Raw genomic sequence first — 72089 nt, 5'->3', positions numbered from 1 at the left:
TTGGAATGTTTTGCGCGAAATGGTTTCCATATTGTTATTCACATAGGCCTATTTAATTAATGTTTAAACTGATGAACAATTTTTAAATATACTATACACACGGTACTCAACTATCCAGTAAGTATTTTTGAAAATTAGTTTTGAATTGATGTTTGTAATTTGAGCGTCTCGTCATTTAAAGCTATGTATTCAGTGTATATATATATATATATATATATATATATATATATATATATATATATATATATATATATATATATAATGCATTTGTATAAATGAAAATGTCTTGGGTAATTGTTTGTGTGTTTGTCTTTGATGTGATCGCCGTGAATTAAAGTATTCTCGTGGGAAATCCCCAGTGTCTATTTTAGCACCTGATCCATTGTCCGTTTATATGGTGTGCTACACACATGATTCGGTACAGAATGAATCAACAGTGAAAAACTATTGAATGAGCCAGCGCACTCTGGGCACCTGTAGGGCCATATGGAGCTTACTTTAATTGCAAATAGAACAAATAACTAGGGTCATGGTGGTCAATTACGGGAGAAGGACGCTTTCCTGAAAGACACTTGCGGCTTTCGGGCAATGCTTCCCATTCAGGCAAGTGTCCATTGGGGTATTTATCGCTTTCGTTCAAGTGTCCGTTCGGTTCGATAACAAATGATCTCCGACAAAATATAACAGACAAAATATTACAGACAAAATATTACAGACAAAATATTACAGACAAAATATTACAGACAAAATATTACAGACAAAATATTACAGACACAATATTGTAGACAAAATATTACAGACAAAATCTTACAAACAAAATATTACAGACAAAATATTACAGACAAAATATCACAGACAAAATATAACAGACACAATATTACAGACAAAATCTTACAGACAAAATATTACAGACAAAATATAACAGACAAAATATTACATACAAAATATAACAGACAAAATATTACAGACAAAATATTACAGACAAAATATTACAGACAAAATATAACAGACACAATCTTACAGACAAAATATTACAGACAAAATATAATAAACAAAATATAACAGACAAAATATAACAGACAATATAACAGACAAAATATTACAGACAAAATATTACAGACAAAATATTACAGACAAAATATTACAGACACAATATTGTAGACAAAATATTACAAACAAAATCTTACAAACAAAATATTACAGACAAAATATTACAGACAAAATATCACAGACAAAATATAACAGACAAAATATTACAGACAAAATCTTACAGACAAAATATCACAGACAAAATATAACAGACAAAATATTACATACAAAATATAACAGACAAAATATTACAGACAAAATATTACAGACAAAATATTACAGACAAAATATAACAGACACAATCTTACAGACAAAATATTACAGACAAAATATAATAAACAAAATATAACAGACAAAATATAACAGACAAAATATTACAGACAAAATATTACAGACAAAATATTACAGACAAAATATTACAGACAAAATATAACAGACAAAATCTTACAGACGAAATATTACAGACAAAATATAACAGACAAAATATTACAGACAAAATATAACAGACAAAATATTACAGACAAAATATTACAGACAAAATATTACAGACAAAATATAACAGACAAAATTTTACAGACAAAACATTACAGACAAAATATAACAGACAAAATATTACAGACAAAATATAACAGACAAAATATTACAGACAAAATATTACAGACAAAATATTACAGACAAAATATTACAGACAAAATATTACAGAGGAAATATAACAGAGAAAATATAACAGACAAAATCTTACAGACAAAATATTACAGACAAAATATAACAGACAAAATATAACAGACAAAATATTACAGACAAAATATAACAGACAAAATATTACAGACAAAATATTACAGACAAAATATTACAGACAAATTATTACAGACAAAATATTACAGACAATATATTATCTCACGGACTAAAGATCTCAAGACAAATGGCAGTCAATAAATAAATGTTTAAATCAACTAAAATCATCCAATACACTATCACAATTTTGCTGTGAGATATTTGGTCTAAGATCATTTGTCCATGACATCATTTGTCCTGATACATTTTGCCCAGGTATCTTTTGTCCTTGAGATAATTTGTCCTGAGATAATTTGTCCTGAGATAATTTGTCCTGAGATAATTTGTCCTGAGATAATTTGTCCTGAGATTATTTGTCATGAGATCATTTTTCCGTGAGGTATTTTGTTTTAGATATTTTGTCTGAGATCATTTGTCCTGTGATTATCGCATTTACGCAAGTGTCCATTCAGATATTTATCGCATTCAGGCAAGTGTTGGTTCTTGCGTGTGTCGTATTCGGGCTAACATAAAAACTATTTATGGGATGAGTGATGCGAAAAAAACAAGATTTGTTGTTTTACAATAGAGGTGCAGCGACACATAGTGTGAAAACTGCTGATCAACCATTAACATTAGCCAACATCAAATTGCACATTACGTTTATAAAACACCCTGTTTTGACATTATAAAACCTAGGAGTATGACTGGACGACATTTTTGTTGATTTCTAACACTACAGTTGTAGAACTTACATTATCGACTTACGTGAATTAATAATGTCTATAATAACCAGTTTGTTTCTAAGCAAAATACCTAAATTAAATGTTTATTGTATCCTACTTTGGTTTGACATTTAAATCGCTTTTGCTATGCGACAGCACTGTAGCTAATTAGCTAGCATTTAAAAAACAAATAAAAATAAAGTAGCTTAACAATCGCAAAATAAAGTGCAAAATAGCTTTGAGTTGTACATTTAAAAGACTGCTCTCTAATGATTGTATTTACCAAAGAACACATTTAACTTGTACAAACTTTTCTCATCAAAACAATAGACGCTTCAATGTATATACAGTGGTGCTTGCATAAATTGTCGAATATGACAAATCAAACATTAATTGTATTCCTTTTTTAGCTCACTTAAACGTTATATTTTTCCTTTTCTTAGCTCACGTCAAAAATAATTTATGAGCTCTCCTCAGCCTAATTGGTATACTGTAGTGGTCCTAGGACCTTTGACCACAGGTGCTTTGACCATAGGGGGTTTGACCATAGGGGGTTTGACCACAGCGGACCTTTGACCACAGGTGCTTTGACCATAGGGGGTTTGACCACAGCGGGGCTTTGACCATAGCGGTGCTTTGACCATAGGGGGTTTGATCATAGGGGGTTTGACCATAGGGTGTTTGACCACAGGTGTTTTCTCTGCAGAGGGTCTTTGATCACAGGTGGTCTATCAACTGGTGTTTGATCACAAGCGCTGCGTCCGTCTTTGATCATAGGTGTTTTGTCCACATAGGGTCTTTGATCTCAGGTGTTTTGTCCACATAGGGTCTTTGATCTCAGGTGGCTTGTCCAATGCTGTCCATATATGGTAAGGATTTATTTTAAAAGTTGCTAAATTATATTTTAAATATCGACATGATGTAATAATATGTTAAATCATCATGTATAAATACAAGTCATCTAAACAACTCTATGTCAAAACCATGGGAGAATCTTGGAGAGTATAGCACGTATTATTTTTTATCCTTTATATATGCTATGTATTTTCAAGTAGGCCTACATCTACATTATTTATTTGTGAAACTTGTTATATGTCGCATTATTTGTGTTTCATTTATATTTAAAATAAATCTATGAGGCCTAGCACCAGCCTTTATGTGGAGACTAAAATATAGTTCTTGGCTTTTTTAAAATACATGTTGCTTTTTACTCTCAGGAAACATGTATACAATCGTGTTAATTGTATCACACTATGATCAAAGCCGGGCACAGCGCTTGTGACCAAACACCAGTTGATAGACCACCTGTGATCAAAGACCCTCTGCTGAGAAAACACATGTGGTCAAACCCCCTATGGTCAAACCCCCTATGGTCAAACCCCCTATGATCAAAGCACCGCTATGGTCAAAGGCCCGCTGTGGTCAAACCCCCTATGGTCAAAGCCCCTATGGTCAAAGCTCCGCTGTGGTCAAACCCCCTATGGTCAAACCCCCTATGGTCAAAGCACCTGTGGTCAAAGGTCCGCGCACCACTGTAGTTAGGTATTTGTTAGGAATCGCATAATTGTGTTATTTGTTTACATCTGTCGATGATTTTTACACTTGTATTGCTAGTATGTAATAATTAAAACTTTAAATTATTGCAGAATGTCGTCTTTTTAAATATGATTACGTTTATTTTGTTCTTGAATCTATTCAATTTCAGAGTTTTTTTCCCACCAAAATGGATGCATCTGATGAACATACTTTAGAGAAAATAAAAATAGCTATAAGTCATCATAATTTAGTTAATCTTGAACAAGCAATTAGAAAAATAAAAAATGTAAAATCGCTGAATAAAATTCGGCGCACTTTTCTTTCGACAGTAGATCAAGGTAAATTGGATGTAGTGAGTATATTACTTACACATGGAGTCAATGTAAACAGTAGAAACAGCAAAAGGCAGACAGCGTTAATAAAAGCTTCAGAACATGAACGTCTGGACATAGTTAAATTACTGCTGGAGCACAAGGCTAATGTGAACTTGGTTGACAAAAACAAAAAGTCGGCTCTGTGTTATTCTGTAAAAATGAAAAATGTTGAGATTGTGAGATTGTTAGTAGACAATGGCGCAGATGTTAATTATAGATCGTTTACTACACCACTATATGAATCATGTAAGTGTGGATGTTTTGAACTTGTGAAAATTTTGGTAGAAGCAGGAGCTGATGTGAATAAAAAAGATAATTCAGGAGACTCCCCACTTTGTAAATCTACTTGTAATGGAAACCTAGACATTGTAAAACTATTGGTAAAAAAATGCGCGGACGTTAACGAAGGCCTATCTCCGCCTCTATTTTACGCTTGTGACAATGGACATGTTGAAATAACAAACTATTTAATAGACGCTGGAGCTGATGTAAATTTCATCAATTCGGATGGAGAATCTGTACTCTGTAGATCTGCTACTAAGGGTCATTTTGATATTGTAAAGCTTTTACTAGAGAGGGGTGCTGAAGTCAACAATAGAATAAATAGAACTGGAGAGACGGCACTTTTATGTGCAGTTGGGGGAGATCACTCTAGCATTGTAGAATTGTTACTTCAGTATGGAGCCGATGTAAATATGGTTGACGGAGAAAGAAATAACGCGTTAGGTATCGCATTAAACGGTGAGAATGTAATAATAGCTGCAATTTTACTACAGTATGAAAGTAGAACATATACTGTTAATAGTTGCTATGTACGCAGTGCATATTCAAGTTTAAACCAAACAAATAAATCTGGTCGGAATGTTTTGATGTTAGCTGCTATGAAAGGTTTTTACAGTATAGTAAATGACTTGCAAAAACAGAGCGATCTCTCTATATTTGATGTCGATGGCAATACAGCTTTTATGTTAGCAGCCATGAATGGTCACCTGGACATTGTAGAGTTACTGTATGACGGTACTGTGGATGTTAACTTTAAAGGACAAAACGCTCTCATGTTAGCAGCTATTGGTGGACATGTTACAGTTGTGGAGTGGCTGATTTCTAAAGGGTTTGATGTCAACAAAACAGATCACTGTGGTAACACAGCTCTGATGCTGGCTGATAAACCAGAGGTTGTTGAGGTGTTGTTAAAATATGGAGCAGATGTTAAAGTGTGGAAAGATGGAAGAAATGCACTGATGGAACTTTTGTCAAAGAATTATTTTACATCTCCGCCTTATCAGCACTACATCTCAAATAATTTTGTAATTTCACAACAAACAGTTATGAAAAGGTTATTACTGCTGACTAACGATTTAAATGCAAAAGATAACAATGGTGAAACAGCAATTTTAAAAGTGTTAAAAAACAGTACATATAATAATTTAACCAACATAATTTTAGATCACCATCCTGATGTCAATATAGTAGACAATGAAGGTAATTCACCTCTAATGCTAGCTGTACAAAATCAAAGAGTAGAAATTATAACACGAATACTCTCTTGTACACACGATGTTAATCATAAAAACAAGCAGGGTAAAACAGCGCTAATGTTTGCTGTAGAAAAAATATCATTGGAGCATGTCAAACTACTTCTTGCCACCAATCTTGTTGACGTTAATATTGTGGACAATGATGGTAATTCAGCTCTTATGTTGGCTATAAAGGTAGAGAACGATAAACCTAGTTTTTTTTACAATATTCATCTACCAAGTGCAATAATACAAGAGCTACTTCATCACGACGCTGACGTCAACCATGTCAACAACAACAAAACCTCGGTGCTCATGTTGGCTGTACAGAAGAGATTTATACCAGCAGGAATTTATAGGGACATTGACATGGGGGATAGTGAAGGGAAGACGGCGTTAATGTATGCTGTAGAAACATGCCGTAATAAAGATGTAGTGCGGCAATTGTTGGGACATCACAAGGCTGATGTTAACGTTGTTGATAATACAGGAGAAACAGCGCTAATAAAAGCTGTTAAAAACAGTAAAGAAGATAATGTCAAGATTCTGTTGAAGCATAAAGCTGACATTTATATCGTAGACAAACAAGGTCGGACGGCGTTAATGTGGGCTGCTAAAGCAAAATGTGATAGTCGCTATATGATCACATTATTACTAAAGACTACACGATTAGACCAAATCACACAACAGGTCAGTAGTCACAAGTCAGCTTTAGATCAAACAGACATTAAAGGAAGAACGGCTTTAATGTGGGCTACTAAATGTGGTGACATAAGATTCATGGAATATTTGTTGGGAAGAGGAGTTTGTGTTTCACAGATTGATGCTGCAGTAAAGAAAATACTGATAACAGTAATAACAAGAAATAGATATGGTAATGGTTTTAAACTAACAGCATCTGGAATCAATTTTATTTTGAAATTTGCATCAAACTACCCAAATATGTCGGAGCACATTTCGATTAAATCAAAAAACCTAGAATATTTTGATCTTGCGGATAAAGATAGTAACACATTACTTATGTTGTATGCAAAACATGGCCCATTTAACTATGGCAGTTGCAATACGAAACTCCTTGAAATAAAACAAGATGTAAACGCAGTAAACAAATACAAAAAAACAGCTTTAATGATAGCTTTAGAAAACAGAAACTACGAGTTTATAGAACAAGTCTGTAAACTTTTTAAAGAAGCTGATGTTGTGTGTCCTAAAGGTAGAACTTTACTCATGATGGCGGCACAAGCTGGTTTAGTTGACACGGTGAAATATTTGGTCAGTAAGGGGTCAAAGGTCAACCAGGTTGATAAGAAACAGAGAACAGCACTCATGTATGCTTTATATTTTAAACCCGTATTTCGTTGGCATTACAGCAAAGCGTTGGAACTGATAGAATATTTGTTATTTCAAGATGCGGATGTTAATGTTTCTGATTACAAACATGAAACTATGCTAATAAAACTTTTGAAACATAAAGTCGATGCTCATCTTTTACCTGTCATTAAACAGTTGCTAAACAAAAATGCACAAACTAATGTCATGGACCGAGAAGACAGATCTCCGCTAATGTTAGCCATTATACAATTAGGTCTGAAAAATCAACGACAAAACAAAGGATCTACTGATAAAAACATACAACCGATTATTAAAGAGCCCAATCAGATAGTGCACCTCTTGTTAGAGAAAACTGATGACGTCAACACTACAGACAACAAGGGCAACACAGCTCTGATGCTGGCATCTAAATATGGGTTTAACAATGTGGTCCAGATTTTATTAAAGAAGACAAACGACATCAATAGGGTCAACAAAAAAGGCCAAACAGCTTATGACTTGGCATTAAAAAATGGACATTACAGTGTCGTACAGACTTTGGTAGACATCAAAGCAAATGCTAACTTAAACGATATTTTAGAATTTGAATCAGTTTTTTCTGGTTTACACAAGTTACATGAGAGATCGGTTTGTAATAATACCGCAACTCGTGACGTAGAATTATGGACAGCTTTTCTCAATGAGTTGGCTCAACAGTCAGCTTTAGCCATAAACAGAGGAAAAAACTCATCAAGTCATATTTACAATTCTGGTGAGTTAAAATGTTCAACATCCAAAATAAAGATTTTCATTTTCTTCTTCGTTCTTAATCTATATAAACAAGCTAGAAAACAAGCTGTAAACGCGCTTCCTACCATCCCCACCCATACATGGTCTTAGTGAGCTGTGGTTCACGCTATGTTTACCTTCGTGGAGTCGGGTTTAGTGACGGCTATTAGGGGCAGATAATTTAGTTTGAAACGATTTCAAACGTTGGGGGGGGGAGGAAGGGGGGGGAGTTATGGTCCTTAACGAGCTACTTATAGTGTTTTAAAGAAATATTTCAGTGTCAGCTTTGGTACTGTCGAATTCACAAAATATGAATTACTGAAAAGTAGAAAAAAACAACAACTAAATAGCGGCGTATGTTATGCCGCGGGCCGGCTCGTTGTATTATAAAACAGAAAATGCTTTAAAACAATCCCGTATTATCTGTCAACCTGTCTTTTTGGATAAACTTCCATTTTCCACCCAAGAACAGTCTGCAAGGCAGTAGTATTTAAATTTTGGAGTTTTTTCTTCTTGATTTTAAGTAGTCCCTACCTAGTGATCTACTGATATGTGAGTTTTTCAATCAGGACTATTAACGTTATCGATCAATTGCTCTTGTGTGCGGCCAAGCAGTCCTGTAAAATGTTCTACTTATATAAAACTTACATAGCCTATATAAAACGGTATTCAATGTATGTCGTGATATCGGTTTTGAGATAGAAACATTACTTTGTTCAAAAGAAATAAAAAAAACAAGGCAATCACAATTCTAGTCTCTTCTATTAAGCGAGAAACTGAGATCAACTGTACATGTATGTTTACACATATATTATGTTGTTGGTTTTTATGTTATTGCCAGCGGGCAACATTAGTTTTAGTGAATGGTATTAATTTTTTATGAAATAATGCCAGAATACATTTAAACTAGGATGCCAGCCTTTTCGACCAATGTTTACATTTATGAAAAGTTATATAACGACAAGTTTAATTAGTAGTTTTCTAACCCACTTATAACTTACCTTTTCCAAAGTCGTTAAACAAGTGACCGTAAAATGTACAAACATGGAAGCCTATGTTATATGTTAATTCGGCGAACAATTAGAAATTAAATACTCTTTTATACTTGGCGTTTTATTTATTTCAAAATACTGTCAAAATGATAGTGCACATTGTTTACAAACCAGCAGGTTTGAATACATGGACAAGACACACGCCTTCTAACCTTGTTCAAGATAGTAACTCAAGGTAAGATGTTTTATATTTTTGTGTAGGTTTTGTCAAGGAAATCTTTAATTTCAATGGTAGTGCTTTAATATATTTGCATATCTACAAGTATTTTCTTTTTACTTTTATTGTTTAGAGATTGGTAATTTGACTGAGTTCTATACTTTCATCATACTTTAAACTAAGTTTGAAAATTATCACAATTGGACATTTCAGTGTTGAAAAATTGTAATAGAGCACTACAGCAGAAAAGAGATTGTCTGTAATTACAGTTAATTTTAATTAATTTTTTTAATATTACAGGATATTTAATTTCAAAGATTTACTGAACAAGATTTACGAGGTATAGAATAAAAAAGTTATTTTATAAATAAAATTCATATATGTAATACATTTGTATCTTCTGTAGGTTGCATCCTACTATGAAAGCTTAAAATAAATTTACTTTTGTACAATCATGTAAACGTATGATATATTTACTGTTTAGCCAGGTGCTGAAATAATGAATGATGTTCTAAATAGAATAAGAGAACACTTCAAAGACGACTGTATTTCTGTATCTATTATGTTAAGGATGTTGTTTTTAGATGTTGTAAGCCTGGGAAAAGTGGAGGAACATGTTTCCTTTTATGCAGGTAGAGTATATTTGTCCACTATTGCACTATATATATATATATATATATATATATATATATATATATATATATATATATATATATATATATATATATATATATGTATATATATATATATATATATATATATATATATATATATATATATATATGTTTATATATATATGTATATATATATATATATATATATATATATATATATATATATATATATATATATATATATATATATATATATATATAGATATATATATATATATATATATATATATATATATATATATATATATATATGTATATATGTATATATATATATATATATAGCGAGAGAGAGAGAGAGAGACAGAGAGAGAGAGACAGAGAGAGAGAGAGATTCTTTTACCTTATCACTAATAACATGTTTCCTTTAATGCAGGTAGAGTATATTTGTGCACTACTGCACTATATATATATATATATATATATATATATATATATATATATATGTATATATATATATATATATATATATATATATATATATATAGAGAGAGAGAGAGAGAGAGAGAGAGAGAGAGAGATTTTACCTTATCACTAATAATTATGTTAGTAAAGCGTTACTGAAATGTATGTAAACACTACTTTTGTTTCTGTAACAACATCAATTTCATTGTTGTTATTGTGGGTTCTTCAATAAACTCACACGAGCAACAGTAGTTGTGAAACTATAACTTTATTTACACTTTATACACTACAGTGAAATGATGAATCCATAGTAAATCCATAGATAAACAACTAGTATAATCTAGTATAAGTACAGTCACGAATCAAAGTGACGTAGTGACATCCTACATTCACAATCACAGTCCAAGCGCAAGCACCCGTTCACCTTTCGCTCTACCTTTTATACGGTCCATTCTCTCCCCTTACGTACATGAGCGATCTCACCCAAAAGCATGGGAAAATACATGACGAGTCGCTCAGACAGTCCTTCCGCTAGCCAGGTACTCTACATTCATGCAACTTCATGTAAAACACAATATAATATAAACATACCTAATTATACAGTCTGTGACACGTCCCCCCTTCAAATAAAATTTTGTGTAGTGTAACAAAATTTATAAATACAATATTGGTAGGGCAGGATCATGTGCCAGACAACAAAAAATTGTGTACAACTCAAAGTAGAGTAAAATATATTCTTTTTAGACTAAACACTTGTAGTCATAAATTTATAGTGCATAAAAATACAACAGTATGTATTGACTATATCACTGATAATTAAAATATGTCAGTGTTTTGAACAAAAACTTTAAATGTACAAGCATTATATGTAATATTTAATGCATCAATATACATTCACATAGGAGAAAAAAACATTTCAATTACCCAGTCACTGTAGTATAAATAAACTACATCAGTTGGGATAAATAATATACCAAACTAATTTGGTATAGGACTTAATTTCAAAACATAACACATAGTTAAAATACTTAAAGACTTAATTCAACTCATGAATTAAATAATTATATCCTATGTAGTAAAAAACAACCTTATCATCAAGGCATGTTATTACCACGCATGAGTAATATACTTTGTTGTCTCCCCTAGTCGACCCATTTCAGTCATATCTAGGTCACAACACAACAACATTCTTGCCTTTCACAGGTATCGACTAATACACAATTCATCATTGAGACTTCCGTCTTATTGTTATGCGGAATAAATAGTCTCTAACTTTTACTTTATACATTATTCCCTGTTAATTAATAGTATAGAATAGGTTTAACATAATACAGTTTACATTCTCTTGAAATAGTACACAATTTATATTTACTGATACAAATTGTTTGATATCCATATTTTACAGTTACAGACTGTATAATATTAAGAAATTGTCAATTGATAATTTAATCTTAGCATCCTTGTTTAACCCTATAGCATGAGTAATCGTTCTTGTGTAGTTGACGATGACCTGTTTGCCATCTCTCCCTCAAATTATATGTGTAGCTTTAAGCTTTCCTACCATAATGATTTCCTAGACTTCGTGTAACTTGTGTTACTTTATTTGTTTTAATATTCTCCTCTGGTTTCTGAACAACGTCAGTAGCTATCTTACTTTGTGTACGTTCGTTTGGTTCATCAACCAACTTAATATAAATATTATGGCATTGCTTTGGCCGCTCATAATACATCTTGCTTCGTTATCTTTCATTAGAACTTGATACATTATTTCTTAAATTACTATATCTCCTACATGACTTTCTTTGTACATAATTGTTTCTTCTATGATTTGCCAACCTATGCCAACATTGATCTTGGTAATGACCTGTTTTCCCGCAGTAAAAACATCTAGATTTTGGCTTCTTATAAACATGGTGACTGTATTCATAGTTTGCTAAATTTCTTTTACTTTCATTCTGTGCATTAATGACATTAATGACATTTTTATTAACATGGTGACTGTATTCATAGTTTGATACGTTTCTTTTACTGTCAGTTTGTAATTTATTGACATTGTAGTTTCTAGATATTGTTTCATCTTTCTTAACTTCCTTGTGCTTCTTTATTGATTCTAGTTCACACATAAATTTCTGGGTTAATTTCTCCATTTCTTTGTTAAATTTATTCTTGAGTTCTAGTTTATCTTCTTTATAGTTTGACTCCAATTTTCGAAGTAAATCTTCAATAGGTACGTTCTCTTCATTGTGGCTTATTAAGTTCACTGATTCATTAATCATCATTAGTTTATCATGATTCCTGCCATTCTCCGATGGACTTATTAAATCATCACTGCCATTTACGGATGGGCTTATTAAATCATTTTGACTACCATTCTCTGATGGACTTGTTTCTTGTTAACTGCCATTCTCTGATGGACTTGTTTCTTGTTGACTGCCATTCTCTGATGGACTTGTTTCTTGTTGACTGCCATTCTCTGATGGACTTGTTTCTTGTTGACTGCCATTCTCTGATGGACTTGTTTCTTGTTGACTGCCATTCTCTGATGGACTTGTTTCTTGTTGACTGCCATTCTCTGATGGACTTGTTTCTTGTTGACTGCCATTCTCTGATGGACTTGTTTCTTGTTGACTGCCATTCTCTGATGGACTTGTTTCTTGTTGACTGCCATTCTCTGATGGACTTACGATACAACTTTCAATAATATTCTCGTGTACCTGCGTTTGAGTCAATAAAGAGTCAATCTTAAGACATTCTAATGTATCTGTCACCTTTAAATCATTTTTAAGTTCAACCTCTGTTTTATCCTTGGGTTTCAATTCTTCCTGGACTATGTTACTCTGTTCTTCATTCCAAAGGTTGCTAATATTTACTTCTTCAAGTTCTGCTTTAAATTATGTCTGTTCACTTTCTAATTTTGGTTCATTTGTGTCTGTTATAGCTTTCATTTCTAATAGTTCTTGTTCATATGCTAGTTCATGTAGGCCAACTTGTTTTTCCATAGTTTCAGCCCTTTTATCTGCTCTTTGTTTTCTGTTTCTTTTCTTCCGCTTTCCTTTTGGTTGTACAGTCTCCTCTACTTTATCTCCATCCGAGATTTCTTCTTCTTTTTGCATGTCTGTAATAACTCTTGATCTATTACGCACTATCTCTATCTCAGCAGCTAATTCTCTCATTACTTTGTCATCTTCTTCTTTCTTTGCTGCTATCATCCTTTCATCTTCTTCTTTTTTTGCTGCTCTCTATCTTTCATCATCTTCTTTTTTCCAAGTTCTTTCTTCTAACCGCCTAGTCCTCTCTTCTTCTTTCCTAGCCTTCTCTTCTTCTTTTTCTTCAGCTTTCGCTTTAGAAGCTTTTTCTTTTCTAGCCTTCTCTTCTTCTTTTCTTTCAGCTTTCTCTTTAGCAGCTTTCTCTTGTGACCTACTTAGGTCGAGTCATTTTTATTTTGACATTGTATAATTCCTTATATGGAATGATGGTGTAACACCTGGGGTTTTTCCACTGACTTATTAAGGTGTTTGAGACATAGAAATTTTCCATTAAAATCTGATTGAATGATTCTGATCAGATGATTATCCCAACCAATGGCGACATGAGTTGAGGATAACCTCCCCTGTCACAGAAGTCTTTAATTGCACTGCACACTCGCAACACGTGGCAGTTTTTCTTGACCTGGCAGTCTACGAGGCAGTTTTACCTCGATCCGGCAGCCGTCCATATTGTCCGGCTATAGACTCTGACCATTTGAACGTGAGAGTACTTAAGACCTGTGTGTGCCTTGCTTTCTTCAGTTGATTTAGTCTTCTAGTTTAATATTACTTGTCGCTAAGTAATTCTAGAAACTACAGCAGTGTTGTGTGGCCTGTAGCCGTTCTTTAGACAGTGTAGAAATCTGTGATAGTGTTTTTTCCTACATTGTGTAAGTTGGGTTTTTGATATTTTATACATTAAATATTTTATTTATTCAACCTTGTGTTCTGCCACTTCTGAGTTCGCTGATTAAAAGGTCGTATGTAGATTGGATGAGTGTTAATTACAATAGTATCACTAGCTTCCCTAGACATTGAATTCGAGCCCTAGTGGTCGTTGTGTTAAGTGTTCATCCACTTAGGCCGTAAGGTATTTGCATATGACCCCGAAAAAAGAATCCGGGGACGTTCTCCTTCTATTTGGCTGATAGATAGGTTAACGTTACAAAGTGGGGGCCCGTCCGGGATTTAATCTGTCGTTCCAGTTGTTGGTTATATCAGTTGAATACTAAGGTTAGTTGGATTTAGTTGTTTTTATATCCAGTAGCGCAGTGTTCTTACAACGCGCGCTCAGGCTAGAGTATCTAGGTCAAATAAGCAGACGTGTCACGTCCTACATTTAGAGGTCAAGTACACGGCCCAACGCTGTGTATTAATTTAAAGGATCTAGGCTTGTTGTGATTTGCAAGTTAGTGTTATGGAGTCTTTTTTGGCTAATCCTACTTTTGAAGAGGTCGAGAAGTTGAGTAGAAAAGTTTTGGTTAGTGTAGTTAAGGAATTGAAATTGGATTATTCTGTTACGCAGAAGTCAGAGGTGTTGAGAGATAAAATTGTTGTTCATTTCATTAATGAAGGAGTATTTGATGAAAGTTTGTTGGCGGATGTGTTACTCCGCGAGGAGAAAACTCTAGAGAAGGTAGAATTAGAAGCTAGAATTGCTTTAGAGAAGGAGAAAGTTGCTTTAGAGAAGGCTTTAAAAGAAAAGGAGATAGAGGCTAAAATTGCTTTAGATAAGAGGAGGTTGGAATTAGAGTTTGGTCAAGTTAGTGATGTTACTTCTCTGGTAGATCCAAAAAAGTTGTCGGTAGGGCAAGTGATTGCCAAATTTGGGAAATTAGTTCCTAAATTTGATGAAACAGATTTGGTCGTTTTCTTTAACTCGTTTGAGAGTTTAGCGAAGACATGTGAATGGCCCGAAACTTCCATTACTGCTTTATTGAGCTCTGTCCTTACTGGGAAAGCTGCAAAAACATACCAGGCACTCTCTCACGACGTTCAAAATAACTATAGTTTGGTCAAGACTGCCATTTTAAAGGCCTACGCACTGACGCCCGAGGCCTATCGGACAAAATTCCGAACACTCCGCAAGTTACCCACACAATCATATGTGGAATTTCTCTTTGAAAAGGAGAAAATATTCTCAAGGTGGCTACACTCTGAGGAAGTTTCTGAGTTTGAGAAACTCAGGTCTCTTATCCTAAAGGAAGAATTCCTATCGTCCCTGCCTGAAGAGATACGACTACACATACTGGATAACAAGATAACTGACATCCTGAAGGCTGCTGAGTCGGCTGACACATATATGTTGGTGCATAAGAAACCACCAGTGTCAGGAAACCGCCTCAACCCCGTGCTTCCCCTTTTTGGCAGCAATCATCCTGTTGGCCAACATTTGAAGGCATCACAGTCCAGAGAGAAACCAAGATCAACTCTCAATCGTCGAGCAGTATGCCAGTTCTGCAAAAGGTCTGGGCATCTTGTCAAGGACTGTTACAAACGTCTTCAGAATAACAGAGAGGTGGTGCGTACTTCTGCGCACTATGCTCTATCCCCTCAAGCAGCCAGTTCAACTATGAACTCTAGAATTCAAAAGGACTCTAACCCTAAGTGTCCGCAAGAAGGTAGTCAAGTCTCCACACATTATGTGCAGTCACATTTTGACTGTTCTCGCCACCATCCAGTTTCTTCCGAGTCTACCGATCTCGAGAGATCGAGAAAAGTTGACTTTTCATCTTTTATTGCCGAAGCCATCATTAGCAAACCAGGTGATCCGTTGTCTCAGAAGAATATCACCGTTCTAAGAGACACAGGAGCGTCACAATCACTCCTTTTGAAAAGTTCAATGGACATTTCACCAGAGACGAACACCGGAAGGATTTCCATTATCCAGGGAGTGGGGACAAAATCTGCTGTCGTCCCTCCACACAAGTTTGCCCTGAAACATCATCTCGTCGAAGGTGAGGTCATTTTAGGTGTGATAGATAGTATTCCAGTCCCAGGAGTACACCTACTTCTAGGGAATGACCTTGCGGGAAGCAAAGTATACCCCTGTACGGTCTCAGACCCTTTGTCAACAGTTCCAGATAATGATTATGAACTGTATCCTGCATATGCGGTGACAAGAGGCCAGACCAAACAATTGGCTGACACAACGTCTGAACCACACCCGCCATCATCGTCAAGAAATTCGACTCCCAAACTGGAGTCTATGCTTCCAGAAAACACAAGTCTGGGCTTACCCCTGAGGATATCTCAGGAAGACATCATTAAAGCTCAAGTCGACGCGGAACTCAAAGCAACGGTCGAAAAATCTCTATCATCTGACGATGGAGAATATTTCTCCGAGAACGGCCTCTTCTTTCGTCGCGCTATACCAGTGAATGCCTCACCAGCCGAACCATGGTTGGGTAAAAACCAGCTGTGGGTCCCTCCACCTTATCGGCATGAAATACTTAAGCTGGCACATGACCATCCAATGTCAGCGCACCCAGGTGTCACTAAAACGACGGCGAAGATCAAAGAACTGTTCTTTTGGCCCAAAATGAGAAAAGATGTGTCGCGTTACTGTAGAAGTTGCACGAACTGTCAGTTGGCCGGAAAGCCAAACCAGACAATTCCTAAGGCCCCTTTGAGTCCGATTCCTGTATTAGAAGAACCTTTTTCTAAAATCGTCATGGACTGTGTAGGTCCCTTGCCTAAAACCAAGGCGGGCAACGAGTACCTACTTACCTTTATGTGTTCAAGTACCCGTTTTCCCGAGGCGATTCCCTTACGGAACATTAAGGCAAAGACTGTAGTCAGAGCCATGACCCGGTTCTTCACTACCTTTGGATTACCTAGAATCGTGCAAACAGATCAAGGCAGCAACTTCACCAGTCACCATTTTCAGGAAGCGCTAGCCAAGCTAGGCGTTACCCACATCACCAGCTCAGCCTACCACCCTCAGTCTCAAGGCGTACTTGAGAGGTTCCACCAAACCCTCAAAACCATGCTAAGAACGTTCGCTAATAGTAACACCCAATGGGATGAGTCTGTTCCTTGGATTATTTTCGCCGCGAGGGACTGTGTCCAGGACTCTTTAGGCTACTCGCCTTTTCAACTTGTGTTTGGACATTCTGTCCGTGGCCCCCTGAAGCTGATACATGAACGGTGGACAGGTACCAGCGATCATCCTGTGGAAAACTTCGACGATTTTCACGTTCGACTGAAAGCCGTGTGCGAAATGGCTCACAAGAACTTAAGAAGGGCCCAAGTGAGGATGAAAGAACTGTATGATAAGAGTTCTTGTAAACGAACATTCAATCCAGGCGACAAAGTTCTTGTGCTAGTACCTAATCTGAACAATGCGTTATCCTTGAGATATTGTGGACCCTTTACTGTGCATTCAAAATTAAGTGATTTGAACTATGTTGTCAATACGCCCGACAGAAGAAAGAAACAGACCGTGTATCATGTCAACTCACTGAAAAAATATTATGATAATTGTAACAATTTTCATTCCACAGCTAAAATTACTTTACCTGTATGTTCAAATGTTTCTGATGATGTGATACATGATAAATTGAAACCCCCAAAATTGGTAAATTCTTCCTTTTTAGATAATTTGAATGTCCACCTTATGCATTTGTCCACAGAGGAAAGCCAGAGATTGTCCCAGTTATTTGAGACATTTCCCTCTATTTTTGGGGATGTCCCCAAAGAAGCGAAAGTACCACCTCATGATGTAGACGTTGGTGACGCAAAACCCATTAAACAACACCCCTATAGAGTTAACCCGGAAAAAGCTGCTTTGATAAAAGATGAAATTGATTATATGCTCAAGAATGATATCATTGAGCCCAGTTTCAGCAGCTGGAGTTCCCCATGTCTCCTAGTCCCGAAAGACGGTGGATCTTTCAGGTTTGTGACCGACTTTAGGAAGGTGAATGCGCTCACCAAAGCTGATTCCTATCCCTTACCTCGGATAGAAGACGTTATTGATAAAGTTGGTCAGGCTAAGATAATTTCCAAAATTGATTTACTTTCAGGATACTGGCAAATCCCCTTATCTGACCGTGCAAAAGAAATATCTGCTTTTGTAACCCCTAATGGTTTTTATAGATACAAACGTATGCCCTTTGGTATGCGAAATGCTGGTCAAACTTTCCAGAGAGTCATTAACTCAGTCATTGCTGACATAGACCAATGTGAGGCCTACATAGATGATATAGTTGTATTTTCTAATACTTTTGAAGAACATATTGTTCAATTGACTAACCTTTTTAGAAAATTGTCTGAAGTTAATTTTACTGTAAACTTACATAAAAGTGATTTCTGTAAAGCTTCAATTACCTATTTGGGTTATCAAGTGGGAACGAACCAAGTTCGGCCCATTGAAGCTAAAGTAGATGCTATTGTAAAGTTGCCACCTCCCAAAAATTGTAAAGAGATCAAAAAGTTCCTTGGGATGGCTGGTTACTATAGGCGGTTCTGTCAAAACTTTTCAGCTATTGCTGAACCTCTTACTGCATTATTGAAAAAGGGTGTTGAGTTTGAATGGTCAGATAAATGTCAAGAAGCTTTTTTAACCATTAAGTCATTTCTATCAAATGCTCCTGTTATGGCTGCACCAAATTTTAGCAAGCCCTTTAAACTTGCCATTGATGCTAGCAACTTAGCCATTGGCTCAGTCCTATTTCAAGAAGACATCATGGGAATTGACCATCCCATTGCCTTTTTTTCCAGGAAGTTAAATGAGAACCAAAAGAATTATTCTACTATTGAAAAAGAAGCTTTAGCTTTGGTTTTATCATTACAACATTTTGAAGTCTATGTCTCTTCTTCAACCAATTCAGTCAGAGTGTTTTCTGACCATGATCCCCTGAAATTTACCTCTAAGTTAGGACAGACAAATCAAAGAATATTGAGATGGTGCTTATATTTCCAAAATTTTAACCTGGAAATTTCACACATTAAGGGTAGTGATAATGTTGTGGCTGATTGTTTGTCAAGGATGTAAAATCTTGTTACACACATTGATCATGTGACACGCTTTGTGGTTCATTAGGACCATAAACAGGTTTTGGTTTGAGTGTCACTCATATGAAAATGAGTGGTGTGAGTTTTGAATTTTTTTCAAAATTCCAATCCTGTTGAATATTTTGTTTATTTTCAGATGAACCTTAATTAAAGGTGGTTTTTGATTATATGTAATCTTTTATAATAATATGTCTCATATGACTCAGTTGATATTGTAGCTAGTCATTGAAATAAAGGTCTTACCCTGGCGGGTTTACCACTTTTAATATCCACATGGAAATATTGTAATACCCTTGTTTGAGGGATTTTGATGTATAATTACTTTTGAAGGGTTACTCCCCTTTCACCAATTGTAAAAGTTGGAGTTACTTCCCTTTTATGTTCAGGGATATTTTCATCTGGTATTATGATTTTGATTGCCTACATTTGTAAAACATTTTTGTTATTTCATTGCCAGATTGGTCCCTTATGTATGTTTTTGTGGAACCTATCTGTCACTTCCAAAAAGGGAGGGGATGTGACCTACTTAGGTCGAGTCATTTTTATTTTGACATTGTATAATTCCTTATATGGAATGATGGTGTAACACCTGGGGTTTTTCCACTGACTTATTAAGGTGTTTGAGACATAGAAATTTTCCATTAAAATCTGATTGAATGATTCTGATCAGATGATTATCCCAACCAATGGCGACATGAGTTGAGGATAACCTCCCCTGTCACAGAAGTCTTTAATTGCACTGCACACTCGCAACACGTGGCAGTTTTTCTTGACCTGGCAGTCTACGAGGCAGTTTTACCTCGATCCGGCAGCCGTCCATATTGTCCGGCTATAGACTCTGACCATTTGAACGTGAGAGTACTTAAGACCTGTGTGTGCCTTGCTTTCTTCAGTTGATTTAGTCTTCTAGTTTAATATTACTTGTCGCTAAGTAATTCTAGAAACTACAGCAGTGTTGTGTGGCCTGTAGCCGTTCTTTAGACAGTGTAGAAATCTGTGATAGTGTTTTTTCCTACATTGTGTAAGTTGGGTTTTTGATATTTTATACATTAAATATTTTATTTAGTTCAACCTTGTGTTCTGCCACTTCTGAGTTCGCTGATTAAAAGGTCGTATGTAGATTGGATGAGTGTTAATTACAATAGTATCACTAGCTTCCCTAGACATTGAATTCGAGCCCTAGTGGTCGTTGTGTTAAGTGTTCATCCACTTAGGCCGTAAGGTATTTGCATATGACCCCGAAAAAAGAATCCGGGGACGTTCTCCTTCTATTTGGCTGATAGATAGGTTAACGTTACACTCTTCATTTGCTTTTTCTCGCTGTAGTACAAAAGCCAATCTATCTTCCGTTTTAATTCCTAGTTCTATCGCTAGGGCTACCAATTTTTCAAAACTTGACATTTTGATCTGTCATATACTTTTATAACATAAAATGTAAAGTCATATAATATTAGTTAACAATATGTATGTGTTAATTAATTTAACAATACCCTTTCTTGGTTTCTTGCTTGTCAGTTGATATCAGACATCTGGTAATCCATGAAAAGTTCATAGTACATATATACGTCCAAAAATAGTAACGTTCACTTTGTTAAGAAGTTCCAAATAGTTGAAAAAAATTCAAAATAGTTCCATTAGCCTTTTTCAGAGTAGAAATGTGTCCTGTTTTAGATAAGACAGCTTTAGGAACAGTTTAGGAACAGTTACAAATAATAAACTTGATCTGCTAATCCATAGTAGAAAAAACACTAATACTTGATCAGCTAAATCCATATAGAAAACACATTTGTAGGTGTAACAAAAACCTGTTACAGACGATATATATTCGACATTGGTGAGACAATGCCGAAAATAATGTGATAACAATTATCACGTTGATTACTTGCCTTGAATACAACAAAACTTCCGACTTGACTGTAGATAACTTTCAATAACTTGACGTACTTGCTTGATATACCAGCATACAGCGGAAGACCACTTCAAAAACGTTGAAAACTGCTTACAATAATAATGTGACAATTCTTTGATCACTAGTGGTAACACTGTAACTTCGTTGAAGATTTCTGACTTCAGTCTAATCCATCAATGTAACAACATCAGTGTAACAACTTGAGTATACGCCCACTTCTGATAATGTAGCAACTGGTGTTGCCCCCACTTCTGACACCATATGTAACAACATCCATTTCATTGTTGTTATTGTGGGTTCTTCAATATACTCACACGAGCAACAGTAGTTGTGAAACTATAACTTTATTTACACTTTATACACTACAGTGAAATGATGAATCCATAGTAAATCCATAGATAAACAACTAGTATAATCTAGTATAAGTACAGTCACGAATCAAAGTGACGTAGTGACATCCTACATTCACAATCACAGTCCAAGCGCAAGCACCCGTTCACCTTTCGCTCTACCTTTTATACGGTCCATTCTCTCCCCTTACGTACATGAGCGATCTCACCCAAAAGCATGGGAAAATACATGACGAGTCGCTCAGACAGTCCTTCCGCTAGCCAGGTACTCTACATTCATGCAACTTCATGTAAAACACAATATAATATAAACATACCTAATTATACAGTCTGTGACAGTTTCTAACAAAACATATTTGCGATGTTTTGCATTTATAGTTTGTGTTCTTATAATAAATCACGTTTTTAAAATATAAATGTTTTAGAAATGATATATCTAACAATTATTTTTCTTAAATACATTGCAATTAGAAAACAAATGTTCCAATTCCGATGCAGATGCTTTAACAGATCTCTTTAATAGAGCTCAGACAATGCATTCTACAACACAAAGTTTTATTCTAATGACCGGTTTAAGCATCGTTGAATTTTATATCAAATCAAATCGGGTATTTTCAGAGGTAGGTACGTTTTGTATTTCCTTAACCAAGCATATTTTATTGTAGAAATAGAAGTGCAATTTATAAATATCATACTTTATTGTACAACGATAATAATGTTTTACCATCTAATGATATTTGCATCTTTGAACATGAAACAGTGTGTTGCAAAGAAAAGAATAGTAAGCATCATTATCAAAGCTATTAAAGAGTTTCTTAACTGCGAGGTACGTTCATGTTTAACCTATTTTTTTAGAGAGAGAGACAGAGAGACAGAGACAGAAAAGAATATATTAGAGAGTAAGAGTAGAAATCGTTTCAAAAGAATTAACATTTTATTAAAGCACACACTAAAGATACCAAATTATCATTCAATAGACTATATCCTATGATATAGACTATCATCATTTGTTTAACTATTTAAAATAAGTTTCATATATGTTAATTATATCTAATGAAAAGTAATGCTAATTTTTAAAAAAAAAACTTACCTGTGTAATTCGGCTGTTTTTATACGTTTTTTTTTTCTTGCTTAAACATATCACCGGTAAATATTTGCACAAAATAATTTATATTTTATATATTGTTTTTTTTTTTTTAGAAATTATTGATTTTTTAGTATGTTCATCATCAACTCTCTTAACCTGATCAATTTATTGTAAGCAACATATTATTTTATATTTGTCCCGAGTTTTTCGCTGTTGAACACGTTAGTAATGTATCACAAAAGAAAAAAATACGGACAAAAATAATTTATCGACCTAAATACAAGTTTAATAATTAATAATGTTTTGCAGATCAATGTGCTTCATCACTTTGTAAAAAGAATGTTAAATGTTTTAGCAAATCTCTCAATACATTTAGAAGGAGATGAAAGAGAAACAGTTTTACAGGTTGGTTTGTTCTTAATCGGATGGTAATTTTATATTATCTTAAAAATTTTTTTATATATTTTTGTATTTATTTCCAGGCTATAGAATATTTACCAGCTACTCATGACATAAATGAAAAGATTTTAGTAAAGAAGATAAAAATTCTGTTGCGAGACAATAAAGAAATCATCACATTTACAACAGGTAAGCTGACGGAAGTTAGTCCATAAATTTCGCGTTTTGCAATTAAAAAAAAAAATAAACCTTAAAAAAATATTTCATAGAGATTACAACTACTAACACGAAAATTCCGAGTTCAGATCCTAGCTCAAGACTTTTAATGTTTACACAGCCCTAAGAGACACCTGACTCAAGTTTGGTAACAATGGCGGCACTGCGTGTGCTGACCACATTGCCGATGTTATTGCAAGAGATAAACTCTACTTCTTCTGCCCAGTATGTCTTCAGCATGTTGGGGAATAAAGATGATAAATGATAATATTTGTTTTTAAGTCGACACATTTTAATTTTATATTTAATTGATAAATTTTGCCAAGTATAATCTATCTATCTATATCTATATATATAAAAAGCAATGTATGTTTGTTTGTTTGTTTGTTTGTCCTTTATGCATTACTACACCTCTCATCACATCGCCGTGAAACTTTGGGAAGTTGTTGAGAATATTCCTGGGGAGGTTTCTGCGAAAAAAAAAATTTCAAATTCGCAGGGGTGGCGCCCCGGCAGGGCGCGATTTGTTTTTTCTCTATATACGGTATATAAAAATAAAAATCGATTTTGATTTGACATCGTTCATCCGATAGCCATGAGACTTTGGTGAGTTCATTATAACACTCTAGGAAAGGGTTCTGTAAAAAACTTATTTTTTAATTTCGCAAGGGCGGCGCCACGGGAGGGTGCGATTTTCCTCTATATACGGTATATAAAAATAATAAAAGTGAATTGCAGTGATACCGTTCATCCGATAATCATGAAACTTTGGGAATTCATTATAACACTCTATGGAAGGGTTCTGTAAAACCAATAATTAATTTAGCAAGGGAGGCGCCATGGGAGGGTGCGATTTTCCACTTTATACGGTATATAAAAATAAAAGTCGATTTTAGTTTGGCATCGTTCATCCGATAGCCATGAGACTTTGGGGAGTTAATTATAACACTCTAGGTCTAGGGAAGGGTTCTGTAAACAAATAATTCTTAATTTTGCAAGGGCGGCGCCACGAGAGGGTGCGATTTTTCTCAATATACGGTATATAAAATTAGAAGTCGATTTTAGTTTGGCATCGTTCATCCGATAGCCATGAGACTTTGGGGAGTTAATTATAACACTCTAGGGAAGGGTTCTGTAAATAAATAATTTTTTAACTTCGCAAGGGCGGCGCCACAGGAAGGTGCAATTTTCTCTATATATGGTATATAAAAATAAACGTCGATTGCGGTTTCACGGCGTTCATCCGATCGCCATCAAACTTTGGGGAGTTGATTAGAACACTACAGGGAAGGTTTCTGTTTAAAAAAAGTCCTCTTTTAAATTCGCAAGGGCGGCGCGACGGGAGGCTGCGATTTTTCTCTATATACGGTTTATAAAAATATAAGTCTATTTCGGTTTCACACCGTTCATCCGTGTACCATGAAGCCTTGGGGAGATGATTAGATCACTCAATGGTAGGGTTCTGCAAAAAAAAAAATTGTTTAATATTGCAAGGGCGGTTTCCCCCGGGAGGAGCGATTTTTTCTCTATACACAGTACATAAAAAATAAAACTCGGATGCGGTTCATCCGAGTGCAATGAAACTTTAGGGAGTAGATGAGAATACTCCCGAGAATATTTCTGCGAAAAAGAAAACTAAAGTTTCTTAAGGGCGGCTCCATGTAGGGTACAATTTTCGTCAATACACGGTTTGGCACCCAAAATTTTAGAGCGACTATGTTGGCACTTGGCATCCGTTAATCGAGCGTCCTGCATAGAGAGTAAGGGTATACTAAATTCAGCGGTAAAACTACAACAGGCTTCTAAAAATAACTTTGTAACGCGAGGAAATCCTGTACAGTTTCGTCACCTTGCGAACGATGAAAAAATAACTTTTTTAATATGAGGAGCCTACTGTAGAGTTTCGTCACTTTGCGAATGATGCAATAAGCATCTATTATTGGACGATTCAGACAGAAATTGAGATCGAGCATCTAACAATAGACCATTAGTAACGCTAGCATATTGCATCAGTCACACTGATGTTTAAAACACGTCAAATAATTTTTTACGTGTTAAAGAAAAAAATCCTGTTCATTTGTGTCACTTTAGCGAATGACGAAATCTGCATCATTGTTTACAGCAGGGGTTCCCAACCCATGGCGCCCGCCGAACGATTCGTATGTGCCCGCCTCTAACTATTCGACAGAGACAGAATTTTTTCATAAACATAATTGAAAGGTTGAAGGGGATGGAAATCGAAAGTTTGAGGGGGGGGGGGGGGTGCAAATCGAAAGTTTGAGGGGGGGGGGGGGTGCAAATCGAAAGTTCTGTCCCCGGATGACTGGAAGGGTCGCTACGCCTCTGGAAGGAGTTTGTCGATTTAAAATAGGTGGTGCCCGCCACCCTACCGATATTTTAGAATGTGCTCTAGAGTAAAAAAAGGTTGGGAACCCCTGGTTTACAGGATGCTATTGGCACGAGGGGTTATCCTATGAGCACGATGGCGCCTGTTAGGTTTAAGGAGCCAGGGGCCGTACGCTGCGCCTATGCGGTAGTGTAATCGGGAGGGGGGGGTGGTGGGGGGGGGGGTCACCGAAGTGTGTTCTACCTCATTATTTCGGTGAGTGATTAATGTACACTCAAGGTTTTCATGCGGTAGTGTAGGAAAACCCGTGTCCCGATAATTATTATCCAAGCGCAAGCATTGTTTACATTTAAATAACACAGTTTTAGAAAAGAAGGACACGCATTTAAGAACATACGATTGGTAATGCATTGGTGATATCCTTCTAATATATATCGTCAGACTTTCTTCTATCCCCGCGGCAACGCGCGGGGGTCGGGTACGCTAGTAATATATAAAAAGCAATGTATGTTTGTGTGTTTGTGTGTCCTTTATGCATTACTACACCTCTCATCACATCGCCGTGAAACTTTGGGAAGTTGTTGTGAATATTCCTGGGGAGGTTTCTGCGAAAAAAAAAATTCACATTCGCAAGGGCGGCGCCACGGGAGGGTGTGACATTTCTCTATATACGGTATATAAAAATAATAAAAAGGAACTGCAGTGACACCATTCTCACGATCGCCATGAAACTTTGGTAAGATGTTGAGAATACTCCTGTGGAGGTTTTTGCGCAAAAAACATTTTCAAATTCGTAGGGGTGGCGCCCCGGTAGGGTGCGAATTTTTTTCTCTATATACCGTATATAAAAATAAAAGTCGATTTTGTTTTGGCATCGTTCATCCGATAGCCATGAGACTTTGGGGAGTTCATTATACCACTCTAGGAAAGGGTTCTGTAAAAAAAAAAATTTTTAATTTCGCAAGGGCGGTGCCACGGGAGGGTCCGATTTTTCTCTATTTTCGGTTTATAAAAATAATAAAAGTTAAGTGCAGTGACACCGTTTATCCGATAGGCATGAAACTTTGGGGAGTTCATTATAAAACTCTAGGGAAGGGTTCTGTAAAATAACATTTTTAATTTCGCAAGGGCGGCGCCACGGGAAGGTGCGATTTTTCTTTAAATACTGTTTATAAAAATAAGTCGATTTTGGTGTGATACCGTTATCCGATAGCCAAGAAACTTTGGGGGAGTTGATTAGAACAATTCAGGGAAGGGTTATGTAAAAAAAAAACTTTTTTTTTAAATTTCGCAAGGGCGGCGCCACGGGCGGCTGCGATTTTTCTTTATATACGGTTTATAAAATTTCGGTTTCACACCGTTCATCCGTGTACCATGAAACTTTGGGGAGATGATTAGATCACTCAATGGTAGGGTTCTGCAAAAAATATTGTTTAATATTGCAAGGGCGGCGCCCCCCGGCGGAGCGTTTTTTTTTCTCTATACACGGTATATAAAGAAAAAACTCGGATGCGGTTCATCCGAGTGCCATGAAACTTTAGGGAGTAGATGAGAATACCCCCGAGAATATTTCTACGAAAAAGAAAACTAAGTTTCTTACGGGCGGCACCATATAGGGTACAACTTTCGTCAATACATGGTTTGGCGCCCAGAGTTTTAGAGCAACTAAGTTGGCACTTGGCATCCGTTAATCGAGCGTCCTGCATAACGAGTAAGGGGTACTACTATATTCAGCGGTAAAACTACAACAGGCTTCTAAAAATAAATTTGTAACGCGAGGAAATCCTTCTGTACAGTTTCGTCACCTTGCGAAAGATGAAAAAATTTACTTTTTGAATATGAGGAGCTTACTGTAGAGTTTCGTCACATTGCGAATGATGCAATAAGCATCTATTATTAGACAATTCTGTCAGAAATTGAGATCGAGCATCTAATAATAGACCATTAGTAACGCCAGCATATTGCATCAGTCACACTGATATTTAAAACACGTCAAATAATTTTTTTAAGTGTTAAAGAAAAAAATCCTTTTCATTTGTGTCACTTTAGCGAATGACGAAATCTGCATCATTATTAACAGGATGCTATTTGGCCGATGGCGCCTGTTAGTTTTACGGAACCAGGGGTCGTACGCCGCGCCTATGCGGTAGTGTAATCGGGGGGTGGGGGCCGTGAGAGCGCCCCTCTACGTCTCTGACACAGACGCGGTCACCGAAGTGTGTTGTAGCATATTGTTTCGGTGAGTGATTAATGTACACTCAATGTTTTCATGCGGTAGTGTAGGTAAACCCGTGTCCTGATATTTATGATCCAAGAACAGGCATTGTTTACATTTAAATAACTCATTTTTAGAAAAGAAGGTCACGCGTCTAAGAACATTAATTATAATTGATAACGCGTTGGTGAAATCCTAATATATTTTGTCAGACTTTCTTCTATCCCCGCGGCAACGCGCGGGGGTCGGGTACGCTAGTAAATTTATAAGAAAGAATAGACATAAAGTTTTTATTTTCAGATGAAATACAGTTAGTTGTGAAGAAATTAAAAGAAACTTGTGTTTATCAGAGAAAAGAAAAGTTCAAATACTTACTTCTGGACCTGACATTTTTCTGTGTAAACGACAACAATATTAGTCTGGTAAGTTGGAAAAAATACATCTCCAATTACAATAACCATATGTAATTTGCTCACTACAGTAGTGTAGTATGAATTTAAAAAAAGAAATGTTTTATTTTTGCAAAATGAAGAAGTTGTTTATCACACAAGATTCTCATCGAAGATAATTTCTAATAGTTGAAGTCAAAAGACATAATTTGATCAAAATATTGTTGTTTTGCATCTGTTTGATCAGTTAACTAGCAACAAAATGGTATTTTTTTTGAGCAGAATGCAAAAAAAAAAGAAGTTTTTCTATTTTCTTACTAAAGCGTATTCTTATTTATCCAAGAATATTTTAGTTACACCTTTTATTTTAAAGAAGACATTTGAAAACGTATTTATTCAGGGCGCTAAATGTGATCAATTTGCGTAATTGTAATTAACAGCCTTGTGTTCTTTTTGATGTTTTTTCATAAACATTAATATGTATTATAAAAGTGCCTCTTATCATATAAATCACATTTCATGTTATAGGCTACATAAAAACTATTCTAAAACAAATGAAAGCTATCTATTTTATGTTTCAGATTTGCTCATACATAAGTCTAAAATGTTTACATTATGCACAAGCAACAATAAAAGACGAATTGCTTAAGCTGATTAGCAAACTAATTTCAAATAAAAAGTTCATACACAAAATAGCAGGGGATGAATGGCTTATGGGTGAAAACGGATTTGATAAATCTTTAAAAAAAGAAATTAAAAAGAAAAGCAGAGAATGTTTTATACAAGGTGAGTTTGATTTAAAATATTAAAATGATTAATTGTTGTATTGGTTATTGTTTATAGCTAAATTTGTGTCATACATCACATGGAAAATATATAGCCTGATATAAGAAAATAAAAAACACTATATTAAAAAATGTAATGTTAAAATATGCTCTAGTAATGTAGTAATGATCTATATGTGTGCACACAATAACCAAAAATATGTACGTGCGCTGGTTTCAAGTTTTCTTTTAAAATAATGTTAAATATTTATTGCTTTAGATAAATGTAGGCTATATTTTTAAAGTAATGCATAATTTAGTTAAATTTAATTATATATTTTTAATGTATACCTAACGAGTATTATTTCTTATTTCATATTACTTCTCAACATCTACAATTATAAGATTATGTGTTAGAGTGTTTACATTAAATGTTGTTCACTTTAATCAATTTAAACAAAATTAACTAGGAAAAATAAACGAAAAAAGGATGAATGAAAGTCAGCCATCAAGTCCTGGTTTTGACAGTCTAAGTTCAATCTGCACAGTCGACATAATCAACATGGAAAAAACTGACTTTCCTGTAAAAGTCAGTAAACAAATAGACAAAATAGAATTAATTAAAGTTGACAAAACAAATGAAAGAAAAAGAAACCAAGAGCAGACGACTCAAAGTGTGCCATCAAGTGTCAGTAAAATCAGCACAAACTCAAGACGTACTGTAAACTGGTCGATAGAAGAAAAAACTGACCTTCTTGTGATGATCAATAAACAAAGAGACATCATAGAATCAAAGAAAAAAGACAAAAATACTAGAACCCATAGACAAGAAGCCTGGGAAAATATCAAATCACAATTTAAAAGTCAGCATCCCAAATTTACACATCTCAAAACACAAGGTATTATAGAACAATACCAAAGGCTAAAAAGTCAGGTTAAAAAACTGCTGACACAACAAGACGTGTCTACAGTCAGTGGTGAGATCAGTATTGACAAGTCAATAGTGAAACTCATGTGTGAAATATGTCAGGAGGAGTTTAAAGATTTCATGCCTCTATATCAAGATAATGAAGAAATGACATCAGTAGAGCATGACAATAGAGATACTGATATTCCAGAGAATGAAAACAATGAAGCGGATTACATAGATGTCACCAAACATCAGGAAAATGCTGAAGTGAAAACATTGGAAATAGCAGGTAAGTTAAAAATCTGTATACAATTTTATGCAGTTATAGTGTGTATATATTAACGACTAATGTATGTGTGTGCTTGTGTTTACCATAATATTGATGACAGTTCATGACGATAATGTAATCATTGTAGAAGAGGACGACATGGAAGTAACAGAACATGAAAATGATATGACTGAGCAACACATTTACAGACAAGGTATGATTGTTATTGAAATTATATCCAGATAAACTTAAATTATATATATTGAAATGAAAATTGAAAATGAAGTTAAATTGAAGATGCATTTGTATTTTTTTCATGAAGATAACCCGGACACACACTTCTCCGCTATTGACTCGAATTATATTTCGGAGTTACCACCCCTTACACCGTATTACAGCACCAGTCCTGTACATCCCGTGTCTCATCAAATGCCCGAACAAACTACATCATTATACCATGGGCAGGAAAATGTACAGACATATTCAAGTTCGGGTATAGAGAACACTATACAAGAAGAAATAACCACACATCCAAATAGTCATGATTTTTATGTTGACAACATCGCTGGTAGGTGAAATACAATAAGTTTGGATTTATAAATAGATATAAATGTAACATAGTATTGTCACTTAGACAAGGATTATATAATTATTTAGCTATTTGGTATTAGGATTGAGCCGTTTAAAAAGTATATTTTTGGATTCCGTACGTTTGCCTTAGAGACACTTTATAGTATGAACGTATTAATGATTTTCCCAAATTAATAACTACCCCAGTGTTAGCTGTAAGAATGATGGATTATCAATTACTCGATATAATGTTACTACATTACATTGAGTAAAGAAAATACTTATACCATTTAATTTTGAAGATTAATCTAGGTAAATGTTCATACACACATATTTATAATTATATATATATAAATATATATATATATATATATATATATATATATATATATATATATATATATATATATATATATATATATATATAATGTATGGTTATGTATTTTTAAAATTATGTGTCTCTTTCTAGAACAAACCGACTATCTGTCGCACCGACCACCCAAAGCAAGGTAATTTAATTTTTAATGAACTTTAACCAATAAAGTTGATGGATAAACGAAACACTAAGTCTTTAAATATAAAATTTAGCTTATATATTTGTAAAATGTATAACTACATTAATTTATCTATTAATTATTTCAGACAACAAGTAAACACCCGAACTGAGAAAGCTAGATTTCATCTTAAAAGAAAGATGGTGCCCTATGTAAGATCACAAGCCTCCAAAAGAAAGCTAGAACAGGAGGAAATCAAATTAAAAAGAGAAAAACAACAAGAGGAACTGAAGTTGGCGAGGGAGAAACAAGTTGCAGAAATGAGAATGGCCAAAGAAAAACACGAGATGGAGATGGAAATGTTACGGTTAAAAAAACAATGTTTAGAACGTCATTTACAACAGCCGGGTAACACATCTGGCATCTTTACATCAACACAAAATGTATTGGATGAAGACGGTGCAAGTTACATGTCTTTACACTAAACAATTTACTATAGTGAATGTTTTTCCTGAATGATAAAAATACACATTTACAATTTGATGAAAATAGTTGATATTTTCTTATAAAATTTAACTTTTCGAATTAAGTACCGTCTTTGTTTTAATAACAATGTAAGTAAATGTTTTTAACTTTTACATTTTTAAAATCATTAATCTTTACTATAATAATTTTTTTTCCACTGAACGTACTAAGTTTACAAACACGCATACCACAATGAACCAATAATTCTCATCCAATTTGTTTTTAAAAAAATATTTAAATTTTGATTATTTTTTCGTCTTTAACAAAATCACTAAACCGCTAGCATTATTTTTTATTATTTATCTATAATAAAAATAAAAATAAACTTAACACGCACATTTTTTTTTAATATTTGTATTGTGAAATCTAGATAATAGAAACGTGTGCTTTCAATAATAGATTTTTAGTATAATAGTTGTTGTTTTTTTTAACTATTAACATTTACAATATTAATGGTCGATCCCGATAAGGTGGATGTATAGTTTATAAAAATATATTTTAAAGTGAGGTATATTATTATGTTATTTATATACTCAAATGCTGGCTGTTAAATTTTGGGTTTTTACTTTTGATTTTTTAATTTTATTGCTTTGGTAATTATATGTACCGTTAATGTATTATAAAGAGAAAAATATATTTTTGTAAAAACAATTTCCGTAAAAGATATGTACTGAAACAAATAGCAACCTTGAATTATTTATTTTTACATTTGTTATAGATAATTAAAACGGTTTCAACACACAAAAAATATTTGATGGTAAATTTTAAATTTAAAAGTGTAACAATCATATGAGATTCTGAAATATATAAAAAAGACAATTGTTATATATTTAAAACATTTAATTTCATATGTGTATGCTATTACATGATAACATGTTGTGTTAATACACAGAGTATTTAGTAAATTATCTAAAGCACATATTAATTTAGCGGGCCTATTTTGAAAAATTAAGTTTGAAAACTGAATAAACGTCTAAAAATAATGTAAAATTCAAATGTTTAGATTTTAATTAAATCTTCGAATGCATAATTCCGACTTTACGTCTGTTTAGAACGTTCGTTTTCTGCTACTTTAAATAAGTTATAAATTTTTGTTTCCCGCCTAGTTTATCAATATAGTTAATTAAAATCACCCTTCGTTTAGTTTTTACTATTGTGTCTGCCGATTTGTTATCAAAATGTTATAAGATGTAGAAAACCCTGTCACATAACCCTTTTGCACATCATGCTTTTGTTGCATCTTTAGCTCATGTCGGACTCATGTTGTACATATCACACAGCTTTTATTTTTATTGTATTTTTATGAGACAAATACTCAATCAACAGCAAATCGCGGGCGACTTTGTTTTAAGCCATACATTTGAGACCCGTCTATTAGGGGCCGATTTTTTATTAACAATTTTTAGCATATGTATATATATATATATATATATATATATATATATATATATATATATATATATATATATATATATATATATATATATATATATATATATATATATATATATATATATATATATAAATCGCTGCATATTTGAGAGTGGAGAGAATGGGTTAAAATGACTGCATTAGAATAGAAAAAGAAATGATTTTGCAGTTTTCAGACATTCGCTGTCTCTTAAAATATGTACCTAAATAATCTGCATCTTTCAATCTAACATTGACCTTAACATAGTTGTTTTTTTTCAAATTAATTAGCCATACTCACAAATATATTATGATTCTGTGATCAGCAACATACTACAAAGATAAGTAACTTAAGATTACTTATACTACAGTAAAGTTGGTTCAATGTATAGGACATGGAGATGAACTTTAACAAGAAAATATACCATATTAGGATAAAAGACAATAAAAGCAGACCATAAACCAAAATCACAACATAAATTTGTGTATGGTAAATAAAAATGTACTACCACCAAGGGGCTTTTGTAAATGCACAACATTAAACATAACGTAAAGCTATATCCAACACCAGACTAAATGATGCTCTTTAACAAGTACAAACCTATAAGGTTCTCAGTTCTCCGCCTCTACAAATATTTAAATGTGCCACATCACAATCTCAGCCTCATCCCATCTAAATCAAGATAGATTTGAAAATGATAGCATTTTCACACAAATATTCGCATTTCATTACATTAAAAGTATGCAATGTATGTTGTAAACGCAGTGAATGCAAATAATTTTTTATAACAAAAATAATCACATATATTATTATCAATATGCTATTTCATTTTATCTTATTGGTTATATGCATATACAATACAACGCGCTAGGCACTGAATCATTCTTCTATTTACTCAATTGTATTGACATTCCAAACAGACAAATAGTGAACATTTTGTTTTTAAGGTGATTCAACTAATTTAACTAACTTTAAAAAAAAAAAAAAACAGAAAATTAGCTACATGTTGTTTCACCACTTGAAGGGTGTCAACGGATGTGGACAACACAATCCTCCCCTCCCATTCTCTGCACCACAGCCCCAAATTTTCGATGCCTCTTACGGTATATTTTACTTACAGTGAAACTTTTTATCTTTGATGTCATCGAGAAAATAACCCAAAATACAAGCAAGAATATTAAACGCACATTCACCTCATATAGTATTCACTTTAAATCTGTTTAAATTTATTTATATAAAAAAGTCACATATCCAAGAAGACGATAATTATATTTTGGTGAATAGTTGTGTGGTGTTTACCTTCAAGAAAGTGACTCTCAAAATAATGGTCTTGGAGTTTTGAGTTTCCCATAGCATCCAAAAGGTATCTGTCAATTATCTGACCAATGCGAACTTTCAGTGTGTATTTCATTGGTGTCACCAGGCGTTTATAAAGTTTATTCAATGTTTCCATGAATAAAAATCGTGAGAAAACTTCATTTATATAGTTAAAAGTAGGTGTAGGTGTAGTTGTAGGTGTAGGTGTAGTTGTAGTTGTAGTTGTAGTTGTAGTTGTAGTTGTAGTTGTAGTTGTAGTTGTAGTTGTAGTTGTAGTTGTAGGTGTATGTGTATGTGTAAGTGTAGGTGTCGGTGTAGGTGTAGGTGTAGGTGTAGGTGTAGGTGTAGGTGTAGGTGAAGGTGTAGGTGTAGGTGTAGGTGTAGGTGTAGGTGTAGGTGTAGGTGTAGGTGTAGGTGTAGGTGTAGGTGTAGGTGTAGGTGTAGGTGTAGGTGTAGGTGTAGGTGTAGGTGTAGGTGTAGGTGTAGGTGTAGTTGTAGGTGTAGGTGTGGGTGTAGGTGTAGCTGTAGGTGTAGGTGTAGGTGTTGCTGTAGCTGTAGGTGTAGGTGTAGGTGTAGGTGTAGGTGGAGGTGTGGGTGTGGGTGTGGGTTTGGATTCACTTATTGATGCACGTGTACGTTATTTGAATTAAGGAGTATTGTCGCTGCTTTCATAGTTATAAAGAAACCACACCGTATGTTTTTAATGGTAACACATATGCTGTAGAGAAATAATTGTTTTCTGTAAAGTATTAAACTATTTTCCCCCGAGACTACATTTTAAATAATGACATGGCTTTAATTAAATAGCCGGAACAGAGGCATAGCCGATATTGGAATATATATATATATATATATATATATATATATATATATATATATATATATATATATATATATATATATATATATATATATATACATATATATATATATATATATATATATATATATATATATATATATATATATATATATATATATATATATATATATATATATATATATATATATAGTTTATACATAAAACATTTATAGCAAATAATAAATCTTTGCGATTTTTTAAAATTTCGATTTTATTACTGCGAAAGAATAACTGTTTTACCAACTCAACCACAATGTCCATTACCGACTGGATGAGCAATATGTAATTAGCTCACGTATGCATTAAGATTTCATATATGTATTTAAGTTTAAACTATACTTTTTAAAATATGTTTATTTTAAGGACGCATATTCACAATTAATTGTGTGTTTTTATGTACATATGGTAATTATTCGTGTTACGTCCCTTACATGTCCCCTGCTTGTGTGTGTGTGTTGTGTGTGCTGGAACGACAGGTACCCTCCCTTTGGTGTATAGTTGTACCCCTTGGTTGAGTGTGTTTACATGGAGCGAGATATGTTCACGAGAGGTGTATCAGGTGACGGGTGTCAGAGCGTGTGCTAGTGTGTGAAGCAGTTAGTTGTAGTGTGGCTGTGGACGTGGAACGTGGTGTTGAGTATTGTTATTTATGTTGTAGACCGCTTTGATCTTTTAGTATTGTATTACTGTAAGCCTATACATATTAAATATCTTTTTATTATTATTATTATTATTATAGAGTGTTAGTGTTATCTACTGTTGTATACGTTGTATTTGTCGGTTATATATATATACACCCCTAGACAGAAGAACCCAACATTTGGGGGCCCGTCCGGTTAACTTGGCGACCACCAGGAGCTCCAGAAGACAGTTAATCAGCGACTTGAAGGAGGAGGGAAAGCTAATCGGGCTGAGTGATGACAGTTTGGCGGTGTGGGTAAAGGAAGAGTTGAGGAGGGTAGAAGATGTGAAGGGCGATGTCGTGGCAAAGGTAAGTAACTCTGTACCCCGCTTGAGGGATGTGGCGGCAATGACGGTAGACGAGGACCTGGGTGCTTACGTGAGACACTTTGAAAGTCAAGCCTAGAGACAAGGTATCGACCCCAAGGACTGGTCTCTCCTGCTGACGGACAAGATGAGTGGCCACCTGAAGACTGTCCTAGTTGAGACAGGACTGAACTTGCACAATGACTTCGAGTCAGTTAAGGTAAAGTTAATGACGCATGCGGGTTTCAACGAGGAAAAGTATAGGGTCAGATACACACAACGACATGAGAAGCTTCGCAATCAACACAGAAGCCGCTTTGAGAGCGTGGGTCCGGCAGTCGGAAACAAAGGAAACGTTTGAGGACTTGGTGAACCTCCTAATAGTTGATCGGATAAAATCGGTTGTCACACGTGATCTGTTGGAGAGGCTGAATGGTGCTGCTAAGGTAAGCGTGGAAGATAATCTTAAAGTTATTGACAACTATAAGAGCACTCAAAACGCTCGAGTGACGAGACCAGTAACCCAAACCCCTCCGTACGTCGCTGCTAGTTCGACAGCAGAGAGGATACCCTGGCAAAACACGACATCGCGATCTCCAGGACGCCACACTTGTCCTTCCACGGAAGAAATTGTGTGCTACTCATGCGGGGGAGTTGATCATATAGCAGGAGTCTGCCCCACCTCTAGACGCCACAGGAACGAATCAAGTAAACGGCAGGCATGACTAGCTGGTGTACAGCCTATGCGGTGGTGTTGGTCACATATCAAGGGCGTGTCCCACAGCTAAGCGTGATATGTTAGGAAATTTCTCCCTGCTTAAAGACTTGCATATGAGAGTGAGGTAAAACACAAAATTGGGAGGCGTATCCTTACAAAGACTAGTGTTCGTGGTAAGTTTTATTGTTAAAGATAAGTTATTTAATAAATGTTAATTTTTCTTTTTTTTTTTTTTTTTTTTTTTTTTACAGAAGCTGTGTATGATGATTACGGGCTGGAGATGATTGATGTAGTTAAAACGGCTATCGGGAAGGGAACTCAGATCGCCTTTAACGAAAGATGACCATCTATGGCGACGTACGCATCTGACGATGGGCCCTTGCACTACAGGAATTAGCCTGTATTGTGAAAGGGAACTGAGAACTTTGTAACAGACATTCTATCAGGAGTGTTTTACGAAAAGTAGTGTATAATAATATTGAGAAATGTGTTATTGTTGGAGTATAGTATGATTATGTTAAGGAATTTACTATTGGGGCATTATAATATGATTATATTTAGAAATGTTTGAGAAAGGTATTACTGATGCAGTATAGAATGATTATGCTGATTAATTGTTTTTATTGTGGTTGAGATAGTCAGACCACGAACTTGGTGCCGGGCCTGAGAAAATCATAGTCCACACTCTGGATCAAACTGTCCAGGCTGGATACAAGCCACACGCTTTAAGGAAAAGAGATCTGAAGGTGGAGGGGAGGGATGTTACGTCCCTTACATGTCCCCTGCTTGTGTGTGTGTGTGTGTTGTGTGCTGGTACCCTCCCTTTGGTGTATAGTTGTATCCCTTGGTTGAGTGAGTTTACATGGAGCGAGAGGTGTTCACGTGAGGTGTATCAGGTGACGGGTGTCAGAGCGTGTGCTAGTGTGTGAAGCAGTTAGTTGTAGTGTGGCTGTGGACGTGGAACGTGGTGTTGAGTATTGTTATTTATATTGTAGACCCCATTTGATCTTTTATTATTGTATTACTGTATATATATTAAATATCTTATTATTATTATTATTATAGAGTGTTAGTGTTATCTACTGTTGTATACGTTGTATTTGTCTGTTGCTATATATAAACCCCTAGACAGAAGAACCCAACAATTCGTAAAATTAAACTCGTTTTTTATAATTTCAGGTTATTCCAAGAAAAGAATAAACACATTGAGACATAAACATATTGAGAATACGTAAAATATAGGAAATAGTACTATTTTATATGATGTATTACTGTTGTTATGTATTAATCTTATGTTGTTGTCAATACATTTTATTACATGTTAAATAAATATGAAAGGTTAGACGAAATTGAACCGGCGTTTGATATTATAAATATGGATGGTATTTGGGAAAATGAACGAATTTTTTTTGATACCATGTTTTAATAATTTCTACGAAATGGTTTTTAAAAAAATTAACAAAAAAGAACAAGTTGTTTAATATGTAAATATCGGTAACACTTACTATTTATGTCGACATGGTTTTTTAAATTTTAGAGATTCGTGGAAACAAGCGTTTTTAACTGTTATTTTCGTCTTTTTTATATTAAGGCCAAATGATTGCTACAAAGTGCGATTGATATGCCAGTCTGTTACAATTTATAAATCTTTAAATGTTCATATATACCTACTTTATTATTGCCTTTCTGCTTATGTCTCTAGTCTTTTTGTCAGTTAGTCTTTTTCGCTTTCTTCCTTTCTGCCTTCCTGCCTCTCTGTTTTTCTGTCTTTTAGTTCTATATGTTTATTTTTGAATACGGACTTTTTGAGTTTTCAATTAGGTGGACAAAAATATATTAGTATTTTATACTATTTTAAAGTTTTTTTTCGAAGTTTATTTCTAGTAAACTAGTAACACGAGTACTGATTCAGTGAGCTAGATGAAAATCACTACTAGGCGTACGTATTTAATTATAAAAGATACAATATATGATATATTTTCTGCAATATCAGTGTAAACAGAAATGGCCTTTTATACTATTTAAGTGTGAACACGATAACTTTAGTTCTGTTTCACTGAGATTGACGAAATTCGAAATTTAAGTAAAATATCTTTTGGTTAGGTGTTTTATTGATTACATGGTTTCTCAAATAAAACTAGCATTACTTAATTCCGTTTCTTGTTTTGAAATGCAGATAACTTCTCCGTTAAGGGGACGAAATTTTATTCATATTAATTAGGCCTTATATGTAAGCTTGCGCAATATCCGTTAACTGGAAATTTCATTTTACTTTGTCTCTGATTTCTGAAAACTCCTTAGAATGTGATATTATAGTATTATAATAAATCAACTTATCCTAAGAAAATTATTTCTTTATTTAATGCCACTTAAAGTCTTCCTAGGCCCTTGGCAATTTTTCATTCATAGACCACTATCATATCTGGAAGATGCATTTACAGATGAGAATAATCCGTTGTCAATAATTGATTGGAGGATAAACCTGTGGTTGTAATGGTTAGGGCACAAATAGAAGATAAGCTGTCAAAAAGTTTTACTAAAGTAAATGTTTCATATACTTTAAACCTATGCTAAAATTGAACGTTCTTTTTTGAAACTCAAACGCATAAATAATTATCTGCGGTCAAAGATGGAACAGCTCGACTATTTCTTCTGCTAAGCTTTCTATTAAAGATGACTTTTCGCAAAAAGTGACATTTAATGACATTATAAGCTATTTTGGTATAGCAAGAAGCCATACAGAGGCTAGTATTTGAATTTGTACTTTTTTATCAAATGTACGATTATAGTGCACCATCGTCTCCATGATGTATTTCACTTTTTTGAATGAACGTAGGGTTAATAGTGATCAGGGGGAGCCCGGGGTTCCAATCTACTCTACTGTGGCTCTTCTCTCCATAATTTGAACCTTTTCTTCAAAGAAATTTTTACCCAAGTGTTCTAATCGACTACCCAAAGTCTTACGGCGATCGAATAAAAGGAGAAGTGATGCATAAAAGAATGCACTCACATGTACATTATTTTATTTGTATATATATAGAGAGAGATAAAGCTGTAAATATAATGAACAAATACACACATATAATTAAACAAATTAACACTTTCAAAAAAATACATAGAAAAAAAGAAAATTAACACATTTTTATTGTGTTGAATTATCAACTTATTTTATATTTCAAAACATTATTAAAATAACAAGCATCATTATAAAAAACGAAAAAGAGTCAAATACCCTTACTATTAGTTAATATAATATTGGCAATAAACAAAGCATCAATCTAAAATCATAGAAATGTGTTTCAAATTGTAAATCAAACTAGGATAAAGTCATGTTTAGACACTTTAGGAATTTATTTTTTGTTTCGCGCATTAATTCTGAATATGTATTTTGAATTATCTTTAAATATAAATAAACTATTTATAAAACATGAATCTCAATTTTACATGCATAGCATATATCGAACATTTTTTTTAATCGAATGTTCTTTTGAATTTTAAAACTATGCCTTGATACATTCTTTCTTACCAATGTTGTTTCGTTGTTTTAGATGAGAAGTTAAAAACACAGTTTTCAGGTTCTTTTTTTTTTAAATATTATTTTCAGTCAGTTAATTCAGATAGTTAGTAGGAGTAACAATATATCACGTCATGTAAGATATAAAAATATATGTAAGATATAAAAATATAAAAATTATATGTAAGATATAAAAATATAAAAATTATATGTAAGATATAAAAATATAAAAATTATATGTAAGATATAAAAATATATGTAAGATACATTCAAATATAAAAATTATGTGTAAGATATAAAATTATAAAAAAAATATATGTAAGATATAAAAATATAAAAATCGTCTTTTACATAATTAATTCACACAGAAATGCGCCTATACATATTATCCAAATGTAAGTGAAATAAAAAAGGTTTATAGGTATTTTATGATTAAAATATTAATAATACAATTAAAAGTGTATTGTTACATTAATAATAGTATAAATTATAGCATCCTGTTTGTAAATCGCGTAAGACTATAATGTATTTTGTTGGTGCTTTGCTTATAATAATATAGTGACATTTTTCTTTACCTACAAATGTTTTGCTAGATTCCAGCTAGGTGTAAAGAATATATTATAATGAAAAATTATATCTATTTATCTATATCTGTTTATCTATATTTATATATCTATATATATATATATATATATATATATATATATATATATATATCAACTATTTATAATATTATAATATAAATGATGCCAATACTATTTTAATTGATGTTTAACAACTAGTATGTTTCACTTGAAGTCCTAGATTCAATATTTTTACTTTCTCGCATATGCGAAGTAAAGATAAAGCCTTTTACAAATCTCGATTTTTTACACCTCCCTGAGTCGGAAAAACATAGTTGTGCAATCTTGTCCGTATATCTGTGTATGTGTGCATGTGTGTGTGTGTGTCTGTAATCACGATCTTGAGTACCATTACAGCTAGGTTGATGACATTTCATATAGAAGTATTATATCGCAATCGCAGATCCGTATCAGCTTTGGAGCGATTTCTGATAACCGGAAGTGGAACTATTTTTCTAGTTTGAATTTCAGATAGATAAATGACATTCATATGTAAGAAAAAGATTCTCTACCTTCTATCAAATTTTGAGTAATTTCTGTTGACCGGAAGTATTAATTTTCGCTATTTCCGATTTCTCGAAAAACGCATGTGAATTTATAAAGTACTAATAATATTCCGCACTATTATGCACATTTCTTTTGGCGTTCAATTGGTGTGCAATTCTTTTTTCTACGAGAATTTATTCTATTTTAAAATGTTTAAGTATTTAAAATGAATTAAAAATCATGTCTATATCCCGAGTAGACATCCGCTGTTGTTTAAAATAAGAATATTCGAGAAAGTTTAGGGGAGATCACTCACGGTTTATTTTAGGCAGATGAAGTAATGTTTTTCTGTTTTAATGACCGCGGCACCAACGATTATTTCCCAAACCAAGTCATTACAAGTACAAAAACATCGAGAAGCTTAAAAAACACCAATTTCATATTTTGTTGTAAAAAGTTAAGCATAAAGAAAATTGAGAGAGAAAAAAAACGAATGAATTTGTCAAGATATCAAATTTTACGATTTTTAATTCGATGAAATATTAAAACAACAAGGGAATCAAAACAGTTATAATTAGTGGCATCCTATAAACGGTCGTCTAGAGGAGGAAGTTTCACAATTTAATTCGGACAAGAAATGATCTATCTCTTAGTAATAGGCTAACAATTTTAGAAGTGATTATAAATTATTCTTCTCTAAATGTTTCTTACAATTTTGAATTCGAAATATTTGAAAAGTTCTATGAAATATATTTTTAAATAAGCAGTTAAATGTGTATGCTGATAAAAAATGTAAAAAAAAAATCTATAAAATTCATTTTTGGAATGGACAGTTATAAAGTCCACAAACTGTACATTTCTCAATTACCATCGATATCAGATTTTGGTTTGGTGTGGATACTATTTTATCTAACTTTTGATTTACAGTAGTGTCTATATTATTCAAAGCTTGGAAATTTCTTAAAGGTGTACGATTTCCGCGCGTGATTTCTTTTGTTTGTTTTGATTTATTCGTGTTGTCATTGAGATTTTCAGATGTGTTCATGTTTTGCTCATTCTTAACATTCTTAGTTTCAGCAGCAGTGTTTTGATCATTAACCTTTGATCTAGAATTGTTTTGGACATTATTCATATTAGATAACATATTTATGGAAAGTTTTGCATCTTTAAAAACACTTATATCGCCATTAATTATAGATGGTATATCCCATAGTGAAAATTTGTCTCTGTTTTGATAAAGTTGGCTGAGCTTTAAAGTAAAACCTGTAGCATTTATTTTTGTCTTTATCGTTTGTAGAGCAGCACGGACCTTGGTTCTAGATTCTTTAACAAAAGGAATAGTTTTTTCTATTGTTGTCTGTGCAATCTTCAAAACACTTTTAACTGTACTGGAGTTTGCAAATTGTTTCAATGATGATGACTTTTTAACTTCTTTAGCTATATTGTACACTTCAGGTACTATATCAGCTACAGTTGTGAAAGCACATACAAATCCCATGACAACAGCTGTAGCAGGTACAAGAGTGCCTATAATTGCAGCACCTAATGTAATGCTATCGGAGTATTTTTCATAAGCTTCGCATATTGGGGTAAAAACGCTGCGAACTGCCGAGAAAGCATTTGATAAAAAATTCATCCTTAAACCTGTATTAAAATACAAACATACCTCATTTCTGACATTGTTTAGTAATTATTATCAGAACAAAACTAGTTCAAATAAACACGAAGAAAAAAACCTAGACCAAGACCCGGACCCAACCCAGACCCATACCTAGAGACCCAGACCCAGACCTAGACCTAGACCTAGACCTAGACCTAGACCTAGACCTAGACCTAGACCTAGACCTAGACCTAGACCTAGACCTAGACCTAGACCTAGACCTAGACCTAGACCTAGACCTAGACCTAGACCTAGACCTAGACCTAGACCTAGACCTAGACCTAGACCTAGACCTAGACCTAGACCTAGACCTAGACCTAGACCTAGACCTAGACCTAGACCTAGACCTAGACCTAGACCTAGACCTAGACCTAGACCTAGACCTAGACCTAGACCTAGACCTAGACCTAGACCTAGACCTAGACCTAGACCTAGACCTAGACCTAGACCTAGACCTAGACCTAGACCTAGACCTAGACCTAGACCTAGACCTAGACCTAGACCTAGACCTAGACCTAGACCTAGACCTAGACCTAGACCTAGACCTAGACCTAGACCTAGACCTAGACCTAGACCTAGACCTAGACCTAGACCTAGACCTAGACCTAGACCTAGACCTAGACCTAGACCTAGACCTAGACCTAGACCTAGACCTAGACCTAGACCTAGACCTAGACCTAGACCTAGACCTAGACCTAGACCTAGACCTAGACCTAGACCTAGACCTAGACCTAGACCTAGACCTAGACCTAGACCTAGACCTAGACCTAGACCTAGACCTAGACCTAGACCTAGACCTAGACCTAGACCTAGACCTAGACCTAGACCTAGACCTAGACCTAGACCTAGACCTAGACCTAGACCTAGACCTAGACCTAGACCTAGACCTAGACCTAGACCTAGACCTAGACCTAGACCTAGACCTAGACCTAGACCTAGACCTAGACCTAGACCTAGACCTAGACCTAGACCTAGACCTAGACCTAGACCTAGACCTAGACCTAGACCTAGACCTAGACCTAGACCTAGACCTAGACCTAGACCTAGACCTAGATTTAGACCTTTTACTGGAGTATGTGTTAATAGGTCTAACTAATTATTAGTTTAAACATCTGTCTATCTTGTATTTTACTTTTCAATCACATTAAAATTTTATATAATATTACTTTATTTAAAAAAAATATTATATAATGAATTCTTACCTTTGCAAAGTTATGATAGTGTGTGTATAGTGATTGTTATATATACGGAAAGCTGGTATGGCTGTATGATACCTACTGTCTTAAATGATAAAATGTTAAAATCTTGTTACTAGTTAACTCGCTTAAAACCAGCACAGGTTTCAAGCCAAGTGTTTTAACCGAGCTTAAGAAAGTTAAACATTGCTTATTAAAAGCTATGAATAGTACTTCTCGAAATCATTGGCTTGAATCAAAATAAATCAATAAAATATATTGATTTCTCTTTAGCGACAAGGCTAATATAATTATAAATTTGGCTCTCATCCAATTTGTATTGAATTTCAGAGTGATATGCGCACGGTTTCAGACAAGTGTATCATTGTAGCTTATAAACGTTTACTCAAGTTGTTCTGAAACATGAAATATATTGACGCAAATAATCCATACACGGTTTTAAATAAATTTTTTCAGAGACTGAATAAACATATATACATTACTGAATGTATTACAATTTAATAACATCTGCGTTATGTTGTAACTTTAATCTCATTATCTTTCAACTAACACCATACATTTTTAAAAAGTTAATTTGAGAAAGTGCGTGTAAGAACTCTCACACGTATTGTCTTTGTTTTCAAGAAACCTGCATGCATTCATTAAGTCTTATTTTCATCTATTTTCTGAGGTAGTCCCCAAAAAGTTACTAATGTTTTTAGTACGTGATTTCTTACACGTCTTGCTTAACAGTTCACAACTAAAAATGAGTATAGATGGGGTTGTGGAAGTTAATGTTGTAGTGAATGTAGGTATGGATGTGAAGCTGAACGTTACTTAGGTGTGGATATGGGTGTAAATGTGAAGGTAAACGTTAATGTTAATGTGGATATGGATGTTACGTTGATGTAGGTGTGGATGAAGTTGCAAGTGTAGAAGTAAGAGTGGATGTCGACTTTTATGTGGTGTGGATGTGGAAATTGATGTGGGTTTGGATGGCAATTTGAACGTTATTGTGAATGGGGAAGTTGATGTGGGTGTAAATTTACATGTAGATGTTGATGTAAACGTCGATGTTGGTGTGGATGTGGGTATTGTGGCGAGTGGAAGGGTTGTATACATCATAATGTTTTTGTATGGGGGATCGCTTACTATTCATTAAAAATTAAGCGGTGAGTGATCTCCCCTAACTTTTCACAAAACTTCTTCTATGTTACTACGGCGGATGGCAACTTGGGTTATAGACATGATTTTAAATCCATTTTTAATTACTTACACTTTTTAAAAATAGAATGGAATCTTGTAGGAAAAAATAATTGCTCACCAAGTGAATTGCAAACAATATGTGTATTATAGTGCCGACTAATATTAGTACTTTATAAATTTATTTGCGTTTTTGTAAACGGACTGAGCGTAAATTACTATTTTCGGTAAAGGGAATTACTCAAAATTTGACAGAAGACAGAGAATTAGATATTTTATATATGTGTGAAAATTTCGTTTATCTATCTGAAACAGTACTCAAGTTATAGGCTTTTGAAAAATTCAAAATAGAATTAGTCCCGCTTCCGGTTATTGGAAATCGCCGAAAAGTTGACACCTAACTACAAGTTTGATATAATATTTATATGTTAAGCTAGTTGTAACATCACTCAAGTTATGCTGTTTACAGATATACACACTCAAGACTGAATTGCAAAGTCAAGATTTTTTCTGACTGGATTACGCGTAAAACGCCAAAATTTTGATAAATCAGGAGGTATGAATTTTGCCCGATTAAAATAAGTCCCTTATACTCCGAGTATGATGAAGTGCTTAGGATTTAAACGGTGAAAACTGTCAAAATGTGCTTTTTGTGCACGATTACAATACATTCTCTATACACTGTATAAGAGAAAGTAAAAAAAGGTCTACCCTCTTTCAATAAACATGTCAGGTTGCCTTTTCATATTCACTAAGCATTGAAAAGCAGGCACGGTTGATTGATTTCCTCGTTAGAGATTCAAGCAGAGAAACTGTGCACAGCTAACACAGCACACCATTCAGACGACAGACAGGCGTAAACTAGAAAATATTTTGTTCAATGTTTAATTTGAATTTAGAACTTTGGTATCGATTAAATTAATTTAAGTATGGTATGAAGGTAAAAAGATTTATTGGGAACACCCATTTATTGTATACTATGTACAGAGGAAGTCATAAAATATGGTAGTGATTATTGCTGTCAACTGAAGAAGAAATAAGCAATTTACTTGTTTATTTCGGTAGATACTTTCTCGGAAATAAAAAAAAAAACTGCTTACTTCTGTCAATTGGCTTTAGGGAAAATAAACGCTCATATTCTCTTACTATTAATACTAAAAAAAGATGCTTATTTCTTTAATTCAAAAATAATTCTTAAATAATTCTTAATATTTGCTATAATAAAAAATAATCAACAACAATGTTTTTTTCTAATTTTAGCCCTAACCACTACCCCTTGGCCCTTACTGTTATCGTCATTCCCATTCCCTAACCCTAAGATCTACCCTTGTAGAAAAAGTTTTTAGCCCTATCCCCCAGCTCTAATCCTAATTCAAATTTAGATAACGAGCTAATAAATATGACATGTAAACAAAAAAGATACAAAAAGTGCAACAACTCTACTTTTCAGAAAATAACACATAACCCTAAACCAAACTCAAACACTAAACTTAACCCTACCAGACATCTATTCAACCTCAAAAACAGTTAAACAAGTTACCATCAAATCCAATGGCCAGCAAAACCTTCCAGGTCACAAATTACGCAGTCTCATCAGCCCACACCACATGATGCTCCTGAACCCACAATGTATTATGTGGTCTTTGTAAGGGTCTTCCTGATTATGTAGATTATTTCATCGAAGTTTAGATACTTCTGGGGATGATAGTGCTATATGTGCAGCTTTAATTTCTTTTACTTGTGGGTGTGTTATGTTGCAGTTTGGTACATGTGAAGGCAATTTCATTTAGATGCTTGTGTGCGTGTTGCATTTCCCTGTCGGCGTGAATTACTTTGTCGTGAAATTCAGTTACCGCGGTTAATGTTTAGCGCAGTATCTGCACTTTGTGTTGTTGTGTACTTGGTTTACTAGTTATTTTCGTGGGATTTTAGGGTAATTTTTTTCCATTGTTATGGTAGAGCTACTGGTCTAATGTATTTGTTCTATGATATGAGTGTCTTTTCGTTAAATTTGGTTGTGGTTTCTTGGTTTTGGGGTAAAATGGTCTTGAACTTTCTTTCCTTTTGTGATTTAGTTTTGTCATTCCTTTTAAGAGGTGTTGTTAGTTTAACTAGACTTTTCGAGCTACTTGATTGCTGTATGACTTTTGGTATTAGGATATTCTTTTTGTCTCTTTGATTTGGGTGATGTTTGGGTTATCTTCTTTCCCTTTTTGTGGTGCTGCTGTTTTGGTGGGTGTTTCGTGCCCTGTATTAGTAATTTTTTTGTGTGTTTTTGTTATCTTCCCTTGCCCGGATGTGGAGCTGTTTTCATTTTTCCTTTATATAAGTGTTGTCTGTTGTTAGTTGGGATTGTGGTTTACTGGTGTTTGCTGCTGTAGCATTGACTTGTTCTATTGTTGTTTTTCAAAATAAATGTTACTTGTCACTTTTTAAATATAAAAATACCGTGAACTCGGCTCATGTATGATAATAACTGCATAACTTAGCAGTGTGTTCGAGGAATGAATTCATATTGTACACGGTTTCCATATAACCAAGTGAAAATGACAACTTCAGATCGTTGAGCTCCAGCAACATGATAAAAAAAATGTGCCCATGTGTAATTTAACAACAATCTATATCAATTATCCAGAATATATATATATAATTATATATATATATATATATATATATATATATATATATATATATATATATATATATATATATATATATATATGTAATTTACAATATACAGCTATAATAAAATAGCCCTCGCAATATGATGTAAGAAAAGATGCTAATGTTACAATCAACTATATGGTATTTTGAGTGCAACAGCGTATGCTACTTCGTTAACAAAGTTTAGGTGTATATTTATTTCATTTGAGTTTTATTAACGTCATACGAATTTGTGGGAAAAAAAGGCGGGTTATTGAATTTCAAGAATTTAAAAATCACTTTCTGAAAATGCAAGTAAAAGAAAATTGCAGATACATGTTCAAGAAAAATAACTTTAAGGAAATTTCAAAGATTACCAAACGGGGAATCCCCATTCGATTTTTTAAACTACCGACCCTTTCCTCAAAAACTGTGAGACGTTCAGATCAACAAGACATGTTAGCGGGATTGGAATGTTTGGCGCGAAATTGTTTCCATATTGTCATTCACGTAGGCTTATTTAATTAATATTTAAAGTGATGAAATTTTTTAAAATATACTATACACACGGTATTTAACTATCTAGTAAGTATTTTTGAAAATTAGTTTTGAATTTATGTACGTTATTTGAACGTTATGTCATTTAAAGCTATGTATTCAATGTATATATATATATATATATATATATATATATATATATATATATATATATATAGGGAGAGAGAGAGATTTATATATATATATATATATATATATATATATATATATATATATATATTAATTTATATATATAAATATATATATATATATATAATATATATATATATATATATATATATATATATATATATATATAATGCATTTGTATAAGTGAAAATGTCTTGAGTGTTTGATTGTTTGTTTGTTTGTCTTTGATGTGATCGCCGTGAATTAAATGTATATATATATATATATATATATATATATATATATATATATATATGTAACACATATGGTTACCAGCCAAGGGGGATAACAAATGAAGTTTTGATTCATTGAGTTGCGGCCCCTGTCGGGCTGTGGCCCTGTGGACGTAGTTTCTTTTTTCATGCTTTTGTGAGCGATGTTACCTGTGTTCCATGTCATGTGACATGGGACTGTGGGTAGTTTCATGCCTGGCCGTGTCAGTCACACACAAGGCTGCTGTCTGTGGACACAGTGACCAAGATGTAGACCTAATGAAGGTAGTTATATAAATTATGTTTGTTAAAAGACTTATTTGTATATTCCTGCTAGTGCTGCATGTGCACACTAGTTAGGGTGAGTATTAATATAAGTATTTATTTGTAGTACTACTTATTGGTACTTGTTGGCAGTACTGTGTACTGGCCAAAACATATTTTATTATACCCGTGTATATTGTAGCCTACACATGGTGTTGTAAGGAATGTAACTTTTTTTTTTAATTTACATTTGTTTTAGGGCTACAGTTTTGGTTTTGGTTTTTTCTTGTTGGCTAGTTTGTTTTGTACTACTGTGTTGCATCGCCGTCATGGCTCGATGCTGTAAATAAAGCGAGTACTTGACAACAAATGTCTTGAGTGTTTGATTGTTTGTTTGTTTGTCTTTGATGTGATCGCCGTGAATTAAAGTATTCTCGTTGGGAAAACCCCTGTGTCTATTTTAGCCCCTGATCTGTTGTCCGTTTATATGGTGGGCTACACACATAATTCGGTACAGATTGAATCAACGCTGAAAAACTATTGGATGAGCCAGCGCACTCTGGGCACCTGTCGGGCCATATGGCACTTACTTTAATTGCAAACAGAACCAATAACTAGGCTTATGGCGGTCTAATACGAGAGAATGACGCTTTCCTGAAAGACACTTGCGGCTTTCGGGCAATGCGTCCCATTCAGGCAAGTGTCCATGGGGGTAGTTATCACATTCGGTCAAGTGTACGTTCGGTTCCATAACAAATGATCTCCGACAAAATATAACAGACAAAATCTTACAGACAAAATATAACAGACAAAATATTACAGACAAAATATTACAGACAAAATATTACAGACAAAATATTACAGACAAAATATTACAGACAAAATATTACAGACAAAATATTACAGACAAAATATTACAGACAAAATATCTCACGGACTAAAGATCTCAAGACAAATGCCAGTCAATAAATGAATGTTCAGATCAACTAAAATAATCCAATACACTATTACAATTTTGCTGTGAGATATTTTGTCTGAGATATCTTGTCTGAGATATTTTGTCTAAGATCATTTGTCCTGATATATTTTGTCCTGGTATGTTTTGTCCGTGAGATAATTTGACCTTGAGATCATTTGTCCTGAGATCGTTTGTCATGAGATCATTTTTCCGTGAGGTATTTTGTTTGAGATATTTTGCCTGAGATCATTTGTCCTGTGATTATCGCATTTACGCAAGTGTCCATTCAGTTATTTATCGCATTTGGGCAAGTTTCCATTCGGGTATTTATCGCATTCGGTCAAGTGTTGGTTGTGGCGTTTGTCGTATTTGGGCAAACATAAAAACTATTTATGGGATGAGTGATGGGAAAGTAACAAGATTTCTGTTTTACAATAGAGGTGCTGTGATACATAGTGTGAAAACTGCTGAACAACCGTTAACATTAGACAACATCAAATTGCACATTACGTTTATAAAACACCCTATATTGACTTTATAAAACCTAGGACTATGACTGGACGACTTTTTCTGTTGATTTCTAACACTACAGTTGTAGAACTTACATTATCGATTTACGTGAATCAGTCATAAGTTTATAGTAACCAATTTGTTTCTTAGCAAAATACCTAACTAAATGTTTATTGTAGCCCACTTTGGTTTGACATTTAAATCGTTTTTGCTATGCGACAGCCCTATAGGTAATTAGCTAGCACAAAAAAATAAAAAATAAAAAAAAAGTAACTTAGCAATCTTAAAATAAAGTGCAAAATAGTTTTGAGTTGTACATTCAAAAGACTGCTCTCTTCTGATTGTATTGGCCAAAGAACACATTTAACTTGTACAAACTTTCTCATCAAAACAATTGAAGCTTCAATTGATGTACAGTAGTACTTGCATACATTGTCGAGTAAGACAAATTAAACGTTAATTGTATTCCTTTTTTTTAGCTCACGTAAAAAATAATTTATGAGCTCTCCTCAGCCTAATTGGTATACTGTTGTTAGGTATTTGTTAGCAATAACATATTTGTGGTATTTGTTTACGTCTGTAGATGATTTTTACACTTGTATTGCTAGAATTGTAATAATTAAAACTTTAATTTTTTGCAGAATGTCTTCTTTTTAAACATGATTAAGTTTATTTTCTTTTTGAATCTATTCAATTTCAGCAAAATACTTCACCAAAATGGATGCATCGGATAAACATACTTTACAGGAAATAAAAATAGCTATAAGTCTTCATAATTTAGTTGATCTTGAACAAGAAATTAGAAAAATAAAAAATGTAAAATTGCTGGAAAAAATTCGGTTAACTTTTGTTTCAACAGCAGGTAAAGGTAAATTGGATGTAGTGAGAATATTACTTACACATGGAGTTGATGTAAACAGTAGAAACAGCAACAGAAAGACAGCGTTAATAAAAGCTTCAGAACATGGACGTCTGGACTGCTGGAGCACAAGGCTGATGTGGACTTGATAGACAAAAACAAAAAGTCAGCCCTGTGTTATTCTGCAAGAAAAGGTTTTGTTGAGATTGTAAAGCTGCTTATAGATAATGGCGCTGATATTAATTGTACATCGTTAACTACACCACTACATGAATCTTGTAAACGTGGATGTTTTGAACTAGTGAAAATGTTGGTAAAAGCTGGAGCTGATGTTAATAAAAAGGATAATTATGAAGACTCCCCACTATGTATATCAGCTCAAAGGGGTAAAATCGACATAGTACAATTTTTAGTAGAAAATGGTGCGGACGTTAATATAGGTAAATCTCCTCCTCTATTTTATGCTTGTGACGAAGGTTATTTTGAAATTACAAATTATTTAGTAGACGCTGGAGCTGATGTGAATTTATTGAATTCATATAAAGAATCTGTGCTCGGTAAATCTGTTTTTAAAGGACACTTAGTTATTGTGAAGTTTTTACTAGAGAAAGGTGCCAATGTCAACTACACAGTAAGTCCATATGGAGAAACGGCTCTTTTTTGTGCAGCAAGTAGAGGTCACTCTAACATTGTAGAATTGTTACTTCAATATGGCGCTGATGTCAACTATACATCTGGTACAACTGGAGAGACGGCCCTTTTGTGTGCAGCAAGTAGAGGTCACTCTAACATTGTAGACTTGTTACTTCAATATGGCGCTGATGTCAACTATACATCTGGTACAACTGGAGAGACGGCCCTTTTGTGTGCAGCAAGTAGAGGTCACTCTAAGATAGTAGAATTGTTACTTCAGTATGGCGCTGATGTTAAACAGGTTGACATAGAAGGGAATACCGCGTTAAACTTATCATTACTACATACACATGTAAATACAGTTGAAATTTTAGTACATAATCAATTTATTTATGGCGGAAGAAGTATAAATCAAGCAAATAAATTAGGACAGTCATCGTTCATGTTAGCTGCTATAAAAGGTCTATATAAAATAGTTTGTGAATTAAAAAAATACAGTGATTCTTCTGTGTTTGATATAGATGGCAATACAGCTTTGATGTTAGCAGCCATGAATGGCCACCTGGACATTGTAGAGTTACTGTATGACGGTACTGTGGATGTTAACTTTAAAGGACAAAACGCTCTCATGTTAGCAGCTATTGGTGGACATGCTACACTTGTAGAGTGGCTGATTTATAGAGGGTTTAATGTCAACAAAACAGATCACCATGGTAACACGGCACTAATGATGGCTGGTAAACCAAAGGTTGTTGAGGTGTTGTTAAAACATGAAGCAGATGTTAATGTGAGTAACAGCAAGGGAAGAAATGCACTGATGGAACTTTTGTCAAATAATTATTTTAGGTCTCCGCACTATCTACACGACATCCCACAGGATTTACACAGTTCAAAACTAACCATTATGGAAAGGTTATTACAGCTGACTAACGATTTAAATGTAAGAGATAATAGTGGTGAAACAGCAATTATAAAAGTTGTAAAATACAATTTAATTTAATTAATCAAATTTTAGATCATCATCCTGATGTCAATATAATAGACAATGAAGAAAATACACCTCTAATGATAGCTGTAAAAAATGAAAATGTAGATATCACAACACGAATACTCTCTTGTACACACGATGTTAACTATAAAAACAGGCTGGGTAAAACAGCGCTAATGTTGGCTGTAGAAAAGAAATCATTGGAGTGTTCCAAGCTACTTCTTGCCAACAGTAATGTAAACGTTGATGACGTAGAAAATGACGGGAATTCAGCTCTTATGTTGGTTATTAGGCTAGAGTTCGATAGTTGGTCATACTTTATTCATCCACCAAGTGATATAATACAAGAGCTACGTCGTCACGGCGCTGACGTCAACCATGTCAACAACAACAAAACCTCGGTGCTCATGTTGGCAGTAAAGAGGAGATTTATACCGGCAGGAATTTGTGGGGACATTGACATGGGGGATAGTGAAGGGAAGACGGCGTTAATGTATGCTGTAGAAGCATTGAATAATGGTGTTGTAGTGCGGCGATTGTTCGAACATCACAAGGCTGATGTTAACGTTGTTGATAACATGGGGAAGACGGTGTTAATGTATGCTGTACAAGGACACAGTGATGAAGATGTAGTGAGGCAATTGCTGGAACATCACAAGGCTAATGTTAACGTTGTTGACCGTACAGGAGAAACAGCGCTGATAAAAGCTGTTAAAAACGGTAGAAAAGATCACGTCAAAGTCCTGTTAAAGCATAAAGCTGACATTTACATCCAAGACAAACAAGGTCGGACGGCGTTAATGTGGGCTGCTAAAGGATATTCGAATTAATATTCTAGTCGTGATATTACCGAAATATTACTAGAGACTGAACCATTAGACCAAAGCACACACCAGGTCAGTAGTCACATGTCAGCTTTAGATCAAACAGATAATAAAGGACGAACAGCAATAATGCTGGCTATTAAAAATGGTGACTTAGAAGTCATGGAACATTTGTTGGGAAGAGGAGTTTGTGTTTCACAGATTGATACTGCGGTAAAGAAAATCCTCATAACAGCAATAACACGGGATACAAAGATTCGTTTTAAACTTACTGCATCTGGAATCCATTGTTATCTGGATTTTTCATCAATCTACCCCAAAATGCGTAAGCTTATTTTGTCTAAAGCAAAAGAAGTAATATATTTTGATCTTTTCGATAAAAATAGTAACACATTACTTATGTTGTATGCCAAAAACGTGCAAAGGAAGATTTCCAGTAAATATACAAAAATCCTTTTTGAAATAAAACAGGATATAAATGCTGTAAACATGTACAACAAAACAGCTTTAATGATAGCCTTAGAAAACAGAAAATACGAGTTTATAAAACAAGTCTGTAAACTTTACAAAGAAGATGATGTTGTGTGTCCTAAAGGTAGAACTTTACTCATGATGGCGGCACAATCTGGTTTAGTTGACACGGTGAAAGATTTGGTCAGTAAAGGGTCAAAGGTCAACCAGGTTGACAAGAAACAGAGAACAGCACTCATGTATGTTTTATATTTTAAACCTCAACTTTTTGAGCTTGCATACAAAGCGTTGGAACTGATAGAATATTTGTTATTTCAACATGCGGATGTTAATGTTTCTGATTACAAACATGAAACTATGTTAATACATCTTTTGAAACATAAAGTCAATGATCTTATTCTGCCTATCATCAAACATTTGCTAAACAAAAATGCACAAACTAATGTCATAGACCGAGATGGCAGGTCTCCGCTTATGATAGCTATCATACAATTAGGTCTAATAAATCAACGACATAACAATAGATTTAAGAGTATAGACATACACATGCATATTAAACAGCTCAATCATGTAGTGCATCTCTTCATAGAGAAAACTGATGACGTCAACAGTTCCGACAACAAAGGTAACACAGCTCTAATGTTGGCATCTAAATGCGGGTTTAATAATGTGGTCCAGCTTTTAACAAAGAAGACAGACGACATCAATAGGGTCAACAAAAAAGGTCAAACAGCTAATGACTTGGCATTAAAGAATGGACATTACAGTGTGGTGCAGACTTTGGTAGAAAACAAAGCAAACGTTAACACTAACAATGTTTTAGATTTTGCCTCGTTTTTTTCTGGTTTACACAAGTTACATCAAAGATCAGTTTTTTTAAATAACGGCACTCGTGAAATAGAATTATGGACAGCTTTTCTCAATGAGTTGGATCAACAGTCAGCTTTAGCCACAAATAGAGGAGAAAACTCGACAAGTCATATTTACACTTCTGGTGAGTTAAAATATATTTCATCCAAAATAATGATTTTTGTTTCCTTCTTCGTTCTTATTTGTATAATTAAAGAGAAACTGATCCAAAAACAATCATGTATGACCTCTCAACCTGTCTTTTTGAATAAACTTCCATATTTTATCCAAGAACAATGTTACAATGTGCAAGGCAGCATTATTTTAATTTTGGAGTTTTCCTCCAAGATGGGATGTAGTCCATACCTAGAGATCTAGTCTGTTTAGTAGTGAGTTTTGTATTCAGGACTATTAGCGTTACCGATCATACGCTCACAAGCCATCCTCTAAATTAAAAAAAAAATTAGATCAAACTCACACAAATAAAATATAACGAAGCATTCAATTTATATCGGACTTTTAGTTTTGAGATAGAAAAATTACTTTTGTTTTAAAAATGTAAACAATTATGCTGTAACATTTCTGTTTCATTGCAGCACGTTTAACCTGTAGTTTTCTAACCCACTAACATTTTCATTTACCTAGTCGTTAATAAATACTGTTTTATACTTGGCGTCTTATTATTTTCAAAATACCGCTATAATAAATGAGCATATTATTTACAAACCAGCAGGTTTAAATAAATGTAAAAGATACACGGCTCTTGATCTTGTTCAAAAAAGTAACTCAAGGTAAGATTTTTAAAAGATTTCGTGTTGGTTTTGTGAAAGAAATCTTTGATTTTTATGGGTTGTATTGTAATATGTTGGCAAAACTACATGTATTTTCTCTTTTGTTTTGTGGCTTAGAGATTTGGATTTAAATTACGGTAGACAATTGTCACAAAAATAAGTGTATAGCTATTTGAAATTCCGATTTTGAAAAATTTAAAAGAGCAACTTATCAGAAATTTAGCATGTCTGAAAATACTTTTAATTTAATATTTTCAATATTACAGGATAATTAATTTCAAAGAATTACTAAACAAGATTTACGAGGTATACAATGAAAATTTATATTTCACAATTTAAATTCAAATACGTAAAATATTTGTATCGCCAGTTTGTTGTATTATGAAAGCAGAACTTTACCGATGTGCATATAACAGTATGATATATTTACTGTTTAGCCAGGAGCTGAAATAGTTTGGGATGTCGTAAATAGAACAAGAGAACACTTCAAAGACGACTATATTTCTGTCTCTAATCTAATAAGGATGTTGTTTTTAGATATTGTAAGACATGGAAAGCTAGAGCAACATGTTTCCTTCTATGCAGGTACAGCATTTTTTGCACTATATATATATATATATATATATATATATATATATATATATATAAATAAATAAATATATATATATATATATATATATATATATATATATATATATATTCTTTTACATTATCACTAATATATTATGTAGCTACTACCTCTGTCGATAGTGATGTTAGTAACGTGTTATTGAAATGCACGTTAATAATTCTTTTATTTAAAAAAAACAAACATATTTTATATTTTGCTGAACTAAATCACTTTATTAACCCTGCTCTAGAACCTTAGAAAAAATCACTTGTTTGGTACCATTGGGTCAATTTGACCCTATGGTAAAAAATAAACTGTATAACCAGAATAATAACAAATAATTATAATTTATCTGTGTTTTTGGCATAATATGATATTACAATGTATTAATACATCCTGGGTTAATTATGTATTCATGTTTTGTAGTCTATATTTAGGATATTTCAAGCAGGAGTAGACCCAATGTTATTGCTGGCATTGGTTGCACACTCGCTTGGTATGTTCTTCGCTCACAAACTGATTGTTCTCATTACAGACTAGTTTGATTTTCTTGTCACATGATCTGGGACAAAATATAACATCTCTTGCGTTGTCCTGAATGAGGTTGTGTGGTGCTTGCTGTTTGTGTTAGTGCATCCACAATGCCGCAGGTACGGATGTTCTGTTTGACATCTTCTGGCGTCTGATTCATTTCCAATCGTTGATATGCATGTGGAGTAACCAAAGCAAGGATCAGTTTCTTCAAGAAATTGTGTCGTTTGTTTTTCTCACGTTTCCCAACGTTGGACATCTTTCGAGTAAAAATAACACAAGCGTTCAAGGCATCACTTTCAATATTTCCATAAAATACCCTCATTGGCCAACGATTTGTTTTTTTTCCCGTGGTATAAAAGCTGTACATTTGATCATGGCTGTCTACACCATCTTTTTCTTGGTTGTAAAATACATTTATTAATTATTATTTCCCAGTAGCTGCAGCAATCTTTTTTTTTTTGATAATGCATGGTGGACAGATTTACGACACTCGTGTTCTTCTTTGGAAAAATGGAGAAGAGAATGTAATCATTCGCAAGATCAAAGGCGTATTGAACTTTTTTCTCTACGGCGGAATGCAGGCTTTGTTTCTTTTTCATCGTACTGTATTCCTGTATTTTATTTCCTTGGCCAAACCAACTGATGTGTAATAGCTATCGTTGGTAATGTTTCGGTTTCTTCCAGAAATTGTTGGAACCAAATCCAAAAACGTTTGGATTGGAACTTGCAGCCCTGGTACATGAGTACCAGCTCTCACATAATTTTTTGAAGAAGCTGAGTAGAATGTTTTGTTACCAGCAAATACGCATATCTTGATGCCGTATTTTTTTGGTTTATAGAACTTAAAGCTACATCTTCCTCTGAATGCAAGGAGAGATTCATTCATTGCGCACCCAATTGTTGGGGTGTAGCTTACTTCACATGTAGTTACAACTTTGCCGAATATGTCGCGAACAGACACCAAGTTGCCATTGTCTCTTCGTCTTCTGATGCATCTTCCAAATATGATTCATTAGCAGTAACTTCACTAGTAACGCCCGGGTCTTCTCTACTTGGTTCATTGTCACTTTCATCCAAAGCTCACACCATTTTCAATGTCCTCGTTTTCAGAGTTTCTTCCAGGCATCTCTTCGGGGGGGGGGGGGGGGGGCGAAGCCCTCCCCAGAATTTTTTACCGCCCCCCCCCCCCCCCCCCGAACGAAATGAAATTTATATAATTTATATAGAAAATATATACTTTTAACAGTGTCCGCCCCCCCCCCCCGAAGAAAGTTTACCGCCCCCCCCCCCGAAAATTTCAAGTGCCCCCCCGGAGAAAAAAGTCTGGAAGAAACACTGCTCGTTTTCACTATTGATGTCACTTAAGTCATTTAAGACCAGCATTATCAGAACATATTTTTCAATTGACCATGTTGTTATGCTGCGCCAATTTGTAGAATATGTAAATAAGTGGGAAATACCATCGTCACATTGTCGATACCATGGGGTCAATATGACCCCAAGCGAAAATAAATAAACATAATAAATAATTGGTAATACCTTAAAATTATCAAACATGTGTAACGTACTTAGGAAGGTCTTACAAGAAATTACATGGCAGGCGAGGTCATTAATCGTGGTAGTTTTTAAAATAAATCGGTCCAAAGAGGGCTTGGGGTCATATTGACCCCATGCTACCAGAGCAGGGTTTAAAGTATAATTGTTCGGGAAGAACTTAATTTAATGATCAATCATAGAAATCATATTTTTCTTAAATACATTGCAATTAAAAAAGTGTAACTGAAATGTTCCTACTCTGATGCAGATGCTTTAACAGATCTCTTTAATAAAGCCCAGACAATGCATTCCAATACACAAAGTTTTATTCTAATGACGGGTTTAAGCATCGTTGAATTTTACATGAAATCAAATTTGGCGTTTTCAGAGGTAATTACAATTTGTATTTCATTAACGAAGCAAATTTTCTGTAGAAACAGAAGTGTACTGATAAATATGTAGAAATAAAAGTGCAATGATAAATATCATACTTCATTATAATTCGAAACAATTTTTTATTTTTTAATAACTAATCATATTTGTTTCTTTGAACTTGACACAGTTTGTCGCAAGAAAAAGAATAGTAGGCATCTTTATCAGAGCTATTGAAGAGTTTCTTAACTGCGAGGTACGTCAATGTTTGACCTATTTGTTTGAGAGGGACAAAAGAGTGAGAGAGGGAGAGTAGAAACCGTGTCATAAGAATAAAGATTAAATTAAATCACAAAAAAAGATACTCAGCAATTTTACATTTAAAAGACGATTTCCTATGATATACACTATCATCTTTGTTTTTAATTTAAAATTAGTTTCATATATTTTAATTAACATCTAATGAAAAAGTAGAGCTAATTTTAAAAAAAAAAATGTATATTTTGGCTGTTTTCATACCTTGTTTTCTGGCTCAAACATATCACCTTAAAATTTCAGCTCTAATAATTCTATATTTTTAAAGTGTTTCTAGAAATTAACGATTTTTGAGTAAGTTTTTCATCAATTCTCTTGACCTGGTAAATTTTATTCTAAGCAACACATTATTTTCTATTTTTTTCCAAGTTTTGCGTTGTAGAACACGTTAATAAATGTATTATAAAAGAAAAAATACAAAAAAAAAAATATATCGACCTGAATACAAGTTAAATGATTATTAATGCTTTGCAGGTCAATGTGCTTCATCACTTTGTGAAAAAAATGTTATGTGTTTTAGCAAATATCTCAATACATTTAGAAGGAGATGAAAGAGAAACAGTTTTGCAGGTTGGTTTGTTCGGGTGTCCGGTCAAAAACCCCCTGGACAAAAACCCCCTGGACATAAACCCCCCGACATAAACCCCCTGGACAAACCCCCCCCCCCCCCGACATAAACCCCCTGGACAAAAACCCCCCGCGACATAAACCCCCTGGACAAAAACCCCCCGCGATATAAACCCCCCGGATAATAACCCCCGGACTGAGGTTTATATAAAGAAAAAATAACGATGATGTGAACCAAGAAATTAAAAACAAATTACATTAAATTAATTTAATTTTTTTACGACTAAGAAAATAGTTTCACCTAAAAAAATGCTTTTCGAAATCAAGGAGTGACCTTAGTTGTATTTGATCAAAGATCAGGCACCGACAACACCTTAGATATAGGTCATCCACATGTGGGAGCCGTGCGGATCAAAGCACCAGATTCTTAACAATTCAAAAGATGTGAGGGATTCACCGGCGGAAGCTTGGTTCATATCCACCTTGGCATACAGAACCATGGTATAAATATAAAATCAAATTTATTTCTCGAAAAATCGTATATTTTCTGGAATGGAGTTCGTTCAATCCAATAAAGGCAATTTAAAGGTGATTTTCGAAGGCTATGTTTATGTCAAGCAAAAAGATCTGGCGAACGGCGTTGTGTCATTTGAGTGTTCCAAAAGACGCAACAAGGCAGAATGCAAAGCAAAAATAAAGATTCATGGTGAACAGCTTGTTGGACGATGTAATGAACATTCGCATGGACCAGATCCATCTCAACTGGAAGTGTGTAAAGTAGTGCAGCAGATGAAACAACTGGCAGAAGAAACGGAAGCAACACAACAGCAGATCATCACTCAGTCCATTACTAAGATTACTGAAGATGCCAAGGCTAAGCTGCCCTCGGTTCAACACATACGGCGTAACATCAGGCGTCAACGTTAAACGCGCTAAAACACCCACTGTCTGAGCCAAGGAATGTTGATGATATAATCATTTCTGAACAATATACAATGACACAAGATGGACAACAATTTCTTCTGTTCGATTCCGGTGCCAAATCAAAAGGTAGGATGTTTTTGTTTGGAACCAAGGACAACCTTAGGTTATTGGAGGTTAATCAGCACTGGTTTATGGATGGTAAATTCAAAACAGCTCCTGCATTATTGAGTATTTGCGAGGCATCGCTCACAATCTGTCTTTTTAAGGTTATAATAAAAATAAAGGTTTTTTCCTAATGTTTGTTTTGTATTTTTATATTAATTTTGTTTCTCATCATCTTTGGTTTTTCCTTATATGAATCTCTATTGGGGGGGGGGGGGGGTTTGTCCAGGGGGTTTATATCGCGGGGGGGGGGGGGTTTTGTCCAGGGGTTTTATATCGCGGGGGGGGGGGGTTTGTCCAGGGGGTTTATGTCGCGGGGTTTTTTGTCCAGGGGGTTTATGTCGGGGGGTTTATGTCCAGGGGATTTATGTCCAGGGGGTTTTTAACCGGGAGCCGTTTGTTCGTAATCAGAAGGTTATCTATCTATCTATATATATATATATATATATATCTGGTGAGCTGTGGTTCACGCTAAATATTTACATTTTACAATCGTAGAGCCGGGTTTGGTGACGGCTATTAGGGGCAGATCATTTAGTTTAAAGCGATTTCAAACTTAGAGGAGGTAACTAAGAGGAGGCTGCTTTCACGGGGGGGGGGGGGGGGTTGGGGGGAAGGGAGGTTTAGTGTTTTAAAGCAAATATTTTCAGTGGCGGCATTGGTACTGTTGAATTCATAAATTATGAATTACTGAAAAGTAGAAAAAAAAACAACTAAATGCCGCGGGTCGGCTCGTTTTATATTATTTTAAAAAATACAATTTTGTTAATATATTTATAATAATATTTTAAAATATAATATTTTTTCAGGCTATTGAGTATCTACCAGCAACTCATGACATCAATGATCAGATTTCATTAAAGAAAATCAACATTCTGTTACGAGACAATAAAGAAATTGTCACATTCACAACAGGTAAGCTGACAGAAGAAGTGACTCATTTCGCAGTAGCTATAATTTTAAAAAAATCTGTATTGACAGTCCATACATTTCGCGTTTTGCAATTAAACAAAAAAATAAACATAAAATGTATTTCAAATATATTTAGACTCACGTATTAGAGGTTACGACCACTAACACGAAAATTCTGAGTTCAGATACTGGGATCAAGACTTTTAACGTTTACACAGCCCTAAGAGATACCAGACTCAAGTTTAGTAGAAAAGGCGGCCATGTTTGGTATTAGCCACATTGCCGATGTTGTTGCAAGAGATACACTCTATTTCATCTGCCCCATATGTCTGCAGCACGATCGAGGAAAATAAGATGATGATTGATAATATTTTCTTTATGTCATTACAGTTTAATTTTATATTTAATCGATAAATCTTGGCCGTGTGTAATTAATTTGTAAACAATAGCAGACATATAAGTTATTTAATTTCAGATGAAATACAATTAATTGTGAAGAAATTAAAAGAAGCGTGTGTTTATCAGAGAGAAGAAAAGTTTTATTATTTATTGCTGGACCTGACATTATTCTGTGTAAATGACAACAATATTAGTCTGGTAAGTTGAACAAAGACAAGCTCATTTAAGAGATATGCTAATAGTTGCAGTCAAAATACATAATTTGATCAAAATAATGTTTTACATTTCAGCTGTTTAAACAATTAACTAGCTACAAAATATATTTAATCTGAGCAGTATGCAAAAATACAGTTTCTTCATTTTCTTCCTTTATCGTATTATTATACATGCAAAATAATTGTAATAACATTGTTTTCAAAAAAGACGTTTAAAAACTTACTGTATTCAGGGCACGTGATAAATATATGTATTTTTAATTAACAGTATTGTGTTATTTCTGATGATTTTTCATAAACATTAATATGTATTATAAAGTAACAAATATCATAAAAATCACATTTCGATTTATAGGCTACATATAAACGATTCTAAATCAAATGAAAGCTATCTGTTTTATGTTTCAGATTTGCTCATACATAAGTCTAAAATGTTTACGTTATGCACAAACAATACTAAAAAACGAATTGCTTACGCTGATTAGCAAACTGATGTCAAACAAAGAGTTTATGCACAAAATAGCAGGGGATGAAAGGCTTATGGGAAAAAATGGATTTGATAAATCATTAAAAAAAGAAATTAAAAAGAAAAGCCGAGAAAGTTTTATACATGGTAAGTTACATCTAGCATATTTAACTGAATTGCTGTATTGATGATTTCTTATAGCTAATTATATATTTCACATCACATTGAAAAGTATATAGCCAGATATGAGAACATTAAAAACACTATATAAAGTATCATTTTTGCAGGAATATATTGTTAAAATATGCTTTTGTAATGTATTAATGATCCATGTTTTTGTGAACAATAACCAACAATATATATGAGCGATAGTTTCAAGTTTTCTTTCAATATTTCTTGATTTGGATAAAGTAGGCGATAATATTTGTTTTAATGTAATACAAAATTTAGTTTAACTTATTAATATACTTTTTAAATTTATGCTTGACTACTATTACTTCTCATTTCATTTTACTTCTAACCATCTAGAACGACAAGATTATGTTTTAGGGTGTGTAAATTATATATATTTTTCTTTTCAATCAATTTAAATAAAATTAACTAGGAAACATAAACAGAGAACAGATGGATGAAACTCAGCCGTCGAGTTCTAGAGATGGCAGCCTAAGCTCAAGCCGTACAGTCGACTTGATAAGCATGAAAAAAACTGACATACCTGTAAATGTCAGTAAACATAAAGACAACATAGAATTAACAAAAGTTGACAAAACAAAACGAAGAAAAGTCAATAAAGATCAGACGGCTGAAAGTGGGTCATCAAGTGCAAATGAAAAAAACACAAACTCAAGACGTACAGTAAACTGGTCTAGAGAAGAAAAGACTGACCTTCTTGTGATGGTAAGTGAGCACAGAGACATCATGGAATCAAAGAAACGTGATAAAACTACTAGAGCTCGGAGACAAGAAGCCTGGGAAAGTATACAATCACAATTTAAAAGTTTGTATCCCAAATTTACACATCTCAAAACAAAAGGTATTATAGAACAATACCAAAGACTAAAAAGTCAGGTTAAAAAACAGCTGACACAACAAGACGTGTCTACAGTCAGTGGTGAGACCAGCATTGACAAGTCAATAGTGAAACTCATGTGTGATATATGTCATGAGGAATTTAAGGAAGTCATGCCTATATATCAACATAATAAAGAAAAGACATTAGTAGAGCATGATAATGGAGATACGGATATTGCACAGAACGAACACAATGAAGAGGATTACATAGATGTCACCGAACATCAGGAAAATGCTGAAGTAAATGCATTGGAAATAGAAGGCAAGTACAAAAACTATTGACAATTTTATGCAGTTATATTGTGTATATATTAACGGCAAATGTATGTGTGTGCCTGTGATTAACATAATATTGATGATAGCAGTTCATAACGATAATGAAATCATTGTAGAAGAGGACGACATGGAGGCAACCGAACATGGAAATGATAGTACTGAACAACACATTTACAGAGAGGGTAAGCTTTTTTTAAAAAACGTTAATTAGGAGAACTAGCTTTTAAATACCGTGAATTTGAATCGATTATTGAAATTATATCAAGATATACTTAAATTATTTTTATTGACATGTTAAAAATGATATTAAATGGAAGATGCATTTGTATTTTTTTAATGAAGATAATCCGGACACACACTTCTCCACTATTGACGCAAATTACATTTCGGAGTTACCACCCCTTACACCATATTACAGCACCAGTCCCGTACATTCCCTGTCTCATCAAATGTCCGAACAAACTACATCATTATACCATGGGCAGAAAAATGTACAGACACATTCAAGTTCAGTTTTAGAGAATAATATTCAAGAAGAAATAACCACACATTCAAAAATTCATGATTTTCAAGTTGACAACATCTCTGGTAGGTGAAATACAATAAGTGTGGATTTATAAATAGATATAAATGTAACAAAGTATTGCCACTTAGACAAGGATTATAGAATTATTTAGCTATTTGCTATTGGGATTGATCGTTGAAGATGTATATTTTTTGGATTCCGCATGTGTGCCTTAGAGAAGCAAAATAGTATGAACGTATGAATCATTTCCCTAAAGTTAAAACTACCCAAATGTCAGCTGTAAGAATGGTCGATTATCGATTACTCGTGAAAATGATAGTATATTAAGTACAGAATATATATATATATATATATATATATATATATATATATATATATATATATATATATATATATATATACATATATATATATATATATATATATATATATATATATATATATATATATATATATATATATATATATATATATATATATAATTTCTGTGAATTATTTTTAAATTTACGTGACTCTTTCTAGAACAAACAGACTATTTGTCGCACCGACTGCCTACAGCAAGGTATTTTAATTGTTAATGAACTTTAACCAATAAAGTTGATGGATACATGAAACACTTTAAACATGAAAAATGTTATCATAACATATTATTGTAATAAATTTAACGACATTTATTTCGTCTTAATAGAAACATGATGCCTTATATAAGATCACAAGCCTCAAAAAGAAAGCTCGAACTGGAGGTAATCAAATTAAAAAGAGAAAATCTGATGTTGGTCAGAGAGAAAGAAGCGGAAGAAATGAGAATGACCAGAGAAAAGCACGAGTTGGAGATGGAAATGTTACGGTTAAAAAAACAATGTCTAGAACGTCAGTTACAACAGCCGTGTAACACATCTGGAATCTTTACATCAACACAAAATGTATTGGATGGTGCAAGTTACATGTCTTTACAGTAAAAAAATTAAATTGTGTAATTTTTGCCTGAATGATAAAAATACACATTTCCAGCTATTTATGAAAACAGTTGATATTTTCTGATTAAATTAAAGATTATGATTTTTAGACCGTCTTTTTTAAAACGACAATATAAGTAAACGATTTTACTTTTTACATTTTTATAAAATCAATGATCTTTGCTATAATAATTTCTTTCTTTCCACTGATTGAACTATGTTTGCAAACATGCACAATACAATAAACCTATAATTCTCATCCAACTTTTATTAAGAAATAGTTAAATTTTGGTTATTTTCTCCTCGTTTTTTTTTGTTGTCTTTTTCGTTTTGTTTAACAAGCAACAGAACCGCTAGCTTTTTATATATCTATAGTAATAATACAAATAAACTTAACACAAAAATTTATTTTTTTAAATATTTAAAATATTTTTATTGTGAAAACCAGATTATAGAAACGTGTGCTCTCAATAATATATGTTGAATGTAATAGTTGGTTTTTTTCAAATAATTAACATTTACAATATTAACAGCCGATCCCGAAAATGTGAATTTAAATTTATAAAAATATATTTTAAAATGTAGTTTATTATTATGTTGTTTATAAATTCAGTAGCTGGCTTTTAAATGTTTAAGTTTTTACTTTTAATTTTTTTACATTTATTGATTTAGTAAGTATTATGTACACTCAATGTATCATACACAAAAATATATACTTTTGAAATTTTCCTATAATGATATGTTTTGAAACTTTTTTACATTTTTCATTGCAACTTAATATAGTTTTAACAAAAATGTCAGTACTTAATTTTAAATTTAAAAGTGTAATAATCATATGAGAATTATGTAATAAAATAGTAATTGTTAATTAATTAAAAACGTTTAACTTCTTATTACTATGCTATTAAATTTTCACATGTTTTGTTAATACACAATGTAATTAGTAAATTATATTAATCGTATAAAGTATTTGAAAAAAAATTAAGATTTAAAATGTGAATAAATGTCTAAAAAGTATGTAAAATTCAAATTTTTATATTTTAATTAAATATTTGAATGCATTGTTTTTACTTTATGTCTATTTTTTTCTTTACATACAACCGCGTGCTTAATTTTGATTTTTCGTAATTTTGAATGTCGCAGTCTTCCATTTAGTAACTATGCATACAATAATAAGGATGCCTGTCTATTATCATTCATCGTTTCTTGTTATCAAAACAGTGTTAATGTCCTCTGTTGTTCCTTAGTGATCTTCTAACCGTACCCTAACACTGTTAACGCCAGGCGAGCTATATTTGGTACCGGCTGTGTGTCGGACACACCACAGTCACGTCTCACCAGAGATGGTGACACACGGTACAAACATCTGATTGGTGACACCATCCTGTGACACACGTCATGTAGCAGCACATCGATGTAGCAGGAGGCCACGACACCGTCCACCACAATGGTGCCGCTTTTGGTGAAAGGTGCGTACAGACCTCTGTCCACACTGTAGGTGACGTCAGCCACGCTTGACCAGACAAACCCCTGCTCAGATTTTGTTAGAATTTCATCTCCGACTTTGACAGTTTTGGCGGCGACAAAACTTTTCATGTCGTTTTTCTTACAGAGAATTAGATGCTCAGGTGAAATACTTATTTGATGTGACTCTGTGTGGATGACGACAAATTTCGACACGGTGTTTCCTTGTTTATGTCCAAACATGTAGATCTCAGCATAGACTAAACTCTTTTTCTTATCGAATGTTAATACTTCAATCCCTGGCGAGAGATTCTCTACTATCTCTTTTCGTCCGTTTTCAAGGAGAACAGAAGAGCCTTTAGGAAAACAGTTTTCCTTCTCAACGTCTAAAGCAACCAAATGATCTATGTGACAAATGTCTTTCAATACTTCATGCAAGCACTGGATTAGGTGTCCAACACTTGGCTCTTGTTTTGTGAATGACTTTCCTAATGTTGAGTACATCCCGTGCTCTCTAATTACGGCATCAAAACATTTTTGTAACTATTGGATTTTAAAATTGTTTTCTGGCTCCCCAAGCACACAGTATGTGTTTTTAATTTGCACTATTATTTTCTCATCTATTGGCTTGTCTTGTTTTAATTGACGTAGGTATGTATACATTTCATCGCAGTTTGTTCGAAAGGTATTATCTTCGTTTTCTGAAAAGCCTTTCTTTATGAGCAAGTTAGAACGTGTTTTCTTTGCTAGTTCAAATAATCCACTGCTGAAAACTTTGCCTCCTAGTTTGTCAATATAATGAAATAATAGGACTCTCTGTTCTATTTTAACTATTGGGTCTGCCGTTTTGTTTTCAAATAAAACACATCTTTCCCCACATTCTTTTAGAAGAACTTTAAAGAATTCCTCTGATTTTAGCCATTTACGTATTGGTGTGTCACAATTCTCCTTGCATGCATCACCTTTTGTGATAACAATGATGCCGTAATTAGCAAATACATCTTCGCCCAACATTCTCTTAAGCACTTTTACACATTGTTTTTCTTCAGCATTTACACGCATTCCGTATGAAAATATCAGATTAAGACATGAAAACCTTCTGGACATTTTGCTATAGCTTGACTGAATTCCCTACTTAGAGTAGCAGCAGCTGAATAAATGCCCGAGCTTGTTACAAAAACCCCTGGCGTGTCAACAATAGTTACTTCCCTTCCATCCACCGTTTTTGTTTTCACCATCGCAATCTTGGTCACTCCATTCAATTCTCCACCAGCAGGGAAAAAACTCTCGTCTAAAATACTGTTTGCGGTTGAGCTTTTGCCGTGTCCAGCTCGTCCCAGTGTAAGAATCCGAGTTGGTATCCCTGTAGGTATTTGTCTGGTATATTTCTGAAAAATTACTCTATAGAAACGTTGTCAAACACTATCAAAACATTTCTTAAATTTATGTATTGAAAAAAAAATGATTTACATTTTTCATAAATACAATGTATGTATTCGAATATACGAATAATACAATGTTCTCGTAATACTAAAAAATAATATATTTCTCTGTAGATTAATTCTATGTAACTTTCGACAAATATAGATAATTAAGTAGTTTATTATTATAATTCTTCTTATGGCGTATGGTCTGTTATGTGTCAAGGCCGTTTGACAAATTGCGACAAATTTGTGATTGGACATTTGCACGAATGAAACAAAGGCCAAAAACTATACGTTTTTCGAATGTCGTTTGTCCGATTGGGCAACGCCGGAAAATAACATGAAAAACGATTTAAAGAATTAAAATATTTAAAAAGTAAACCGTTTTGTTTTCGCTTAATGGTGAGATGCACAATCAAAATAAAAACTTTTGATCTATAATGTTTGTTTACATTTCAATTACTTTATTACGTGATTGATTAAATACATTTTTAAAATTATGTATTTAGTTAAATCACAAAATGAACAATTAAATGTTAAGACTGAGCGTAAAACAAAAAAATTAAATGATCGCACCAATCTATATGCAATTGAATAACTTCAAGATAATTCTTACAATGTGTCCATTTAAAATTTAACCCACATTTTGTAATTGCACTTTCTTCTTCAAAAAATGTATTATATATGTGTGCTAAAACTCTTTCTTGTGAAAAAAAAGCATGTGCGTAAAATTTGGTTATAAAATATGCAGGTATTATAAAAATGTACGTATTAAAATAATTTTATAAGGTTTTGCTTTTTATGACGTTACTCAAAACACCGAGTGGCGACACAAAACAAATTGTCGTACTTCCTCTTACACAACGACTAACACTTGCACACATAACACTAATACTTGCACATAACACGTACACTTGCACATAACACTAAAACTTGCAAAAAACCCCACTAACATTAACATCTGAATATTACAGAAAACTTATGACTTTCACGTCCATATGCACATGCAGATTCGTCAATCGGGGGGGGGGGGGGGTCCTGAGAGCGCCCTCTTCATCCCTGACACATGGGCTAACACCGAAGTGTGTTCTACCTCATTAATTTAATGGGTGATTAATGTACACTTAAGGTTTGCATGCGGTAGTGTAGGTAAACCCGTGTCCCGATATCTATCATCCAAGCACAGGCATTGTTTGCATTTAAATCACTAACTTTTAGTAAAAAAGGTAATGAGTCTAAGAATATAGGATTGTTAACGCATGAATGAAACCCTTATATATTTTGTCGGACGTTCTTCTATTCCCGCGGCAACGCGCGGGGACGGGTACGCCAGTTCAGCTATGCAATTCAGCATAATTAGGTTAAGTAATCTTCAATATATCACAAGCAACACTTCATTAACTCTTCTAGATAAAACTTCTCAAGGTGGTAAAACTAAGTTATATGGCCCCAATTATATTTTGTTTCTCTACAAAATACAAAATATCTTAGAGGAATATTTTTCAACAATACCCAAAAAAAAATCAATAGACAATATATACTCGGTAACACATCATCGAGATACCATCATAAAAACCCTTTTAAAAGCATAGACCGCATCATCAGTCTCTTAACATCATCTCACCATCATCCTATCTAGCGGTAACAACAACCGTCGCAAGCTTACCGTCATGTAAGTGGATCGATTGACCACTGCACACATCATCGTCCTATCTAGCTATCTAGCGGTAACAACAACCGTCGCAAACTTACCGTCATGTAAGTGGATCGATTGACCGCTTCGAAATTTCCCAACATAAAAAAACAACAACTCTAAGCTAGAGGGTTCAATCATCACACGATTAAGAAAATAAATCCTCCAAGGATAGTGTATATCATAAGCATCTCGTTATTTAAACATGTTGTCAACTGGTTAATAATAGTAAATTTTTAACAAATCAGGTTATAAAAGTTATGATTGTCTTGGAAAGGGGCCTAACTTTTTGATTGTTATTTAGGTAAGCTCTTAACTGGCACATCGAATAAATGAAGACAGAAATTACCTTAAAGTGCACTGATTAAATGTAAACAACCTATCTCTATCACGGAACAGAATTTATTATAAAAAAACTTCAACAAATAATCCCATATTGCTAATTCTAACAAATGCAGTTAATAGACCTAAACTAAAGAAATAGATACTATTAGATACTTAGCCGACAGTTGGCCTTGGGCATACGACTTACAGAAGAGGAACAACGCTTTTTATCATTACTAGAACATATTAGAGCTAAACATTTCTTAATCTAAATTCGTCGGCTTGCCCCGGTTTGGACATCTGGAACTGCGGTGGGATGACATCCACACATGAACACTTCATTTTAACATCATGTGTGTAAGTGTACTTCACATCATGAAAAGGGTGTAAGAATAATTCACATCATCATGGGTGTAGGGATACTTCATATTATGTAAGTTCTGATTCCTTTATACTTTAAACAACGACGATTTAGGCACTTGTCCACGTCACTGTAGACTAATTTCAATGCTGGAAAAGAACATTCTCAATTCTGATACGTCACTACTGACAATGGAGTCCGAAATTGGTAAAGTCCTACTTCATGTACACAATATTCTCAGAAATAGCTGCACTAACAAAATGTTATTAATCGGTTTGCTGTTGGACGGTTTTGCTCCTTGATCAAAATGTGAATCCTTTTAGCTGCGAGGGGGTAGGGTAGATAACCAACTAGCATCAATAATAGACTCAGTCATAACATCTAGGGTCTAGCGGGTAGCAACGTTGTTAC

General features: G+C 33.8%; 5 protein-coding genes across 5 annotated transcripts in view; 4 read left to right on the top strand and 1 right to left on the bottom strand.

Moving 5' to 3' along the window:
• The window catches only part of LOC131950357 (serine/threonine-protein phosphatase 6 regulatory ankyrin repeat subunit B-like), a 12929-nt gene extending 3259 nt beyond the window's left edge, over positions 1–9670 (top strand). Inside the window, exons 2-4 of the mRNA XM_059312458.1 lie at positions 4294–8098; positions 9285–9342; positions 9625–9670. Of these exons, the coding sequence (XP_059168441.1) occupies positions 4294–8098; positions 9285–9342; positions 9625–9670 (3909 nt within the window). The remainder of the gene's footprint in view (positions 1–4293; positions 8099–9284; positions 9343–9624) is intronic.
• A 19940-nt stretch (positions 9671–29610) lies between these two features.
• On the top strand, positions 29611–30544 carry LOC131950356 (uncharacterized). Its single transcript, XM_059312457.1, has 2 exons — positions 29611–30319; positions 30447–30544. Exons 1-2 carry the CDS (start codon positions 29611–29613, stop codon positions 30542–30544), a joined length of 807 nt encoding a protein of 268 aa, XP_059168440.1.
• Positions 30545–51873: 21329 nt separating this feature from the next.
• Positions 51874–54466, top strand: LOC131950355 (ankyrin repeat domain-containing protein 50-like). Its single transcript, XM_059312456.1, has 3 exons — positions 51874–51972; positions 52080–53439; positions 53664–54466. Exons 1-3 carry the CDS (start codon positions 51874–51876, stop codon positions 54464–54466), a joined length of 2262 nt encoding a protein of 753 aa, XP_059168439.1.
• Positions 54467–54544: 78 nt separating this feature from the next.
• Positions 54545–56158, top strand: LOC131950353 (ankyrin repeat domain-containing protein 50-like). The gene is made up of 3 exons (XM_059312455.1): positions 54545–54673; positions 54932–55925; positions 56073–56158. The coding sequence occupies exons 1-3, from the start codon at positions 54545–54547 to the stop codon at positions 56156–56158; spliced, it is 1209 nt and encodes a 402-aa protein (XP_059168438.1).
• Positions 56159–67651: 11493 nt separating this feature from the next.
• LOC131950352 (uncharacterized) lies at positions 67652–68938 on the bottom strand. Its single transcript, XM_059312454.1, has 2 exons — positions 68538–68938; positions 67652–68390 (listed from the first exon to the last, which is right to left on the bottom strand). Exons 1-2 carry the CDS (start codon positions 68936–68938, stop codon positions 67667–67669), a joined length of 1125 nt encoding a protein of 374 aa, XP_059168437.1. The 3' UTR covers positions 67652–67666.
• Positions 68939–72089: the final 3151 nt, after the last annotated feature.

Source organism: Physella acuta, unplaced genomic scaffold (assembly GCF_028476545.2).
Source record: "Physella acuta isolate Inbredline_101_S28 unplaced genomic scaffold, ASM2847654v3 ptg000756l, whole genome shotgun sequence".
Taxonomy (NCBI): Eukaryota; Metazoa; Mollusca; class Gastropoda; family Physidae; genus Physella; species Physella acuta.
This window is presented reverse-complemented; position numbering and strand designations above follow the sequence as displayed.

What these genes read in the sequence shown, in the direction of transcription:
- LOC131950356 (XM_059312457.1), top strand. Translation starts at nt 29,611, where the DNA reads ATGAATGAAAGTCAGCCATCAAGTCCTGGTTTTGACAGTCTAAGTTCA. An exon ending in GAAAACATTGGAAATAGCAG is followed by an intron (nt 30,320 to 30,446) that starts GTAAGTTAAAAA and finishes TAATCATTGTAG; the next exon opens with AAGAGGACGACATGGAAGTA.
- LOC131950355 (XM_059312456.1), top strand. Translation starts at nt 51,874, where the DNA reads ATGGATGCATCGGATAAACATACTTTACAGGAAATAAAAATAGCTATA. An exon ending in AAATTAGAAAAATAAAAAAT is followed by an intron (nt 51,973 to 52,079) that starts GTAAAATTGCTG and finishes TGTAAACAGTAG; the next exon opens with AAACAGCAACAGAAAGACAG. An exon ending in TGAAGCAGATGTTAATGTGA is followed by an intron (nt 53,440 to 53,663) that starts GTAACAGCAAGG and finishes ATCAAATTTTAG; the next exon opens with ATCATCATCCTGATGTCAAT.
- LOC131950353 (XM_059312455.1), top strand. Translation starts at nt 54,545, where the DNA reads ATGTCAGCTTTAGATCAAACAGATAATAAAGGACGAACAGCAATAATG. An exon ending in TTTCACAGATTGATACTGCG is followed by an intron (nt 54,674 to 54,931) that starts GTAAAGAAAATC and finishes GAAATAAAACAG; the next exon opens with GATATAAATGCTGTAAACAT. An exon ending in AAGTCATATTTACACTTCTG is followed by an intron (nt 55,926 to 56,072) that starts GTGAGTTAAAAT and finishes ATTTTATCCAAG; the next exon opens with AACAATGTTACAATGTGCAA.
- LOC131950352 (XM_059312454.1), bottom strand. Translation starts at nt 68,938, where the DNA reads ATGCGTGTAAATGCTGAAGAAAAACAATGTGTAAAAGTGCTTAAGAGA. An exon ending in CGAACAAACTGCGATGAAAT is followed by an intron (nt 68,391 to 68,537) that starts GTATACATACCT and finishes TGCCGTAATTAG; the next exon opens with AGAGCACGGGATGTACTCAA.